General features: G+C 35.3%; 1 protein-coding gene and 1 long non-coding RNA gene across 2 annotated transcripts; both read left to right on the forward strand.

Annotated features, from left to right (window-relative positions):
* Window positions 1-14344: 14344 nt before the first annotated feature.
* Window positions 14345-16875, forward strand: LOC127858986 (uncharacterized). Its single transcript, XR_008039220.1, has 3 exons — window positions 14345-15177; window positions 15657-15757; window positions 16265-16875. It is a non-coding gene; the product is annotated as an uncharacterized LOC127858986 (long non-coding RNA).
* Window positions 16876-18914: 2039 nt separating this feature from the next.
* On the forward strand, window positions 18915-45736 carry LOC127857323 (uncharacterized). The gene is made up of 8 exons (XM_052393729.1): window positions 18915-19049; window positions 38642-38710; window positions 41374-41467; window positions 41828-42061; window positions 42663-42814; window positions 43552-43650; window positions 43957-44057; window positions 45724-45736. The coding sequence occupies exons 1-8, from the start codon at window positions 18915-18917 to the stop codon at window positions 45734-45736; spliced, it is 897 nt and encodes a 298-aa protein (XP_052249689.1).
* The last annotated feature ends 26353 nt before the right edge of the window (window positions 45737-72089 follow it).

The raw sequence follows: 72089 nt of genomic DNA on the forward strand, positions 1-72089 counted from the left end.
GTTCCCTATTGTCAATTTTACATTTCATTATTTTCATTAAAATGGACATTGTTATTAACATTTCATTTTTTATATTGTACTCTTATTATTTCAAGTTATTGTTTAAATACAATGGCAACTCTTCTAATATTTTACACATTTCCCTTCCTTTGCATGACCATCAACTGCATCACATAGAATACTTTTTAAATACTTTTCCCAAATTAAGAAAAATCCATAGACGCACTAAAAAGTTACTATTTACCCACATGTTAAATAATTCTAACATTTCATTTTCAAGCTTAATTTTTGCTATAAACTACTTCGACATAAATATACTCTATCTTCAAATGCTCGACCATCTACTTTATGAAACCCACCCCCTAAATTTTCAAATCTGCCAAGAAATAATTTTTAGGTTTGGGTTAGAATCCAAAATTTCCATCGTAGCATACGAAAGATTTATTCGATCAAAATTTCTACCTCCCTCGTTATACGATTTTTCCATTACAGACATCTTAAATGCAGATCTTAAACAAATCAATAAATTAATGACCCAACATTTTCGCTTTTACAAACAATCCCTTAAATGCCAATCGATCCCTATCGATTTTGACAACACATATTGTCGAGTTTGTCATGCTTCGCTGAAAAATTGTCGTCCAAAATTCAAAAAACTTGATACTCTTGCTCATTTATTCTTAAGTCGAACCCCTTGTTGCCATACACCCTATCATATCTTCTGCTCCTATGACACTATACAAAACGGATTCAAAATTTGTAAATTATGTCTCCATGCTGTAAAATGTTTCAACTGGAAATTATTTCATAATAAACCTTGATCCATGTACATGTATATGTATCTATAAATAACACAGTATATGTTGGAACCCAAATGAACATACAAAAAAAAAAAAAAAAAAAAAAAAAACATAAAAATGTATAACTAAATGTGACTATTAAAGTCACCTATGCTAAACATTAACTTACAAACTTTTCAATTGTATAAATAATACTTGATAATTTTTTTGTTTTCCAACAAATACTAACATGTATATAGACTGCTTTGTCATTATTGTACATTTCAATTACGTTGTACTTGATCTTTGTCTTATTGATGTTTCAAATAATGATCTTAGTATTGATTCTCTAATATAGTTTATTTGAAACCCTGTTTATATTTGTTGTTTTGTTATAGACACTTCAGGCGGAGTGTACATTTAGAGTTGTTGTATTTTCATTTACGATTAATGCCTAGTGTGTTTACGAATTCTTTTTCTATTATCTATATATTACATCTATTTCGATTGTTGTTAAATATGTTAGATTCATGTATGCATGCTTTAATATTATACAGTTAAATGTTCTGGGATTGTTTTAAACAGCAGTTAAATTTAAACAGCCCATATATTAGAATAGGAATTCTAATTAAAAAGAAGGAGGGGAAGATGTAATCCAATTAAAATCACAATCTTATGAAATATTTGTAATATTTAAATTTTCACTTTAACTTATTTAATAATTTTAATTAATCATAATTAATAAAGTTTTAATTAATTTCAATTAACATAATTTTAAAATAACTATTGCATATTGTTTAAAATAACTAGTGCATATTGTTTAAAATAACTATTGCATATTGTTTAGAATAACTATTGTACATTGTTAGAAATACTTAAGGAATTGTGCAGTTCATATCACGCATTAAGCCCAGTTTTCACAAAACTACACCGGAATACTTTTTTGTGCCAGGTGAGCTACAAACTCTATCATATTGATGTACTATAAGAAATCAGCTTACTAAGCTAACAAAGAATAGCACATTCCAATCTAAATTGTTTACCAAATCAAGAACGCAAACGTAAGCAGTAGAAACTTCTAGAAAGTTCCATGACCAAGGGTTAACAACTTTGACCCGAACAAATATAAAAAAGTAGGTGAATCAGCGTACCACGTGAGACCACATAGGATCACGTGAGAAACGTATTAGGAAAAGTCTGATCAGGTTTCAGAAAGTTGCATCTGAAAGGATATTTAAGAAAACACTGTGGGGGACTCACCACAGTGTTTTTCCGGATATTACAGGTGAGCTGTTGCTACTTATTTATTTTCAAACCTAAACTATTGTTTGCTGCAAATAAATATATACATACTTTAATTATTGTTTACTACTTTAATTTGTTTAAGCTACATTCAATGTAGAGTATTTAGGAAAGTTATTTGACTGCATAATATCAAAATAAATATATATTGTGTATTTATGATAATTGCTATTTCATAAGTATCATATTAGTAAAACAAATAGTACTGTTTTCTCATACATAAATAATTTCTTTATTTTAAGATTTGATAAAACAATGTTAACGCTTGAAAACTGTTAGTGAAATTGAATAATATTCTGTGTGATTTATTAATATATAAAAAGAATCAATATCGTTGCATATGTACGTATATATTATAAATGATATTTATGCATGCGAATATTTATCTTGTTTTAATAAATTAACACAGTGTTTTTCCGGATTTAACAGAGAATAAAATGGGCTGTTTACACTGTCGACTTCTTTGATTATTTACATCTATTATGGATTATAGAATATTAGCGCTTAACGCTAATTTGCATAAATTGAAGAATGGTAACATTTAATGCTAACTGAAAATGAAACACTACAAATACAACATTCACTAAGACCGTAATGGACAGAATAATTAATTATTAAGAACCAAATAATGTATCGTACGTAAATAAAGATCCCGTTACCAATTACACCAGATGGAAATAATGAAAACTTCAAGGATATTGAAATAACAAGTAAAAGCACGTACGATAGTTTTCTTAGATTATTGAAGGAATTACATTCAAGTAAATAACGAAGGTCATCGCCAATATAAGTATTGGAATGACATAAACAACACAGTCGTTGATTCAATTCTATCCCATGCCAACTTCCAGTTTCGACGGGTAACCTGTTATTTCTTGTGCGAATTCGTATCATGTATTTTAGAAATTTATCTGGAGTTTTAACTAAGTAAGATTCAAAACCAAATGTGTCTTTAAACAATCTATAGTTACTGCATTTACTAGAGTTATTGATATTTGAGTGCCATTCGTGTATAAACAGATCAGTTAGTTTTTGTTTCATACTTTAAATGAGCCAGGTGCAATTTGGGAAGTCATTAGATTGCCAAATATTCATCATTCGACATTTGACAAAAATGTATCGTATACACTCTATCCAGTCGAACTTAGTGCGTTCCATTACATGTATATTAAATAAAATTTTATACATTTGGTGTGATAACTTAAAACACAGCGGATGGACTAATTTAGACCAAAACGAAATCATTCTAGTTTCAATATCAATTTGGAGGGGCTTGACTCCAGTTTCTCCGTATATAATACACGATACTGTATTGGCTTTTACCCCTAATATAATTTTCAAAGTTTTCAACTGAACTTTTTTCCAATACATAGTTATTTCCAAACACCCAACATTCACAACCGTACAAACGAATAGGTTTAATCGTTTTGTTAAATATATCAATCTTCATATCTATTTGTAAAGCAAGATTACTACATTTATTGCTAAGACAATTCATTGTTTTGGTTGCCTGTTCGGCTAGATTCGTTTTTGTCTTTAAAAAAGAGCCGCTACTATTGAAAAAGATGCCGAAATATTTGTAATATTTAACAACTTCAAGGGGATGGTTTTTATAGTAAAATACATGATAAGCTTGTCTACCTTTGCTAAATATAACAATTTTTGACTTGTCTGTGTTAACAGTAATGTGTAAAAATATTGAGAATAAACATTTAAACAATTTTGTAAATCTTTAGCTGACTCTGCTACGATAACAGTGTAGTCAGCGTACAACAACACAAATAGTTTTTTTTTAAATTGTTGTCATTTGAGTGGATATGAACATTTAATCCATCTACGTATCTACTATTATCAAATTAAGAATGTAGGTCATTCAAAAAGAATGAAAATAGTATGGGCGATAAATTTTCTCCTTGCCTAACTCCAACTGAACATGAAAAACAGTTTGACCTTTCGCCATTGCACATGATACATGATTTGGCGTTGTTGTACATATTTTTGACAATATCTAAGAACATTCCACTTATACTGTACTTGCCTAATTTATACCACAAAAATAATGATCTATTGTTCGTATCAAATGCAGCCTTTAAATCGATAAATGCACAAAACATTTTTTTCTTCTGAGTTCTAATAATACTAATCAGCGCATATAAGACAAACATATTGTCCGCCGTTGAAAAATGTTTACGGAAACCCGCTTGATGCTTGTCAATTAAGTCATATTTCAAGATGAAGTTTTTTAGACGCATGTTTAAGATCGAAGTGAATAATTTACTCATACAGCTGAATAAAGTGATTGGTCTGTAGTTAGAAGGATCGTTTTTAGACCTTTATTTTAAAAAATTGGATTTATAAGCCCTATAGTCCAATTGCTGGGTACAATACCAGAGTTAAATACTAAGTTAAATAATTTTATATATACATCTGTTAAAATTTGAAAGGATGCTTTAATATGTTCGTTAAAAATATTATCAATGCCGATTGCTTTGTTATTTTTAACAATTTTATACAATGTTCGATTTCTTCGCATGTTATCTCGGCATTAAGTAAATCGTTATTATATACGGTAGTTGGCTGTGGTTCATCGTTAGTGAAATCAAATACAGTGTTGTCGCCATTTACAGTTTTAAAATGCTGTTCCAGCAACGCAACATTTGCTTTAACGTATTGCGGTTTTTGCCTGAAATAGTTTTCCAGAAAACTTTGGGGTTTGTGTTTTTCAATGATTTAATTTTTTTAGCATTTTTCTTTTTGAATGTGTTATAACCTTGATTAATGGTTTTCTTGTATATTTTACTTGTGCTTTTTAGATTAAGACGATGCGCTTCAGATTTCTTATTCTTATATAAATATTTGACTTGGTGAAAATGTGTCCGGGCTTCTTTACAATTTCGGTCATACCATTTGAGCTCGTTGCTATATTTTATTTTTTTTACATTTGTATGAGCGCCAAAGCTGAATTTACAACTGTTTTAATACAGCGACTCAATTTTGGAGACTATATGGTCTATGTCACTTATTGAAAAAGTATCCGCGTTTTCAAAAGCTTCGAGATCCCGGATGATGTCATTGACATTTAAAGTACTAATGATTTTACTATTATTATTATTATCATTATTATTTTGTTATTATCCATATAATCATCATTGTCATCAGTATTGCTATTAGCATTATAATTTTTATTAACATCGTCGACATTTGTATCAACAACAATACAATTTGCACGAACATCAACATTATCACAATCATTTAAACATATACATGTATTGGTAACAGAAACAATATTCCTGTTATGATAGTTTGGAAATTCGAGCAGCATGGTAACGGGATTGTGCCCATCTGAAAGTAATGGACAAAAATCTAAAATTTCTATATTGATTATACACTTACATTACGTTGGCGAACTGACAAAATAGTATATGCTGCTTGAATTTTCACAAGTTAATTTACCCATACGATCACCTTTTGTTCTGCAATTTAAAGGGATCTTTTCACGGTTTGGTAAATTGACAAAATTGAAAAAAGTTGTTTCAGATTCGCAAATTTTCGTTTTAGTTATGATATTTGTGAGGAAACAGTATTACTGAACATTAACCATAGTCCAATATAGCCATTATATGTATCTTTTGACGATTTGAAAACCTAAAAATTATAAAGCGTTGCAACGCGAAACGATTGAATGATTTGGAGAGTTCTGTTGTTGTCGTTTAAATTTACGAAACTACGAAGATTGCTTATATAGGTCACATAACCCCAAACCGGAACTCCTGTTCTTAGGGTTACATGCAGTCAGTTTGATACTTAGCACACATTGTTGAGTGCATGCTGCATAGGATTTGTAAAATACATTGCAAATGGTTGTTTTTGGTATTAATTTGAAGGTATATTTGTAAGAAATAAGAAAAAAAGGCCATTTTTGTGCTCTACTTTTTCTGTTGATGGTTCCCGGCTTTGAAAGTAGGTCATACTATTTGAGCCCAAAATGGTCGCCTGCACAGCTGTCAAAACCGGTTTGCCTATTCTAAGGTGAATATTTTCGGTTACAACGTATAGAATTTAATGACATCCATTTTTTTCAAAAGATTATGCATTTATCTTTCTAATGATGTATGATGATATAGTGGGTCATTGCTTGATCATGGTAAAAATTAATATCGAACTTTAACTATTTTATATGTAATATAGAAGGAAATTAATTGCGCATGCGTTACCTTTAAGCACATCCGGAATAATGTAACGTCTGCAAAAAAAGACAAAATGGAGGCTTATAAGCAGGCTGTTTTGGAAAATATCTATGGCAGATGTCATTTGGACCCAGTTAAAGGATGTATTATGTGGGATGGGTGCTCCAGTGAACATAGGGGGGTTAGATATGGGGAAATCAAAGCAAAATGTCCACCCGAGCACCCATCCAAGACCCACTTTGTCCATCGCATAGTTTTTCAGTTTCACTTTGGCATTTATTTGGATTCCTCTCAGCATTTATCCCATTTATGTCATAAAACCTTGTGTTGCAGTCCCCATCATTTAGTTACAGAACCGGTTTCGCTCAATAATGCTCGCAAAGTTTGCGCCCAAAGCGGCAGATGCACAGGTCATGTTGACCACCCTGCCTGCCTTGTCTAAAAGTTAGCCATTTGTTTTGTTTGCAAACTAAACTAATAATATTTAACACCATTTGTTTTTTGTTATCATACAAAATTGGCCTAAAATAACTTTTTGCTATGTATTGATGCATAAAAAAAAAGGCAGCAAACAACATAAGTTACTCGTCGGCTTGTTAAATAACATGTCCGATGAAATTACTGCTTAATATGTGGCCGACGTATTAAATTATACGTAATTGTGGTCTTGTAACTGTCCGACATCTCTAATACCATGTACAGTGTCAGTGAGACCTTTATTGTAATGAAAGCGTTCATGTAAATGGTAACGGCACTGTCGTGCCGCATACCTAGTAATTTTGCGTTTTTGGATAACATAATTGTTTGGCCTTTTTGATATGGCATCGGTCTTCCTTATTTGACGTATGACCGAAGAACCTTTTGTAAGACTTGCCCCCAGTGATTTGGTTTTTATCAGCACTGATACTGCATACCCATTGTTAAGTTTAAGAACCTGGCCATGAATCCTTCCCGCAAAGTTCCTTGGGTTAGTGATCATTTTTGGGTTTACAGCTTGGTAGGATCGATTCACGGCCTCACACTTTTGCGTAGATGTCAATAATTTTGTTTTATCAAGGGCTATGGGAGACAGCATGATGTCCATGCATTTTAAAAGCAACACCTTGTTACCCTCAGTCATTCTTAGTTTTACGGTCATGGGCATATAGTTTTTGGCCTGTCTATAGTTACCGCAGCAAACTAAGCTAGATGCTTTGCAGGGCTCACCACAATACCCGCCAAAGCAAGCAACAATTGCATCGGCTACCTTTGGCATAAATTGTTTTATTTTGTTTAGGTCACCGTTATAAGATTTGTGGGCCATATTCAACTCTGCTATACACCGGTGTTTAATTGACAGAGCAAAGCGATTCTTTAGGTTTGCGTTTGACGACCCTTTGAACATATTTGAACTAAAGTTTTCTGCGTACACAGCACGCTTCAGTGAATTTCCCAAGTGTCTTATGTCTTTAAAGTGTAGAATTGTGTGTTCACTTGCATTGCTTACCCCTGCATGACTCCTGGAGTCACCATCACCAGTATAACCAGTAACTTGAACCTCATTTGATATGTTACGGGCCACAATTTCAGACCATCTACCTTCGTCACCTATTGGATCTGACTCGGACATGTTTGCCGAGCAATGACCCTTATGATTAGGGCAAACAACATTGTTACCCTTGTTTCGCAATCTAGCTCCTATCGTGCAAAGTTTATTGGCAATACGTACCCCTATTATTTTCTTGTTTTTAGTGTTATTTTCACAAAATGTGGTTGTCGCAATGGACCCCGCCTGAAATGGGGTTGAATCGGAATTGAACATAGGGTTATTGTAGCAAGAGTCACCCTCCACATTTACAGTTTTGGCATTTTTTTGACCTATTATGGCATTTTCTTTTACAAGATTGACTCTTTGCTCATGCACGTCCCTAATATTGACACTTTGAATCTTTTCATTTACTTTATTACTTAATCTTTGCATGGCGGCTTGGTTTGGGGCTATGATGTTTGCATTATTAAAAATTCTGCGTACACCTGTATTGCTAATTAGTGTAGTACACAGACCAAGCTGAAGGCCAATGTTTACCTTTGCGGCACGCCTACCCGGACCTTTTTTATTCTCAACCTCCTCATACAGATTGTGATAATTGCTCATGTATGAACACTTTGTACATTTTAGCCGCTCACGCCAACCCATACCCCACCTAACTGAGTTAGCGGCATCAAAATTCAGATCCCCCTCACAGTTCGGCTTATCATGTTTATGTTTTTTGAAGGAAGAATTAAAAAGAGCCTGGACCTTAGCCTGAACCATTAACTTATTGGTATACAAGTCTGGATGAAGTGACTCGTCACCACAGTCACTATACTCGTCAACTACATTAGACGCGTTCGGTCGGGGTCGCAACGCTGACACTGTTGTGTCCGTACCATCAGTATCTTTAAAGGTTAGTACATTGTTAGTGATGTGTACTCTACTCTCAAAGGCTTTCTTTTCCAACCTGACATATTTTTTGTCACCAACAGTAGGAAAATCTACAGTTTGACCCTTTTTTGGACTCACACACCCCTTTTTGAACCAAACTTTGCGTAAATGAGCTTTTCGCTTAGACAGCACCATAGTTACTGACTGTATTACTTAATAAAACAACCTACACAGTTTACAGTGTGAGAAAAATATACTAGATTTGCACTAAATAATCCAATATTTGATAAAAATGCATATAAAAACCTTTTATTTTCACAGATTGCACTGCAGAGAGTACCTGAGACAGTCTGGGGAGTACTGAACACTGGCCCAGAAGGATTTCACACCTGCCCTGCAGGCTCTAGTGTCACATCAGTCTGTGTATGAACACCTGTTATTGACACTTTGGGGTCAAATTTGTGTCTGTAGATGCCAGAAGTGAATGTCTGTTAATGCATATGTAAAAAAACCTTTTCTGGGGACAAATGACATCTTCAATGCATCTTAAATCTTCAAATCACCCCCAAAAATGCGGGAAAAAAAACTTTATATTTTGAGTGACCAAAGCTAAAAAGGGGTGCATTGCTTCATATAATAACTGATAATTTTCTACAGTGCTGATTGAACTTTATTTAGCTCCTCAGTTTCATAGTGATATTTCTTTGCTTAAGAAAGTTACACCATATTTTATACACCCCAGTTTGTAGGTGAATGTTTTAATCCATAAAAAGTTTCCATTCAACTCCTATATAGTTGTTATCACTAAAACTTAAAACATATACTATGGCCTGTAACATAAACTTAATTATTTTACAGTGCAGATTTAGTTTAATGGCTGCCCATAATTTCATTGTGATATTCCTTTAAATAATGGAATTGTGCAATTTTTAATTGACCCAGTTTTTCAGACATTTTCATTCAGCCCTTTTGATTTTCTCCAACAAAGCTTAAAGACTGTGTTAAAATTGCTTTTTATTTTAAAATAATTATATCCCAATATGATTGAAATTATACAAAAATGAATAAAAAATAAATTTGTTACAAAGAAATGGACTCATGCTGGCAATTCGAGGAGAAAGATTATGGGAAAATATTGATTTCAAGCATTCTGATGACAGTTAACAGTATTGAATAGAATTAAAGCTCAATTTCAACCTGTGGATGTTAATTTACAATAAAGAAATTTCATTATAATATGAATATGGTTAAATGCCTCATTATTATTGATTTCAAAAACAATAAAACTTAGCATATCTCTGTAATTAAATTATCTTGATTAAATTTAAGTGCACACAGTTAGGGATTCCTTTATTCCTTTCTTAGCTTTCCCAAATATCCATAAAAACCTTCCAAGGCAGATTAAAAAATTGACCCTAGTTACTAATGTTATGTAATATTCCATACAGAACTGCCAATTCAGTCATCTAGTTTATGGCTATGTGGTTGAAATATCCATTATCAGTAGATAGATCTCAAATTTATTATGGCAGAGACAGTATGGTGCCAAATATGGCGACAGCATGTTCTATGGATCATATCATTAGCCCTCCCAAATTTAATCAACTTTTTATAATAAGCATGTATAATTAGGCATCATACTCATTCGCAATATTACTTTGTGTAAATTCGTATAAATAATAGTTTGTTTATTTTGTGTAGTTCAAATCGTTGATGAATGTGCTTAATTAAAAAGTGCTTCTGTTTTATAAGTTGAGGAAGGTTTAAATTAATTAATCATTAAATATATGATTTAATTTATAAATTTGGTCGTGTAATTATTAATATAAGAATTTAATATTAATCCTAATGGTTCTTGTTGATCAATTTATAATATAGTAAAGTAATTTAATAAGGTGGGTTAGCTCAAGTAATACATAATACCACACAATACCTGGTAACAAGACAAAATTTTGACTTATTACCAGGTATCGTGTGGTGTAAATGGTGGATTGGTTGTTAATTGTCTTTCTGTGTTCATTTGCTGAAATATGACAATGAATATATTCATGAATTCATTAGGAAACATTAAAAAATGCATGTTAATATGCCTTCTTTATAAATTTTATGAGGCATTTATATTTTTCATCTAAATTTAGAATACTAGTAGCATATAATAAATATCACATGATTTGGTGCTCATCTGCCATGCTCATTGGTATTTTCAGTTTGGCCAGGCCCAGGAGGGAGCGACTGATAGATGGGGTGCAAAAGCGATCTCGACATTTACTTGATGAATCATCCCGAACAGCACTTGTCGATCGTCTCCTGCTCAATGAGGATGAATCCATAACTGAGAACTGAGGACGATACTTCTCTCAACATCGCATTGTATGAAGACAAAGCAACTAAGTGTGGTTTGTCATCGTCAACAACCGAACCAGGCTCAGCTGCCGTTAGAGTCTGCCAAGTTGAGATCAATGTACCTATCAGGGTTGAGTGTTACATACTTAAGGAAGTGATCCAAAGCCATATATTGTCCATATGCACGCAAGAGACCTGGAAATGCTCTGTTTACATTCAGATCAAAGCAATGGCAAAACATATTAAGTATGAAAGTATGTGTAAATGAAGCAGGACACACTATTGTGTATGTATGTTCATTGTTAGGAAGTTGCTCAGGACCATTTTTTGTAAGAACACATTTCTAGTGATTACCTTTTTGACAATTAGCTCACCTAAGCACACTGACAGTGTGCCATTGGTGAGCTTTTGTGATCACCTTTTGTCTGTCATGCGCAGTGTGTTGTGGGGCGTCAACATTTGCCTTGTTAACACTTTAGATACCACATAAATTGTCCAATCTTCATGAAATTTGGTCAGAACATTTGTCCCAATGATATCTTGGACAAGTTAAAAAATGGTTCTGGTGTATGGTCTGTCATCATGAAACTTGGTCAGAAGATGTGTCCCTATGATATCTTGAGCAAGTTCAAAAATGGCTCTGGTTGGTTTAAAAACATTGGCACCAGGGGGTGGGGCATTTTTCCTTATATGTCTATATATAGCTATAAAAAAACTTTTTAACACGCTAGAGGACACATTTATTGTCCAGTCTTCATGAAACTTGGTCAAACAATTTGTCCCAATGATTTCTCTGACAAGTTCGAAAATGGTTCCAGTTGTTTTAAAAACACGGCCAGGGGGCGATGCATTTTTCCTTATATGGCTATGGTAAAAACATGTCAACACTCTAAGTCACATTTATAGTCCAATCGCCATGATGAAAAATTATCATGTGATTATGGTTTTTCTTCAGCAATATTAATTCCCTGCCTCAAACGATAATGGCTCTTATGCATTAGCTTACATGTTTGTTGCCTGCATAACTGCAGAATATTAGCTGTTTTCTTTTAATATGTTATTCGTTATATCAACAACTTGCTTAATATGTATTATGTTGGATAAATTGCTTAATTTTTGTTATGGAAGGTGTATTGATATTTGTTCATGAAATATGAAGTTTTGATGAAATATTAAACTGTAAAAACTATGTTCATGCATTCTTTTATTGCACCGACTAAAATTGATACAACAGAGGTTTATGAAGAGACTTTATCACATAAATGGTTGCATAGGCACCTTTGTAGAAGCTGGGACACACTTGATCATAATGTACATGAGAGAACATACTTTTCAAGTTTAGATGATGCTTTTTTACAACATACGGAATCCATATGTTCTTTTCATTTACTTTGCATTCTGGGCACTCATACACAACTGACTGAGTAAAGTCCTGAACAAATTAACTATCATAATATTCATCATAATTCACTATCACAATATTCATCATAATCGGTATAACTAGAAGTAAATCCAGATTTACATCCTCGTCATCCCATGACACAATATCCGTTTCAGACATTGTGAAAAGACACAGAAAAGTAACTTCATAACTGGTACGATATGCTTAATTACGGCGAGTGGCACAGTATACGGGTCTGAGGATTTATATACATGTACTCTAGGTGGTAATGTTATAATTGGTAAAATCGTGCATTGAATTTAGCGGTCATTAAAGAGAACAATGAACACAAACAGTCGATTAGAGCAGACCAAGAATAGATTCTCTCCATAAGAAGACGAATTTGTTCAGAGCTTTATTCAAATTATACTACACGTAAATGGCAGTCGGATTTATAAAATTTAAACACTGCAATTAAAATGAAAAACAAAAATCTAATTAAAACAACCAATTATTAGTTGTTTGTCGTAAGATTATGATCGCTTCTTTATTTGAATTTATCGTATTTCAAAGGCCATCATTAAATACCGGTTATGATGGTGTGTGTTTTTCAAACTGGAGGCAAATAAAATCGCTAAATACAACAATGCGGCATGCGATTTATTTTAATTGACACATTACAATTGTGTGATAGTACCGCATACATTCTCATATTAATAATACATAACAGTTAATTTGTTTCAAATCGCAAAAACTAAAACGCGAAAGCGTGTTTCAGGAATGTTGATAAGCGTGTTAACTATCGTGGCAACCGACAAACAGTTGCGCGCTTATCTCGCCGAAACCCGCGACGGGCGAGAGTTTACCGATACTTGGCGAGCTGCTTATCTCTGTTATCTACGTCTCTGCTCCGATACTTGTTCATTTAAATCACAAAATTCATTTCCGGCTAGTTATTTTTGTATTAGCTTGAGAGCGAGTTTTAAATAAAAGATTGCTAAAAACCACTTTAGTTTTAGACTAAACTAGATACATAATTTTAATTTAAAAAAAAATCTCTACCTGAAAATCTTACAGAGTTTCGATAACAAAGATTTACGAAACAATTTTAGCATCACAAACTTCATTTCGGCTATAGATTTGTATATTACCTTTAAAATGACACTTACAAGGGAAATATTAATAGCGAAATGGTAACTGTTTAGACAAACAAAGAGATGTATTATTCAATTAAAGAAGTCGTCCTAAGTCTTTAATCTTACAACGTTTCTTAATGAATATCTCCGGAAAGTATAGAAAGTACAACATTTAATAAGAACTAATATAGGCTTAAACAAAGGCAGATATCAATTTAATTGTCTACATCGATCTTAAATCTATCTTATTAATATCAAAGATCTATCCAAAAAATATGGTCTGAATGGATGTTTCCAATCTTTATATATTGATAGATCTTTGTTAATATCTCCGGCACTATTTACGCTAAAATCACAACGTTTACTTCACGCTTTAGATATTTCTATACCTTTATAATTATGCTTGATTGTTTTATTCCATAAAGAAATAATTAAATTTTATACAAAGGCATTATGCTGAAAGGTATGCTTAAAAATGCCAACTCGGCCTTAAACATTACGTGTTGCCACTGAATATTGTTGCAGAGACACATATTTTATGAATATATCGTGTATATTTTTAATTTAAATTATATTGATTTACGATGTGATACATGTCGACACTTGGTTTCATGTTTCACTTGTTTTCAATCCTAATGTGCGAAGTCATAAAGTACTGTTTATTGGAATAAAGCGGGTGTGCACTATGATAACGTTGAAATCTGTCAAATTCTTCAGTACCGTTTTCAATCGCGGGTTACGTAATAGCCAATATGGCGGCGCCCATTTAGGTTACATTACACTAAATCATTGTGAAAAGTAGTGCCTATTTCTAAAGAGTTCCTTTTCTCTTCTTGAATATAAGCCATTTAACAATGTGAGACATGTCTTTTGTGGTTATTTGTAATATCCTGTATGTGTCTGGAGTACTTTGATGCCTTGGATTGGAAGCTAACTTAAAAGATGAACTTTTGAGGGTGTGTTTTCTATTGTGTGGGGCTTTTGTCGAAATTAGGATTCCGAAACGCGTTTTTCTACGGTGGGTTCATTCGACAGCGATTTACTTTCTTAGAAGTTGCGAGACGGTATGTTTTTGATTGCAATTATTGGAAGATGACAGATCCATCTTTAAAATGATACCAGGTTCGGAAAAATTGATACGTCGGAAAGGCAAGAAAAATGCTGTGAAAGTTGTCAGTTTTATAATGGGACCCTATGGGAATCGGAATTAATGTAATATAACCTTTAAAAAGCGCATTTACTGCAATGTCAAGGTCACATGGATTCGTCTGCAAGCGAGACAAGTAGAAAATAAATTTTAATGAATGTTTTGATGATTTGGGTGCTAAAATAGATGAGAGATGTCAATATTTTGGTCCAAATGGATGTTTTAGGTGGTTTTGGACTGTTCCGGATGGGTGGGGGACCTGGTATGGACAAGTAAGGGTAAAATTTCCAACAAATCTTAAATGTAAATATTATTATGTCCCTAGATTGAAGTTTCAGGTGGAGAGCAAGATGAAAAATATGCCAAATTACATGCATGCAGCCCATTTATGCCATTTTTCTCTTTGTTTGTAGGCCTGACCGTTTGTCCTTGAGCCGTCGATGGTCAACAATCCGCTAGCTGTCTTGCTCTGACTGGTGCACTGGACATGATTTCAATGTGAGTCATCATACTGATTGTTTAATTAACACATGAATTTCAGTTTGTTCGTTAAAGTACTAACTTAGCTGTGTATTTACAGTGGACGTAGTGGTGCGCAGCAGGTGGTAGACTAGGTATTTCCATTAATACACTATGTTTACAGAATTGCGGCCAGTGGAGCAACATAGCTGATGAGTTAATAGCACTAGTTCTTCAGACAAATAACTTTATTTTCAACCTATAAAGCATATTTAGCTGTAGGTGGGGCCATTTAGCTGTAAGATCTGGCTTTTGTTCTGTTAAGCCCTTAGAGTAATGAATTTCAGAGTGAAGACCATAGCGCCTTTTCCTAGTCAAGTATCGGGCAGCTGTATGTCTTTTCAGAAATGCACATGTCTTCTTAAGCATGTCATTGTGTTTGCTTTTAATAAGATAGGCAATAAACTCATAACCTTTAGACAAATGAGCATCTGTAAATTCAGATTTCACTATTTCAGAGTTAGCCAGACCATGATTGAACTTAAGGATTGTGCTGCGGATGCAGCCTGTGCAGTTCCGGGAGAAAGTCACTGTCTTGGGCAATGCGGTCTGGTATCAGGTAAGCACTATTGAAAGCCTCACACTTTTGGGGGGTCTGAAGCCTTGTGCTGTCAATGCGATCTGGTTCAAGTACAATCAGAATGCATTTTCAAAGCAGTACTTCATCAGATATGGTTATCTAAAGCTTACAGTTCGCGGGCTGATATGACTTCGATTTGTTCTTGCTAGCAGAACCCCTACAGGCCAAACTATGCGTTAAGCACTATTTTCCACAGCAACCCTTGCAGACAGAAAAACAATACTTACAATTACTTCTGGCATTTCATTTCTAATTTCCTTTATATCTCTTTTGTCTGTTTGTTTGCCCTTTTTAACTCTGACATGCCATCTTGCTCACATTGATGGAGCATACCTGTTTTTGTTTAGAGCCAAGTCCCCAGCTGCTCGAGTTTGCCGTGTCGATAATGAGAAAGCCATGGCATGATGTCTCCTCTATGTGTTTCCTTATCTCAGTGTTGAACATAATTGCCAGTTTCAGGGGCCTAAACATTTTATTTTATTAAAGGTCTGGATGATCCTTGCCTGACTGCGGGTTTGTGTACACCTCAATCCGACTCTGTGTCCTGAACAGAGGCCGCAGTGGTGCAGCGCTTGTGGACGTTCCATCAACATCCTGAAAGGTCAACACTACACCCAGCTGGGAAAATTGATCCTGATAGTCATCCCCAGGTAGTGGAATGAATGTACACTGAACTACAGAGGAATCACACCCAAATGACTTTCCTGCCACGACATTAGTGTGGCCACTAGCGTAGGAATTCCTTAGCAAACGTGCTCTCTTGCATGGTGACTGTGGGCATTTTTGCCAAACTTACGCTTTCAACACTGGATTTTAAAGAGAATACTTAATAAAATGTCGCTAACAGGACTTATTTATATGAGAGAGACTATCTGGATGCGCATTAAGTGTCACTTTGTGTCGTAAGCTGTTGAAGGAGCGCTTTGCGCCTTTTTAAGTGTTAATTTTGGGTAGCCGGCTTGTATCGGCTTGAAAGCTGCAAATTATGCCTCTCATCATAATAGCATTAATTTTTGTAATTGCAATGTGTATGTTTAGATTGTAAGTGAAGCTTTTAATAATAATTTTCTTAAAAAACATGATTTTATATGCTGTCAGTGAGTTTTTTATTGAAAAAAATGCTTAAAATTTAAAAAAAAGTCTCCTATTTTATCAAGAAAAGTACACTGATTCACAATCAATACATTTATTTGGGCCTTTTGCTGATATATTGGTGAATTTCGCATGCAATGATACCAGTTTTTGCCATAAAAGTTACGCGTAACAATAATTGGAGACACAAAATCAGCTGTCGTCACTTAGACTAAAAATCATGCATTCCGACTTGACTGCGGCCAATTTAGTCACCGCTTTAAATGGCCATTTTAAGGCCTTTACCCCCATCCGAATGCACTGAAATTGCATATTCATTGTGGAAATAGTTGAAATCTCATGTGGAGAAAGTTTGAAAAAGATGGGACAAAGTTGAGTTCCCTTAAAGGTTACATTACACTAAATCATTGTGTATCCCTCCGTGGTCCATTCGAAAGTAGTGCCTATTTCTAAAGAGTTCCTTTTCTCTTCTTGAATATAAGCCATTTAACAATGTGAGACATGTCTTTTGTGGTTATTTGTAATATCCTGTATGTGTCTGGAGTACTTTGATGCCTTGGATTGGAAGCTAACTTAAAAGATGAACTTTTGAGGGTGTGTTTTCTATTGTGTGGGGCTTTTGTCGAAATTAGGATTCCGAAACGCGTTTTTCTACGGTGGGTTCATTCGACAGCGATTTACTTTCTTAGAAGTTGCGAGACGGTATGTTTTTGATTGCAATTATTGGAAGATGACAGATCCATCTTTAAAATGATACCAGGTTCGGAAAAATTGATACGTCGGAAAGGCAAGAAAAATGCTGTGAAAGTTGTCAGTTTTATAATGGGACCCTATGGGAATTGGAATTAGTGTAATATAACCTTTATCGATTCTGGGATTGTCTATAACGTATAAAATACTTAGACTGTGTATACCTGGCGAAATAGCCGTGAGGGCTAATGCGTTTTAACTTCAGACTTAATCCAGGACTCCGGGGGTCACTGGTTCCTGGTACCGGCTACTATTTTTTCCTTTTTAAAATTGTATTCTTGATTTTTTTACTGATCCAATGTTTACATCTATCAATATAAAGCATTTAATGACAAACTTCAAAATATGCCAAAATCTGTAAAAAGGCCCCTTTAATATGAATAGTCGGTTTCTTTGTAAGAAATCTACTAACTTATGGGCAAAACCATTTGCCGTTTTATCTGTGTTATTTCGAGTAACCAGGGCCGTATGCAGGATATTTTGACTGGGGGGCCAAGCGGGGAGGATGCGGGAGGGGCCTCCCCTTCTGAATTTCAAGTTTTATTTAATTTGGCACTTTTTAAGGTGAATTTTTATGCTTAAAAAAACTTATTTCGTGATATAAATTTATGGAATATATCATGTAAATCATCAACTTTCTGAAGTCTAGAGCTTTACAGATTGGTGTGAAATTCACACCGATGTTTAAAGCTTTTTATTTCAGAAATGTGTGATGTTTGATGAAGAAGGAAAGCAGACTTTAAAAATCAAACAACTTTATTAAGAAATGTATAATAACGTATGACTGACATATAACCATAATATTATTTTTTTCTTTGAATTCAAATTTTCTCTAAAGTTTCATAATAAATTCGTAATAAAATGTTTATCACTACTACACTATTTCACTTTAACCTTCATCAACACAGATTAACCATCACAATCGTCTACAACTCCGACATTTGTTTGGAATTTTCTCTATAATAACCGTTTTCCGGAGGTTTTTAAGCAACGCTTTCAGATAGTGAGCAGATTTTTGGTATCCGGAGAGGCGCGCCCTCCGAGAGGTGCTCCACGGAGAGGTGCCCCCTAATTTTAAGGGGGCAGAGAGGTGCCCTCCAAGCAAATCAGGAGGGGTGGATAAGTGCCCCATGTCAGAATTTAGTAGGCGGATATCTGCCCCCTCACAATAATTTAAATGGTGGATAAGTGCCCCCATTGGGACTTTCGTCTGTTCCAGTTTGCAATCAACCCAGACACTTACCGTAAGAACAATTCGCAATTTATCGCACCACCTGGTGCTCTTCCATGTGCAATGGCGCCAAGATGTATGAGGCGAACAGAACAACTGCGGCAGAGAAGAGGCAAGCCTGAAACGCCCGTGTTGCAAGCCCAACTGGAGACGTCCCACTCCTCCCCTTTGTACAAGAATATTCCGTGCCACGGGCCCGTATTCACCAAACAATTCTTAGACTTAAGTCTAAGAATAAAGAAAATTCTTTTAATTAGAATATTCAAGAATTTCTTTAATTTTTAGTCAAACTCTGCAGTAAACATCTCTGTCTATATTATTCTTCATATAGAACAGTTTGTTAATGACATAATCACCAGTGGAGGCCTGTATATATTCAAACATTGATCACATTTTTCTTGGTTCCAAGTCTATTCTGTATTCTTAAGTCTAAGAATCGGTTGGTGAATACGGGCCCAGATCGGCCTCAGCAGCCATTTGCGCACACACAGACAAAGCCAGTCCCAGACCCACAGATGACTTGAGTGGTCCTAGTCGAGTCGACGGACGAACGAATGAACAATCCAAATTGTTAACGGAATAATTTAGAAACAAATAAATGTAGTTATGTACAATAATTTCTATCGTAGGATTTGATAGATTGTAATAAATATCAATGTTAAATGGATACTTAATGTGTTTACTTCTATCCTTATAGCAATATTTGATGAATGAGCAATGTCATTATCAATTGAAGTATTCTACTTATCATTATATTCTTTGTTAACTTCTGTCATCACCTTATTTTTATCATACTTAATCTATGTATTTACTTATAATATTTTGTATTTTGCTTCAGATGACGAATGAAGTAATATGTGAATCGCGCTCTGAGAAACAAACCTTTATTGGTTAATCACATAACAAGTGTCATATGAGTCATCAGTAAGTTACCGTTCGCGAACTGTAAATTGCATTTTTGTGCAAAAAAAAAATAATAATAAAGTATGGACATGACATGTTTACTTGATATTGCACGTGTTCACGCTATTTCCGCGCATTGTTGTAGCAGAAAAGCATCGAATATATGCATTTTCAGTTGAGCCCAATGTTAGGAATTTATAGTAATAGTTTATCGGGACTGAATGAGCATTTTCACATGTTGTATGCAAATGTTCAATTAGTTTCATTTAATTAAAATCATGACCATACCGATTACAAACTTTTTTTAATAGACGCCGCAGACGGCAACTGTTTAGATTCTCAATCAAAACGTTTTCAATGCGGCGAGAAATCTCTTTACATTTTGCCGTTCTCATAATAAAAGTATTTATCCTATTATTTAACATACTAGTAGTTGAGTTGTCATTACACTGGTATTAATGGTATGACTTCAATAGAGTACTCCGATCTTATGAAATGTAATTTGTTTGACCTAGGTATTAAAGTATCGGTGGATTAATTGTTAACAAAATCGATTGTGATTGTGTTTAACTTGTATTTACCCAAAGGGTTTGTTAAAATTTGTTTTAGTTTAACAACAGCATTTCAAAATGGAATAAACGCTTAAAGGGATCTTTTCACGCTTTGGTAAATTGACAAAATTGGAAAAAGTTGTTTCAGATTCGTAAGTTTTCGTTTTAGTTATGATATTTGTGAGGAAACAGTAATACTGAACATTAACCATGCTCTAATATAGCCATTATATGCATCTTTTGACGATTTTAAAACCTAAAAATTATAAAGCGTTGCAACGCGAAACGATTGAATAATTTGGAGAGTTCTGTTTTTGTCGTTAAATTTTGTGAAACTACGAAGATTGCTTATATAAGGTATAAAATACGTCAAAAATGTGTACTTGGCGGAATAGCTCAGTAGGCTAAAGTGTTTTTACTTCAGGACTCTGGCAGGACTCCAGGGCTCACTGGTTCGAAACCTGCTCCGGGCAATGTTCTTTTCCTTTTTTTAATTTTTTTCTTGATTTTTTACTGGAGCTTTTATGATCCAATGTTTACATTTGTCAATATAAAGCATTTAATGAATAAGTTAAAAAAATGCCAAAATCTGTGAAAAGGCCCCTTTAAGCTATTATAATAATAGCATTACTGCAGGGCGTCCATCTGAACAAAACAATTACGCAGTTTCTGCGTTACTTGTACGTTCGGTCAAGTTTCTCGATGGATCAGTCAGATTAAACAGCACATACATGTGTAACAGGATTTCACAAAAAAATATCATGATCAGGTTTAACATAGTCTGCTAACTGTTGTTACGACTATTCCAATCATCAAACATGCATATATTACTGTATCTATCTCTAAAATTATCAATTTCTATCTGGATATCGGAAAACGGATCATCGTTTACATACACAGAGTTTTCAGGCGGTACATATACTACACCGCACAGTATAACGTCATTTTTGTTAAACGTTTGGGCAGTTTAAACCACAATACAAATTTACTGCTTGACTGAATAACTGTGACATATTTGCTTACATCGTTTTTAACAGCGAGACATATTCCGCCTGATTTACGTACAGAGAATTCTTTTCTGTTTTTAAAATGCATTTTAAACCCATTTTATTCTTAATCATCATAATCGTCGGTTTTAGTTTCCTGTAAACCAACAATATCGTACTTGCATAAAAATGAATAAAACTCTGGACAAAGCTGTTTCGATCTCCGTCCGCAAACGTTCAACGAGAGAAATTTTAATCCTCTCACACATCGACTAACTGATTCGTGTTTATTGTTGTGTAAAGTGCATCGGTTCTCTCCCTGTGCGTCCTAATGCACAGTTGTGTTCAACTGAGAACGTTGTGTGATACTTGGCTCGGGTTGCTCGAGGATCTCGGGAACTTGTACAGGGGCGGTGGAAGGCGATAAATCGCTCTCTTTTTTCCCGGGGCCTCTTAAGTTCTGTTTCGTCCAGATGGGATCGGGGCGAGCGTTCAATCAGCGGCCTGCGCCTTTGCGGCGTATCTGCTTGGTCACTGTTCAATACTTCGAATCTATTTTTACCTCGGAAATCGATGGGCACTTTCGTTCGTTGTTTCCATGGCACATAGATATTTTGTGGGTGTTTTGTTGCAGTGACGGCTTTTCATAAGATGTCCGCGATCTTGGCCTCGGTACTTCAAACGACCCCGTGTCTAAGTTTTACACCTGGTTTCCTATGTACAGGTTATCACGCACTAGGTTGCACTTTAGTTTATTCATAGGATCACTTTTATATTGTTTCATAATTGGAAATAATCGTCTTCGACGTTCCTCTATTTCTGATGGAAACTGTTCATTAATATAACAGCCTGACTTCTTTTGATTTAGTAGAATACCCGCTCTTCGAATCTTTTCACGTTCATTATAGTTTTTAAATTTGGCTACAATCGGACGGGGTAGATTTTTATAATTTGAACCACCGGTGATATCTCTATCGATCTCTTGCTCTATCTATCTATATCTCTATCTATCTATATCTCTATCTATCGTTCTATGTATCTCTATCTATGTATCTCTATCTATCTATCTATCTCTATCTATCTATCTCTATTCATCTATCTATCTCTATCTATCTATTTATCTCTATCTATCTCTTTCTATCTATCTCTATCTATCTATCTATCTCTATCCATCTATCTCTATCTATCTATCTATCTATCTATCTATCTAACTAATCTATCTGTTATGCATCAAGTATCTATTTATTTATTTATTTATTTATCTATTTTTTTATTTTTTTTATTATTTTTTATTTTTGTGTGATTGAGAAATAAAATATAACCAACGAAAATACTTTCAAAAACACTGGATCCTTCGATGAAGCAAAATACAATTAGACTTAAATATACATATGGGAAAGCCATTGTTCAAACAAGTTGTTTTGTTTTACAAAAACAATATGGAACCCTTGTCGCGGGGTGTCTACAAATAACGTGGTTTATATAGGCAAACCCACATTTTTAAAACATGCGTTTTTCCATCGAAAACCATACACAAATCATTTTGGCGAAATGTGACAAGAACTTCGTTTTATATTGAAATCATACATACAGAAAACAGTTATTTTCCTTTCAATTTCATCTCACACAAAACTCCCAAAATGCTGACACACCCGCATCCACCCATGACAATTATTGAATTTTGCAAACACCATTCTTTGTCGTTACATTAAAGACAAGACAAGACAAATATTAATTCAGACTTGCACAGTGTACATTGTCTAAACACCAGATATTTCACATACAATTATGTCACAGAGATAAACATAGTAATAATATAAACATAAGCAGCATCGTATACGGTTACGAAAAAACTAGGTAAAGTACTTATTATATACGGAGGAATACTATTTGAAGTAAAGTAACAATATTATAAATATTATTTCTTAAAATCAGAGCTCCTTTTACAAATTTGGCTAATTTAATAAGTTCAAATTTATTCGTTTTATTGAGCAAAGGGTGGAATTTATAAACAGAAGGCCTAATATAATAGCATTTCTTTAGATAATTTCTTCTAATATCAATGTATAAAGGGAGTGCAGGACACTAGCCCTCTGGGCCTAATATAATAGCATTTCTTTAGATAATTTCTTCTAATATCAATGTATAAAGGGAGTGCAGGACACTAGCCCTCTGGGACATTAGCTCCTAGGACATTAGCCCCTTTGGACATTAGCCCCCTAGGACATTTGCCCCTTAGGACATAAGCCCCAACCTATTTAACATTCATTTTGTAGGTATTTAATTTCAAACTTTTTTTTTAATTAATGGAATTAATGGGTTATTTATATATAAAAAAAACAGCAACAACAACACAATTTGTTTCTTATGTATCTAACTGTAAGGTAATTTTAGACTTCTAGATGGTGTCAGAAATGTTTGCAAAATAAATAGAGTCCAAAGAAAACATAGTAAAGAAATTGTAAAAAAAACACACTAAAATTTACGTGTGTGGTACAAGCAATAAATTGTTTGTATTTACATATGAAATTTAAAAAAATGAATAAAAATACTTACTTTATAAAAAGTTTTGGACGTTTTAAAACACATTGGGGCTAATGTCCTAGCGTGCACTTTTTTGAAGGAGCTTTTGTCCTAGGGGCTTTTGTCCTAGGGGCTTTTGTCCTAGGGGCTAATGTCCTAGAGGGCTAATGTCCGTACCCCGTATAAATGACATTTACAAACAAAATGAAATTCATCTTCAACATCTTATTCGTTACAACAAAGGCAATAACGTTAACATTAAAAAATACATTAACCCATTTATGCCTATCGTCTAGAAAAAAGGCTTTGGCAAACAGAATAGACCCAGATGAGACGCCGCATGATGCGGCGTCTCTTCAGTGTCTGCGCTGTTTGCTTAGTGGAATTTATGAAAGAAATATTCTAAATATAGAAATAAATATACAAGACAATTTTGGAAATAAATTGATCCAGTTTAGAAGGATGGGAGAGTCCACTTGGCATAAATGGGTTAAAAGACGACCAGCGGCTGCTGCACTCTGCGTGACCCCTGCGGGGCCGGGTGTATTGTGTGAGATGAAATCCGGATTAACCGTCCCCTTACAGGGAAGTCTAGTTCAATCTTAAACTTAAACCTTCACGCAGAGATTACTCTAAGAGAAAGCGTAATGAGGCAGACACAGGGCAGCAGGATTCTTTTCGATGTGATAAATCTCTGAATACAATTTCAGCTTACTGATTTAATAGCATGATTTAAAACCATAATTTGCTGGATTTTAAAACAACAAAAGTAACGCGACTTTTTATTATAAATAAATGGTCTTTGGTATTTTTTTTTCATTTTAGCGCATAAAATATTTTTGACTGGATGACATATATAACAATTAAATTAATACTATAAATGCGGTTAATAAAAAACGTATAAAATTATGTTTATAAGATCGGGAACTTATTTTGTACAATCATACACATTCAGTATTAAAATTATTGTAGTCGTGTGGCATTTTAAGAAATATTAGAAGCAAATTAGCATGTTTAGGTTGTACATGTTAGTCGTATACTTAATATATTCATGTCGTTGTGTGGTTTTTTGATTGATAGAGAAAAGTAGATTTACTCTGAATTCAAATGCTTGTCTAAAATATGCATGTGTCGATAAAATAAATGTATTTTTTTAGCGTCTAAAAAAGGCCTTGTCAAACAGCGAGGACCCAGATGAGACGCCGCATGATGCGGCGTCTCATCAGGGTCTGAACTGTTTGAATAAAGGAATTAATGTAAGAAATATTCTAAATGTAGAAATAAATATTCTAGACATCCCTAATTTTGGAAATAAATTGATCCAATTTATAAGGATATGAGAGTCCACTATGCATAAATGGGTTAATTTGTATGGTTATTTTTATTGGGAAAGGTTGTGTTTGTAAGTATTGACGTATGTCACATATACGGTATTCGCTGAATACGGAAACATACTATTTGTCACGTGGATTACCCATTTATTCCTAGTGGACTCTCCCATCTTTCAAAATTGGATCAATTTATTTTCAAAATTAGGGATGTCTAGTATACTTATTTCTATATTTAGAATATTTCTTACAGAAATTCCTTTAAGCAAACAGCGCAGTCCTTGATGAGACACCGCATAATGCGGCGTCTTATCTGGGTATACGCTGTTTGCAAAGGCTTTTTTCTAGACGCTAGGCATAAATGGGTTAAGATAGAACAGGAAATACACTCGTAACGCATTTGTGTTGTTGTTGTTTTCGAATTGTAATGCTTATGCGACGACCACCATTCTATAAAGATTAAACAATCTAATAACTTAGCACATTTACAAAAGCGGATGCGAAGTAAAACAATTATTCTGGTAACAAATTACAAGTCGAGTCACAATTGATCTCTTTACACAATATCTGAGTTTGGTTGGCGCTCACCATACCAAACAGGTGGAGCTTCCTTTGTGTTCTCCGGTTTTCTCCGTCCCACAATCACTCACAGCAAAAACCACACCAAAATTAAAAATCTCAGTTGCAATTAAATATCTGGAATTTTTTTATAAGGTACGAGTTCTGGGACACACACCGGGTCCACACATAATGTAGCCTCTGGCGCTTAGGGACCTAATAAACTTCGAAATACACACACAAACATGCTGGTCTCGTAATCATTTATTATTATTTATTATGATTATTTGTGTAGTACAGTGTCACACGTGAAAAGCTACTGTACTTACGGATATGAGCAATGCAGGTTGTGAGACAATCTTGTGTTACCCTCAGCGGCATGATTACATAAGTTTACCGATGCGTCCAATGATTTACAACATTTTCTGCGTACGTTTAAAATTATTATTATTATTATTATAATACCGGATTTATAAAGCGCCCTCTTCATGCAAGAGTGCACGTTCAAAGGCGCTTTACATAATAACATTTGACGTATCGTAGATACGAATACATTTTGCAACACTGTTTCAAAAGAAATCGATCAAAACTACTCAATTATACTATAAAACTACTCTATTATACTATAAGTACTACGTAAAAACATGCACAGTAACCATAGATTAGAATGATCAACACAACACTATAAAACTACCCTATGTGTTCAGCTATAAGACAATTAATGAAACAATAAAATCTAAAACTTAAACAATAAGTACTACGTAAAACAACAAATAATAATTATGCTTCCTTTAAAAGGGTTTATTCAGTTCATGATGATTGAGATTTTATATAATGAATTGAATAAACCACTGCTTATATTGCATAAGATTGGAGGAAGAGATGAGTTTTCAGTGCCTTTTTGAATGAATTCAGTGTTGAAGAACCTCGAATGGTTGATTGAAGTGAGTTCCAGAGTATGGGAGCAGCGTTCATGAAACTTCGCTCTCCGTATGATACGGATTTAATCTTCGTTGGAATCACTAATGAAGTCGCTTCGTTCTTTGATCTTAAGTTTCGCCTTGGTTCGTAGTCTTCAAGTAGGTTTTTCAGATATACAGGCGATTGTCCATTTAAGGCTTTGAACGCATTGGTAAATATTTTGAAGTGGATTCTTTTTTCTACTGGGAGCCAGTGTAATTCTTTTAGGATCGGTGTTATGTGACTATAGCGGGATGTTCTTGTGATAACACGCGCTGCAGTGTTTTGAACATTTTGTAGTTTCTTGACAGCTGATGTTTGTGTTCCATACAGCAGTGGATTGCAATAGTCTAGCCGAGACATGACAAGTGAATTGACCAATGATTTTGTGGCATTTGGTGTAGGATATTGCCTGATGTGACCTATTTGCCTAATCTGACCGAAACATGATCTACTTATAGCATTAATATGGTGTTCCATGTTCATTCTTGAATCAAACCAAACACCGAGATTTCTACGTATTGCGATGGTTTAATTGTCGAGTCCCCTACTTTAATAGTTAACCCATCTACGTACTTGGCGTTGTTTTGACTTGAAAATACAAAGACCTCGGTTTTGTCGGTGTTAAGTTTGAGCATATTTGTATTCATCCACAAGATGATATCGTGGAGGCACTTTTCGACTCGATTTAGTGTTTCGTCTTGGGCTGCTCCATCGGTGGGTTCAAAGGAAAGGTAGAGCTGCGAGTCATTGGCGTAGAAGTGATGCCCGAGTCCATGTTTTTTGCAAATTTCCCCAACAGGTTTAGTATACATAGTATAAAATTTTGGGCCTAACACAGATCCCTGGGGTACGCTGAAGGTCAGCAGCTCTGGTTTCGATACCTTGCCGTCAATGCTCATCGTTTGGAAGCGGTCAGATAGGTAGGAAGCTACCCACTGTAGTGGTTGTTCAGCAAAGCCGAACTGTTGTTCGAGGCGGCTTAAAAGGGTTATGTGGTCGATGGTGTCGAAAGCGGCAGAGAGATCCAGCATAACTAAGACAGTGACCTTTTTCTTATCTAATGATTGTAGGACATCGTTTTGAACTTTTAATAAAGCTTGTTTCTGTTGAGTGAAACTTCCTGTATGCAGACTGATTTTCTGAATTAAATTTTCTTCTCTGTCAAATGTTCATCTATTCTTTTGCTGACAACTTTCTCCAATAATTTTGAAACATATGGCAGATTCGAAACCGGGCGATAGTTTTGTAGTGTTTCTTTATCTAAGGTGGGCTTTTTAAATAAAGGTCTTATACGTGATGTCTTAAAGGATCTTGGCACACTTGCTGTTTCCATCGAAAGATTGATGATTTTTGTCAGTATTGGTAGCAGTTCAGTTTTGCATTCTTTCAGGAGCCAAGTTGGAACAGGGTCAAGCTCGCAAGATTTATTTGGGGAATGCATAATGATTTTTTCAACTTCTTCCTCAGTTGTCGGACGGAAATGTGTCAAACTGCATGTTTCTGCTGTTGGGTTATTATCATTACTATGTTTTGAATTTGCTTGAGATAGGGCATGTTCAGGGATATCTTTTCTGATACCTTCAACTTTATTTATGAAAAACTTATTGAAAATTTGTGCTAACTCATCGGATGTTTTGCCAGACGGGAGAGCTATTTCAGATGGGCCATCTAGTAAGTGTTTTGTGATTTTGTGCATGCTCTTTTGATCACGGCCACAGGATGTTACTTTATCTGAATAAAAATCTACGCGTGCTTTTGTCAACATTTTGTTCATTTTGGCGCAGTGGTTTCTTAAATTTCATGATCAATAGTGAGTCTCGATTTTAGCCATTTTCTTTCCAAATTTCGTTTGATATGTTTAGAGTCATGAAGCTCATCTGTGTACCACGGGCAAGTCGGCCGCGGGGTTATAGATTTTGTTCTTAGTGGAGCATGTTTGTCTACCAAATATGAATGCTTAGTATCATAAGTTTGGTCAAGGGTTTCAGGGTCATTTATATTTTCAAATTGTATTTCTGACTCTGTGATATCCTGTTTAAATGTTTCAATATTGATCTCTCGTAGTTTCCGAAAGGTTACAGTTTTTCTTACCGGAGCTGGTTTTGATGCTCTTGCATTAAAGATGACGGCATAATGGTCTTTAGAAATGTTTCCTGAGCCGACTGAAAGTCCAGGATCGGTAACAACTACTTTGGATACCGTATCCACAGTGTCCCTGGTGATCACAACGTCCAGAGTGTGTCCTCGTACGTGTGTTGGCTCTTTTACATGCTGCATCATACCAAAAGAATGGAGAATGTTATTGAATTTTAGAGTATCTTTATCAGACGGATCGTCAAGGTGGAAATTCAGATCGCCGGTCAAAATGATGTTTTTATCTGTTATTGCATATTTTGATAAAAACTGGGACCATTCTTCCTCTAAGAAAGTTCTTGATTTCAAGCCATTGTCGTTTGATGAAGGTGGTCTGTAGATTACAGCTAATCTTAGAGAGTAGTCTTCAATATGTATACTACAGTCCATGTGTTTAAAGGTAGTGAATTGTTTGTCTTTAGTTGAAGTCAAGACTTTTATTTCAATGCTAGCCTTGTGTATTAAAGCAACTCCGCCCCCACGGCGACCACGGGGACGTGGTACATGTTTTATTTGGTAGCCTTCAGATAAGAGTTTGGCAAAACAGGTTTTATCTGTCGATGTGCCAAGCCAGGTTTCTGTTATGGCTACAAGATTAAACTCATTAGTTGATATAAAATCGTTGAGAGACAGGGTCTTGTTTTTTTACAGATCTAGGATTTATGTTGCATATTTTGATGTTTGTCTGCCCACTAACGGTGATTTTAGCTCCAATTTTGACTTTTATAAGGTTACTATGAATGGTCGTCTTTTGGGCGGTTTGCAGAGGTTTTGCTGTATTTGACAAGTTACTTGTTATTGTAGGAATTTCTCTTGGTAGTATATTATTTAATATTCTCCAAGTGAACACCCTGGTTTATGTCATGATTTCGTTTCAGCAAATCACAGGCAGATAAACCCAGCCCACTAGTTAATGCAGGTTAACATTTTACCACCGCAAAATCAAGCAATTGAGATCCGGCTTTATAAACCCCGGAGAAGCAGTATAAAAGGGCCCCAAACTCACAAAATGTCTTCTTTTCAGTTGTACACTAGTGTGTTAACAGCAGAAAACAAAAATGATTATTTTCATAATATTTAAGTTTGTATTTAATATATATTCCAATTAAATTTGGCATAATTATACTTTAGAATACAAACAATATGTATGTGTAATTTGGTGGTTGAAAGTTATTTAGTTATTGACTTACAGAAAAAGTTTTTTGTTGTCTGCTTGAAATTCAAATTTCCCTGCAAATGCTAAGCACCGCCCACTTGAAAGGTTATGAACTTCTCTCAGCCAGTCGCAAGCGAATGACTCAAATCAAGTTTATATGTTAGCAGCAAATCACAGGCAGATAAACCCAGCCCACTAGTTAATGCAGGTTAACATTTTACCACCGCAAAATCAAGCAATTGAGATCCGGCTTTTATGTTTACCGCCCCGGGCGCCTCTGTATTTCAAGATACTGTATGATTTCAATAGTGATAGAGTTTGATTGTCCGGTATTATCAATTTTATATCCACACCTGAACAATGCAGTAATTTATCTCTATTGTACTGAATGAACGACATAATCCTTTGATTTGAAAATACTGACCACCTTAGATCTTGAGCGATCGTTTACACATGTTCTTCTTAGTTCTGGTGTACTATGGACTTACGGTGTTAAGAATATTTCATGCTGATGTATTTCATCTTGGAAAAAAGTTCGTGGCAGTGTTAACGTAATATGTTAAGTAAATGTAATTTGACTCGATGTCCACGTCAGTTTACATTATCAAAAAATTACGTTTTCAAAGTTTGAGTTATTAATTCTAATGACGTGTGAAAAGCATTGAGTTTGCATCTTGTTTTCATTTCGTGACTGATAATCTACATAGCACGGCAACGACGAATGACTAATGGCAATTTTTTAACCCATTTATGCCTAGCGTCCAGAAAAAGGCCTAGGCAAACAGCGTAGACCCAGATTAGACGCCGCATAATGCGGCGTCTCATCAGGGTCTGCGCTGTTTGCTTAAAGGAATTCCTGGAAGAAATATTCTAAATATAGAAATAAATATATACTAGACATCCCTAATTTTGGAAATAAATTGATCCAATTTAGAAGGATGGGAGAGTCCACTAGGCTTAAATAGGTTAAAGGAATATAATATATAATAAAAAAAACTCAGAGGGGATCCTAGCAAAACGTTTATTAATTTTTGAAAAACAAAACCAACTAAAGTCGGACAAACAAAACCAACTAAAGTCGGACAAACAAAACCAACTAAAGTCGGACAATTGGGCGCCAGCAACTCGTTGGCAACAGGAAATCACTCTCATTGTTTGAAGTGTAGGTTGCTATAGCAACCATATAATGGCGCAATGTGACGACTTATCGTCGACGTCATCAAAGGGTCTATCGATATGTATGCTGTCAAGAACGCAGAAAATCGCCATCTTCATTACGTCTCTTGTGGACCTCCTGATGTTTCTCAGCTTCTATATCATGGCACCGTTTTTTCCGGAAGATGTTGTTGTTATTTACCACTTTTTTTTAAATCATGGACGTATGTTTTGTTAAAATTTTAAGAGTGTGTTTTTTTGCATTTTCATCTGGATGTTCTTACTGTATAAAATGTTAACCCATTTTTGCCTAGCGTCTAGAAAAAGGGCCTTGGCAAACAGCGTAGACCCAGATGAGACGCCGCATGATGCGCAGGGTCTGCGCTGTTTGCTTAAAGGAATATCTGTAAAAAAAATATTCTAAATAAAGAAGTAAATATACTAGACATTCCTAATTTTGGAAATAAATTGATTAAATTTAGAAGGAAGGGAGAGTCCATTAGGTATAAATGGGTTAATGTCGTATTGTATTTGCAGTGTTCATGGTGTTGCGTTATTCAATACATGTTACTTCACACCTGTTAATGAAGGGGGAAGGGTGGTAGGAACCTAGTTTTTAAGGTTACCGTGCAAGAACTTTTTTTTTATAAAGATTAAGTTGTCTTTTGTATGCTAAATTCATATTGAACTGAACGATTGCATTATTGTACGTCATACGTGACATTAAAAACTTCTAAGAACTGACATTTATGTTCGATGACAATCGTAGAACGCTGCGGAATGATTTAATAATATTTTGTAAAATATCGTACCAAGCGTCGACATCAATATATGAATTATGTAATCCCTTCTTGCGTAAATGAGCCTCGTGCGTGGAAAACTAGGTTTAATGTATGTGCTTAAAGTATCGTTCCCGATTAGCGTATGTAGTCCGAATTAGCGAATATGGGACTACACTTTCCGCCTAGACTGAAAGATACTTCATTTAAACGAAAACTTTCATAAAAGCGAAAAATGGTGTCCCTGATTAGCCTGCATGGACTGCTCAAGGTACTGTAAATTACCATTTCGGTAAATAAATTCAGTGGTGTATGAAGTATTCTTGAAGGCCGAAGGCTTCTCGAAAAAAATATATAAACTGTCTGTCTGTCTGTCTTTCTGTCTGTCTGTCTGTCTGTCTGTCTGTCTGTCTGTCTGTCTGTCTGTCTGTCTGTCTGTCTGTCTGTCTGTCTGTCTGTCTGTCTGTCTGTCGGTCTGTCGGTCTGTCGGTCGGTCGGTCGGTCGGTCCGTCCGTCCGTCCGTCCGTCCGCCCGCCCGCCCGCCCGTCCGCTCGTCCGTCCGTCCGTCCGTCTTTCTTTCTTTCTTTCAATCTTCTATCTATTTAATCCGTCCGTCCGTCCGTCCGTCTTTCTTTCTTTCTTTCTTTTCTTTCTTTCTTTCTTTTTTTCTTTCTTTCTTTCTTTCTTTCTTTCTTTCTTTCTTTCTTTCATTCAATCTTCTATCTATTTAATACACAAAAAATAATATTCCCCCACTAAATCTTTTTTGTAGGCATTACGTAAAGGGGTAAGTGATACACTGTCGGGATGGATTTTCGGCACATTAACAATTATTTAAACTGTGACTCAACCATTTATTAAACGTCACGGTTTACAAAATCTTATTGGAGAATGTTTATCGTTAAAAACTCGCTATCAGGACTCATTTTTCAAGTCTCTGTACATGCTAGTTACGCCCTTATTTTGGGTACTACACACTTCGTTCCATAAACGCGTGCAACCTATTTTTCATAAAGTCACATCAGGCATTGTATATTTTAGAAGTAATTAATATTATTAATGCTCATCGGTGAAAACAAAAAAAATTGAAAATCGAAACATGTCGAGTTTTATTTCGTAATTATTAAACCACGAGGGCGACTTGTGTAAACGCCAAGCACAAAAGGCAAATAATGGTTGCCTTTTTATTGATAAATAACGATAGTGCGAATATTTTAAAATATACGATGCTATGATTGTGGGAGCTTGTGTTTTTTTAGTTGTAGTGGTATGCCGTTTATGTTCTTAAACGGATTCGTTTACAGTTGTTTTTACTTATACAATTATTATTATCATCAAATAATTATAATATAAATATAAATACATATATGAAATGTCTAAATTTATTATGAAAGGAAGAAAAACAAAGTTGAATAAAAAACTCAACCCTCACAGTTACTCGAACCCGTGAACTTGAGGGGCGAAGGCATACGAGTAACCACTGTACCACTACGGCAAATACTATAAATTGCGTATTTTAAACGCTAGATTAGCAATACGAATATTTTCCAAACTATCGATGGAAAGCGTTTTTTCACGATTTCGATTGCTAATAATCGGTTAATAAATCGATAACTTAAACATGTTTCTCAGAAGAGTTTATGCTTGTCTGCTTATTTGAATAATAAGTATGCATTATTTTTAACTCACTTTAGCACAACGTGCTGATAGTTAGCTTAAATAATCGCCTTCTGTCAGCGATTTGTGTTTCGTCATCATCAACATTGTTAACATTCAAAAGGCCATATGTCTGTCCGATCTTCATGCAATTTGGTCAAAACATTTTTCTCAATCTTATATTGGCCAAGTTCGAAACAGGGTCACGTGAGGTCAGATACTAGGTCACTAGGTAAAACTAAAGAACAAAGTTTGCTTACACACTAGAAGTGACATTTATATTACAATATTCAAGAACATGTGTTCTAATGATAACTCGGTTGACTACAAAAAAAATGCTCCAGTTCGTTAATAAAGATTGCCGCCTATGGCCGGATGAGCTTCTTTAAATGGCTGTAGTAAAACATGGTTAAAAAATACCCTCGAGAATAAATAATTTTAGTCCAATCTACATGACACTTGGTCAGAATTACTCTTAATGCATCTGAGTTTGAAAATGATTCCGGTTCATTGAAAAACATGGCCACCAGGGGGAGGGGGGGGGGGGGGCGGGGGCTAGTTTTTCTTAAAGGGCTAAAGTACGAAGCCTCTATAAGCCATATTTTCAGTCCTGAAAATGCACAGAGGTTTGCCATGATCATTTTTATCTTTCTGTCGAGATCTGTAAAAATAATGTTTTTCTTTCTCTGATTTTTACATTTTGCCAGAATTGTCATGCTTTACACACTGAAACTTAAATGATCAATAAATCTGTTAAGATATTGTATGTTATTAGCTAACATGAGCACCGTCGTCCATCAGTTTGTGAGGTGCGTTGATACCTTAATTTCTCACTCTTTCACAGTTGTTCAAATTATTCAAGTGTGTTGCATATATATAGGTCATCAGAGCTATTAAAACATAAACAGGTCAATATTTGGTGTGTTACATCTTCTATAAGTCCTCTATTAAGTTTTTTCACATCATGTCACTGGGGCTGAAAATGACCACGCCCATAGGTCACATACGTATGTAGTAAAATAACTGTTAAAAGCTTCTACTCGCGAACGACAAGGTTCAAAAATGAAATATTTGAGAAAAAACATTGTTAACCCGACCTTTACAAACTTTGTTCAAACAATACCCTAGGTCTCAAAGTCACCATCCTCGAGGATGCTTGATTTCCGGATATACACCTAGCGAAAAAATCTTATCTGTAACCGCAAGACCCAATTGATTGGTGTTTGGCAATAACATGGTGGTCCTCAACGAAGTTTGTACAAAACACGTCCCACCGGTCAGTAAAAGCAATAATCTGTGAGGTAGTTGTTTCCCTTTATATTTATGGAGTAAAACCTTTAAAAACTTCTTATTCTTTGAAGTTTCAAGGCCCAAAGATTGTGTAGAGGACAAATAGTTTTCCCTACCAAAAAGGTTTGAATCGCGCCCCTTTGGGTAAAAACTTTTGCCATTCCCTTAGAGTTACTTATTTCTGTTATATGTATATAGTGTAAACTTAAAAAATCTCGTCCTTTGAAACCTCACAGCCCAGAGGTTTCGTACTGATTATGTTACATGGCATGGTGGCCTTCTACATGTCCCCGAGGTCTAACTTGTCCCTGCCCTAGTTCTTTGCTAACATACAACATAAACTCCATAAGGCATGACAGTTTTAGTTATATGGCTATAATGCATCCATATTAACACTATGGAAGAAATATTGTTTGCCGAATAATCATGAAAGTTTATCCGAACGTACGTTTTTATGAAAAATAGGCTGATTACTTAAATGGTTACAGAAACACCACAAAAGCGGTTATAATTCCCTTTGTTATAAGTCCCTTTGATTGATTGGAAGTCCAATGAGCATGATATGTGTCGTGTTCTGAGAAAACTGGGCAATATGCATGTGCGTAAAGTGTCGTCCCAGATAAGCCTGTGCAGTCCGCACAGGCTAATCAGGGACGACACTTTCCGTTTTAATGGTATTTTTCGTTTAAAGGAAGTCCCTTTTTACCGAAAATCTAGTTTAAGCGGAAAGTGTCGTCCCAGATTAGCCTGTGCGGACTGCACAGGCTAATCTGGGACGACAGTTTACGCACATGCATTAAGTCCAGTTTTCTAAGAACAAGGATCATAATAGCTTGAAACACAACACGTTTCTCATGTCCTCATTTAGGTCTCCCATACTGGTGTTAAGTTCATGTTCTTGGCCGGAATATTACTCTTCAGTGGATGTACCGTGCTTTTTGGGTCGGTAAAATGATGACGTGTTTGCAAGATGTTTATTTACTTTATATGTGAACGTTTTTTTTTTATTCATTTAAATCATAAACACAAACATTTTTCATGTACATTATGGATTTGTAACTATCTTAATAATTTTTCGAATCAAATTATAATCTTTAGATTGTAAATGTTTCAATTCATAGACACACTCATCGTGCACATCTGTGTATATAGCTGTAGTCCTTAACGCACTTTATTTAGATTAGGCATTGACTAATTCGAATAAGTTTGTATAATATAATAATATGAGTCGCGTTCTGAGAAAACTTGGCATAATGCATGTGCGTTAAGTGTCGTCCCAGATTAGCCTGTGCAGTCCGCACAGGCTAATCAGTGACGACACTTTCCGCTTTTATGATATTTTCTGTTTAAAGAAAGTATTTTCTTGGAAAAAATCAAGTTTAGGCGGAAAGTGTCGTCCCTGTGCGGACTGCACAGGCTAATCTTGGACGACACTTTACGCACATGCATTATGCCCAGTTTTCTCAGAACGCGACTCATATATTAACACTCATACATCATATATATATTATTTTCAGGTTTAAAACGTTTATGATTGGTTTGCCAATTCGTGTGTAGTTTGAAGAAGTAAATGGTGTTTGAAAACATGGTCAACGTGACATTTAATATACTATTTCGAATTGCAACCGAATCGGACTGATATCAACACATAAGCGCATTTCAGTCTGATTTTTATTGCAGTTCAAAAAAGCATATTAATGATTAATATGCTTTTTTGAACTGCAATAAAAATCAGACTGAAATGCGCTTATGTGTTGATATCAGTCCGATTCGGTTGCAATTCGAAATAGTATATTATCTAAAAAGTATCTAGTATTCAACACCACACAGTTCTGTCGGTTCACATGGTCTATTTGCACATTAGGGCCTTGACCTATGTCCCCACAGACAGCGGTAATGGCGCATTCGTAGCCTTGGCGTTTAGTCTCCAAGTGTTCAAGTCCATCGGTATTGCGTGCACCTCCACCGCCTCGTATACGCTGCTTTTCCATTCGTTCCCTGACAACGTCTCAACCATTTTCGTACGTACATAGCGTGTTTAACCCATTTATGCCTAGTGGATTCTCACATCCTTCTAAATTGGATCCATTCATTTCCAAAATTAGGGATGTCTAGTATATTTATTTCTATATTTAGAATATTTCTTACAAAAATTCCTTTCAGCAAACAGCGTAGACCCTGATGAGACGCCGCATCACGCGGCGTCTCATCTGGGTCTACGCTGTTTGCAAAGGCCTTTTTTCTAGACGCTAGGCATACATGGGTTAACAGAACTTAATTGTTATATTCTCTTTACAACCGATCACCAGGCTTATATTTAAAATTGTTCCATTCAGAAAGATTGGAGTTCATTGTCTGACGGAGAATGGTCGGAGTCACGTGATCATATATCCAATTTACGAAAAAGTATCTTTTCAAGTTCCACATCGTTTGCTCAGCGGATCTGCTTTAGTAAATGCTTGGATTACAAAAATATCGGCTATTATTCAGCAATGAAAAACAAAGCAATAATTGGTCAGTTAATGTTTTGCTTGACTGGTCAGATCATTTGTGGATACATGGCAATCGCGGATTCAATTAGCGGCGTCATGCGAAAAATGGGTCTATTGTCATATTCAGTCAGCTTATCTCAAAACTAGCCTGCGCAATCACGCAGTTTGGTCAGGTTATACATGTCCTCTATAAAGTCAAGCGAGGATTGTGGTCTCATAAGTTGGCAACATATGCAATAGGACCCATTTTTGCATGAAGCCGTTCAATTACCATATTACAAACGACTTCTTCAGTTACTCGAACAAATAAGGCCAAACACAGGCGGAACGTTTGTCTCATGCTTAATGGATTTTAAAGTGTAATTCGTTTACATATTCTCAGCCTGTAAAATAACAGCCATTGTTTGCAAATAAACGCATATTTTCCGAAAGTTATTCATTGCCAATTGCTATTGTTCAAGATCATCTTTAACTTTTTGTCTGTTAAGCTAACGAAATACTTTATCGCCCAAGCATTGATTCCAAATGTAATAATGACAGCCAGAAAACGGTTTCAGATTTTTGTATTCATAAGTATTTCTTCGCTTGAATAAAAACTTCATTATTGCCAATGCTAGATACTTTTAGGAATGTAAAACAGACCCAGAGAATCACAGACCCAGCATCTTTAAGACATTTGAAAGTAACTTGTATCACTATACGCAGTGTGTTCTGTTTAACTGTTAAGGCCAACTAAGCTGTGTGTTTGTCCTAAAAAATCTGCAAATGAACAGACTATTTTTGTACCAATATAACATATTCTATGAAATAAATAATTATATGATATAAACAATTAGCGACATAAACAGATCCTTTAGTTATTAAAAATGATGATGATGATGATGATGATGATGATGATGGTGATGATGATGATGATGATGATGATGATGGTGGTGGTGGTGGTGATGATGATGATGATGATGATGATGATGATGATGATGATGATGATGATGATGATGATGATGATGATGATGATGATGATGATGATGATGATGATGATGATGATGATGATGATGATAATGATGATGCTGATGTTGCTGCTGCTGCTGATGATGATGATTAATGATTGATGATGATAATTGATGATGATAATGATGATGATGATGAAGATGATGGTGGTGGTGGTGGTGGTGGTGGTGGTGGTGATGATGATGATGATGATGATGATGATGATGATGATGATGATGATGATGATGATGATGATGATGATGATGATGATGATGATGATACATTTCTTATCACATACCAGTATATCCAGTTATAACTGTTTTGTTTCAGGGCTTCACTGAGATCTTCTCGTTGATAGGTCAGCTGTCGGGGTCAGCTTTGGGCGGCGTACTATACGGGGTAGGCGGCTAAACAATGCAGGTCACAACATTGTGGTGCGCCCAGCATTGTAGTTTCTTAATTGCGAAAATATTCAATACACTGTACATTTTTTTAAATTGGAAAATTGGAACGGACAAACCCATTGTATTTGTTTGATGTTATTAATTAAATTACAAAGCTAGCAGAGTACTCCCACTTTGTAAACAACATTTTCAACGATAAATATCGAAAATTCCAAATGCAAGGTCATTCTAAAAATGGAAATCGTATGTTTAACAAAAGTGTTTTCCAATAAGAAATTGTTTGCTCTATATGGGAAAACAATATGCATGCATGGCTTTTGGAAAGTGTCCAACCCGTAAGATAAAATAGACATAAGTAAATCATATTTTGCCGATTCTTGAGCAAGCTATCGTGTATGGTCATTATTTTCACCTTCGTTTTTAGCTCATCTATTTTTTGAAAAAAAAGAGCTATTGTCATCACCTTGGCGTCGGCGTCTGCGTCGGCGTCGGCGTTCGGTTAAGTTTTGTGTTTAGGTCCACTTTTCTCATAAAGTATCAACGCTATTGCATTCAAACTTGGTACACTTACTTACTATCATGAGGGGACTGGGCAGGCAAAGTTAGATAACTCTGACGTGCATTTTGACAGAATTATGTGCCATTTTTATACTTAGAAAATTGAAAATTTGGTTAAGTTTTGTGTTTAGGTCCACTTTATTCCTAAAGTATCAAAGCTATTGCTTTCATACTTGCAACACTTACTAACTATCATAAGGGGACTGTGCAGGCAAAGTTATGTAACTCTGACTGGCATTTTGACAGAATAATGGGCCCTTTATACTTAGAAAATTGAAAATTTGGTTAAGTTTTGTGTTTTGGTCCACTTTACTCCTAAAGTATCATAGATATTGCTTTCATACTTGGAACACTTGCAAACTATCATTAGGGACAGTACAGGACAAGTTGCATAACTCTGGTTGTCATTTTGACCCTTTTTTGACTTAGTAACTTTGAATATATGGTTAAATTTTGTGTTTAGATCCACTTTACTTCTTAAGTATCAAGGTTATTGCTTTCAAACTTCAAATACTTTCATGCTATCATGAGGGTACTGTACCTGGTAAGTTGAATTTTACATTGACCTTTGAATGACCTTGACTCTCAAGGTCAAACTATTAAATTTTGCTAAAATTGCCATAACTTCTTTATTTATGATCAGATTTAATTGATACTTGGACAAAACAACTCTTACCTGACATACCACAATAGACTCCACCCAAACCACCCCCCACGCCCCACTCCAGAATCCCCCCCCCCAATAAAGTGTTTTTTTTTTCATTTTATTTAAAGAGCATCTAATAAATTACCACACCCTCACTCTATACCCCCCCCCCCGACCCCCCCCCCCCCCCCCCTCCACCCGAAAAAAAATAATTATATTTTTGTTTGAAACATGGTTAAAAAACACAAATATTTTTTTATTATTTTTATTTTTGAAATACCGTCCAACCATCCTACCCAAGAATCCCCCCCCCCCCCAAAAAAAAAAAAATTTTTTTTTTGCATTTTGAGATGATAATGTAATAAATGACCACACCCCTATACTATACACCCCTCTCCACCCCACCCCTCCCTCCTTTGTGATTGAAGTATTGAGAAAGGTCCCTTCACCTTTAAAAAGAAAAATAGATGAGCGGTCTGCACCCGCAAGGCGGTGCTCTTGTTTAAATAGTGTCCTGGATATTGTGCGTGTTTAGTCAGCAATGACATCAAATAAAACAAACAAAATATCGAGATTGTGCAAATGTCTTTGAGCTCTGAGCACTTGAACTTGAGTGTTAAATTCGCTTGTAAATTTAGTTCACACTCTGAGTAAAATATGAATTAAACTTACTATATGTAATGTTAATTTTCATCGTGTATGTTAATGTTAAGCGACCAACGTCTGTCTACACACATGTGTAACAATTTGCATTTAATGTCAGACAGTTCAAGACCGAAACTTGAATATCCAACTGGGCTGCATATGATTAGCGACATTTCTGGCGTGTGTCATTTGCAAATATTTCCTGTATGAACTTAACGTGGTAAAACGTCGATCAGAGGTTTGCGAGTTAAAAACTCTACCACTTAATATAACTTGTGTGTAATCGGTTATGAAGTAATTGATACAGCCTTTCTTTCACTGCCTCTGAGTCAAGTACAATAACTGTCAGTTACCCACAGAACCATTCCAAATAAGATCTCGATCGGTTAACCCATATATGCCTTGTTGACTCTCCCATCCTTCTAAATTGGATCAATTTATTTCCAAAATTAGGGATGTATAGTATATTTATTTCTATATTTAGAATATTTCTTACATAAATTCCTTTAAGCAAACAGCGCAGACCCAGATGTTTGCTAAGGCCTTTTTCTAAACGCTAGGCATAAATGGGTTAAAAAGGTCCAGGAAGAGTTTTAGTTGGTTTACTGAGTGCATTACTATGATAACAAAGTTTTCATCGCCAGTTTACTTCTACGGCAAATATGAAAGGGCTGTCCCAAAATGTCGTTACAGCCAATAGGTAAAACCTATTTATATTTATATTAGAGATAGGATTTAACAATATAGGCAATCTGTAAATGTGTACATTTGTTTTCGATATTATAGGACTTTTTTCGTACTGTTTTCAGCTGGGCGGGTTCACACTTCCGTTCGTCTCTGTCGGCGGCCTAGGGATGCTGTGCATACCTTTGGTGGCATATGCAGTACCCACCTCGGTGTCAGGTTAGGTTACGGAAATTTTATTGGTGGCGTATGCAGTACCCATCTCGGCGTCAGGTATGGTTACGGCAATTTTATTGGTGGCGTATGCAGTACCCACCTCGGTGTCAGGTAAGGTTACGGTAATTTTATTGGTGGCGTATGTAGTATCCACCTCGGTGTCAGGTAAGGTTACGGCAATTTTATTGGTGGCGTATGTAGTACTCACCTCGGTGTCAGGTAAGGTTACGGCAATTTTATTGGTGGCGTATGCAGTACCCACCTCGGCGTCAGGTAAGGTAACGGCAATTTTATTGGTGGCGTATGCAGTACCCAACTCGGTGTCAATTAAGGTTATGGCAATTTTATTGGTGGCGTATGCAGTACCCACCTCGGTGTCAGGTAAGGTTACGGCAATTTTATCGGTGGCGTATGCAGTACCCACCTCGGTGTCAGGTAAGGTTACGGCAATTTATTTGGTGGCGTATGCAGTACCCATCTCGGCGTCTGGTAAGGTTACGGCAATTTTATTGGTGGCGTATGCAGTACCCATCTCGGCGTCAGGTAAGGTTACGGCAATTTTATTGGTGGCGTATGCAGTACCCACCTCGGTGTCAGGTACGTTTACGGCAATTTTATTGGTGGCGTATGCAGTACCCACCTCGGCGTCAGGTACGGTTACGGCAATTTTAAAATCAAAGTGTTAGAAAAGACATGAACTAGATATATATTTATGTTACAAGTTCCTTATAGCCCAATAGTAAGAGATACTAATATTTCATTTAAACGAAATCAAAATAATAAAACTCATATTAAGGTATATCACAAAATAACGGCAGTGGAACATTAAACCTTGTTCAAAAAGTGAATTTGGCGATATAGCAGACACATACGCTGTTTAAGATGTCCAGTTCCAGAAGAAGCTCTGGAATGTCAAACAAATCTAACGAACGTACGGCCAACAGACAAACAAAGGAATGACCGATTTATCGAAACACGATTTAACTCTTTCAGTGCTGGAACCGAACTTTGAAAGCCTTTGCAAACAGTTTGGATCCAGATGAGACGATACAGAACGTGGCGTCTCATCAGGATCCAAACTGTTTGCTATTCTGATAATATTCTTTTTTTTTTTAATCAAAGAAAATGCTATTAAATTTCCCAGCATTCAAAGGGTTAATAGGTAGATCCATATGTCTATTAATTACTTTTCTTTCAGATTGTCAGACGCTTTCGAAAGAGGCGGGCAAGAAGAGCCTTCCGAGGGGTCTCATGTGTCAGATGAGGACTCTCCTGGTCTGCCTTACAGTGGTCTGCAGCCTTGTCGTGCCGTCAATCCTGGACCCAATCCTGGAACCCTTCCTCAGAAAGGTAAGTAAGGCCATATTTGTTGACGCACTCTCTCACTCACGCACATATACACACGCACACACACGCACGCACGCACACACACAACTATATTTTGCGCACGATATTAACAGTTACAGGGTTAGTTACTGACCCGATACGGGATATACATCGTCGGACACTCCCGGCCTATTAACTACGTTACTCTCCATTCCTATAGATAGATGAGCGGAGCGTAATCAGCAGCTGTGGGTATCCGACGATGCGGGATATACGGTTCGGTCTTGCCCCGATATGGTTTTCCACAGAACCGTATATCCCGTATCGGGTCAGCAACTAACCCTGTAACGATTATATCGCGCCAACTACTTTCTATCGCATCAAATAAACAAGGACAAACAACGTTTTTGTATAACTAGTATTATCGAAAATATTAAAATCAAGAACATTATATAACAATAACAAAACTGTTTATACTGCCCCATATAGTCTACTGACACCATATAGAATACATGGGGTCAGAATGTGACTTTCTACTGCCCCATATAGTCTACTGACACCATATAGAATATATGGGGTCAGCATGTGACGTCAAACAGCCAATGAGAATTGTGTAGATGGCGTGATATTAAGCTCATATCGTGATAAGGAAAAGTCTGGAAGGTGATATTGATATAATATGATATGATTATCACTGCATCATCTATTTGTATTTGTGTTCATGTTGATGATGCTTAAATTTATCCTGTATCGCCATACAGTTCAAGCTTAAACCGGAAATGATCGGCGTGGTGTTTCTCGTCCTGGCGGCAACTTACTCCGCGTCCTCGCCGCTTTGGGGATGGGTGTCTGATAAAGTGGTGAGTAATACGGATAATATTTGTTCAGTCTGTGTTAACCCAGTTATGCCTAGCATCTAGAAAAAATGCCTTGGCAAGCAGCGAATACCCAGATGAGACGCCGCGTGATGTGGCGTCTCATCAGGGTCTGCGCCGTTTGCTTAAAGGAATTTTTGTAAGAAATATTCTAAATATAGAAATAAATATACTAGACATCCCTAATTTTGGAAATAAATTGATCCAATTTAGAAGGATGGGAGAGTCCACTATGCATAAATGGGTTAAGATAAAATACGATCTAGTACCTCACATATCGTGTATTCCCAGAACGATCAGAGACCCCTCCTGATCCTGGGATTCCTAGGCGCGTGTTTAGGCTCGTTGCTGATTGGTCCATCGCCGCTGCTCGGCATTGCAGAAGGGTCTAGGTATGCTATAGTCCTTATCCTTTTTAATGAGCCCACGCATCATGTAAACTACTTCTTTTTGTGTAATTGTATTATCGTACCGAAAAGAACAATCATGTGCTCTTTGTATTTTATGCTTTTGATTGTTAAATCAAAACATTCCAAAACAGTGCGTGATATAAGTACGGAATCTTACCCTAGTTGATTGTGTCAAGAGAACGTATCAATAAAGAGGCGAACATTATGACGTATCTCACTAGAGGCGTGTGTTATGACGTATCTTACTAGAGGCGTGTGTTATGACGTATCTCTCTAGAGGGGTGTGTTATGACGTATCTCACAAGAGGCGTGTTTTATGACGTATCTCACTAGAGGTGTATGTTATGACGTATCTCACTAGAGGCGTGTGTTATGATGTATCTCACTAGAGGCGTGTGTTATGACGTATCTCACAAGAGGCGTGTGTTATGACGTATCTCACTAGTAGCGTGTGTTATGACGTATCTCACTAGAGGTGTGTGTTATGACGTATCTCACTAGAGGTGTGTGTTATGACGTATCTCACTAAAGGCGTGTGATATGACGTATCTCACTAGAGGCGTGTGATATGACGTATCGCACTAGAGGCGTGTGTTATGACGTATCTCACTAGAGGCTTGTGTTATGACGTATCTCACAAGAGGCGTGTGTTATGACGTATCTCACTAGAGGCGTGTTTTATGACGTATCTCACTAGAGGCGTGTGTTATGACGTATCTCACTAGAGGTGTGTGTTATGACGTATCACACTAGAGTTGTGTATTATGACGTATCTCACTAGAGGCGTGTGTTATGACGTATCTCACTAGAGGCGTGTTTTATGACGTATCTCACTAGAGGCGTGTGGTATGACGTATCTCACTAGAGGCGTGTGATATGACGTATCTCACTAGAGGCGTGTGATATGACGTATCTCGCGAGAGGCGTGTGTTATGACGTATCTCACTAGAGGCGTGTGATATGACGTATATCACTAGAGGCGTGTGTTATTACGTATCTCACAAGAGGCGTGTGTTATGACGTATCTCACTAGAGGCGTGTATTATGGCGTATCTCACTAGAGGCGTGTGTTATGACGTATCTCGCTAAAGGCGTGTGTTATGACTTATCTCACTAGAGGCGTGTGTCATGACGTATCTCACTATCTAAAGGCGTGTGTTATGACGTATCTCACTATCTAAAGGCGTGTGTTATGACGTATCTCACTAGAGGCGTGTGTTATGACGTATCTCACGTAGCTGCGATTGTGATGCCAAACAGCGCGAACCACGCGGCTGACATTTACATTATACTCTTAGAACAATCGACACGCGTAATATTCTTAATTATACACGTGCTCAATTTAATTGTCTGAAAACGGCCATATTTATTGTGGTGCAGTTAATAATAAGACAATACGTTTTTCTAGTTTCTCTATGATATATAATGCCGACATTTTTGACAAAAAATAGTCCGGCTTTTGTGTTAATACAGGATCCCAAAAAGTAGCATTATACGGAATTTTAAGTTTATATTTTTTTGTTTCAGTGATGAATTCTGTATTTTGATTATTTTTAACACGTATATAATACTGATGTGTATTGCTTTGTTTTGTAGAGTAAACTTCTAAGTTAACAACATGAATATTGCTATGTTCTTGTTATTTCAGCGGTTTGTGGTAAGTAATATTTGCTTTGGTGATTATGGGTGTTTCGGCGAGTCTAACACTGGTCCCTACATTCGACATGCTACTCACGGTGGCCAAGTGAGTACTATTTCAATTTGTCTGTCAGTTTGAAACGCCACTCAACAATTACAGTTCAGACCAATAAATCATGTAATCCTACCCACCTGTCACAAACGTATTCGTCATGATTTTAGTCGATATGATACGGATTGTGATCGGTAAAAGTTCGCGATAATGTAATTATTCTATATTTATGCATGTAATCATGTTTTATATGATTTTGTTTTTAACAAACGTGCCATTTGATATGTTGATAGCGGGAAACAATTGTATTTTTAAGGTTAGAATATACTAGTAGTTGGTCTTTTTTTCAGTTTATACCTATCACTATACAGGATTCAAGAATCTTAAAACATTTAAAGATTGTTTGTTTGTTAAAATGAAATTTATATATTCATTAATATATGTAAAAATCTTTTGAACATTCCAAGGTTCAATCCTCGTTTCCGGCAGCATGTTAATTTGAGTCGCGTTCTGAGAAAACTGGGCTTAATGCATGTGCGTTATGTGTCGTCCCAGGTTAACCTGTGCAGTCCGCACAGGCTAATCAGGGACGACACTTTCCGCTTTTATGGTATTTTTAGTTTCAATGAAGTCCCTCCTTACCAAAAATCAAATTTAGGCGGAAAATGCCTTCCCTGATTAGCCTGTGTGGACTGCACAGGCTAGTATGGGACGACACTTTACGCATATGAATGATGCCCGGTTTTCTCATAACACGACTCATTTGATCGCTGGTCAGTTTACCGGACAGGTGTTTCTTCCGGGAACCTCAGCTTTCCTAAACAAGACAAGACCACACAAACATTAAAAATATATTTCAGTAAAAAACAAATGGCAGGAAATGGCAGCTATAATTCAAATTCGCCCCAACTTTCGTGAATTATATGGTTATTTAGGTAGGAGTGTTGGGACAAAGTCCGAGTCGTCACATAATGCAGCCTCAGGCACCGAAGGACCTCATAAACTTCGAATGGCACACACACAACTTTGTAGAAATGGTCGGGTAAAAGCAAGGGAGACAACTGCATTATTGAATAATACGAATAACGCGAGTTCTCGATCTTTATGGTTACGAACCAAAAGAAAAACGCAGAGCCGTTCAAGTATTGACCAAACAAACATCCCATTAAAATCGGCAGGTCATTTATCAGGTTTATATCTGTACTGAAGTCATTACATTTGAACACGTACCGAAATGTCAGTAATAAGATACTAATAACAGCCTTCCCTTCAAAGGTTATAATTTGTTAGTTTATTACTTCGACGTCTACATGTTTATAAGTTTAAGAATACAACTGAATATCAGCATGTATCGTCTATTTCCTAGAGAATCTGGCTTTGAGGATACAACCAGCACATACAGCATGGTATCAGGCGTTTGGATGTGCGTCTATTCACTCGGGTGAGTTGGGAACTTGATAGACATTAGTCTTAATTTGCACTTCAGAAGAATTTTGTTATGTTCCTAATAAATATTTGAGCCGCGTTCTGAGAAAACTGGGCTTAATGCATGTGCGTAAAGTGTCATCCCAGATTAGCCTGTGCAGTCCGCACAGGCTAATAAGGGACGACACTTTCCGCTTTTATGGTATTTTTAGTTTCAAGGAAGTTCATCCTTACCGAAAATTAAGTTAAGGCGGAAAGTGTCGTCCCTGATTAGCCTGTACGGACTGTACAGGCTAATCTGGGATGACACTTCACGCACATGCATTAAGCTCAGTTTCTCAGAATTTGACTTGTGTCGGATGAGTTTTTGACGATGCTGCGAAGCAGCTCGTCTAAGTTATCATAATATGAAAAGATTCTTCACAATGGCGACCTATGTAAAAGACCGAGCCAGTCCGATTGAGATAGCTCGATTTTTTTACTCGGCATACCTCGCTGATTATCATTGATAAAGGTAAATATTAATAGAACAGCATATTCTGGGGAAACAGATTCAATAAGTGTATCATAACGTTGATTTTAAATTAGTAATTTTACATCCATTTTATCTTTATGGACCAATGAAACAACTATATATTTACTCTATTGTGTTTGATATTTGTTCTCGATTTTGTAAATAAATTGCGAATAAAAACATGTAAAATTAACTTTTTACGCAATCACAAATCTAAAGAAGACGAACAATTTCGAACCTGCAAATTGTAAACGCTGCAGTGCTCTGATATATATAGATATAACAACATTACTTTAAGTAGTTGTCCGTCCCGCTTGCGCAGTGGTCAGGACGTACGCTTTTTCACCTCTACGACACCGGTTCGATTCCCGCTCCCGGCGCAATGTTGTTTTTGTTTTGTTTTGTGGTCACAATAGTGGAAAGGTGGGGTTTTCTCCGGAAAATCCTATCCCCCCCGCAGCACAAGACCATATCTAAAATTAAAAAGTATTTCAGTACAAAAATAAATAGCTGAAAATTGCAGCTATCATTTTAAATTCGTCCCAACTGTCGTCAGTCTAAGCTTATTAGGTAGGAGTGCTTGCCACACTCCGGGTCCCAACATTATGCAGCCTTAAGCGCGAAGATAACTCATATCCTTGGAAATACACAAATACACACACTGGGTGCAGCCTAGGCGCGTATAGACTTAAAAAAGGAAACACACTCACGTGCGGGCACAATCATGTGTACATAACATGTTTGATAATTTGTTCGTTTGTTAGATTTCAGCATATATAAGGTCATATCGCTTTGGTTAGTTAACTTATCTATATGTTCCTGGGCGAACTCGGGTAGTCAAGTGCTCTTACGATTGAGCTCACCTGGGCCAGCTATGTGCTCATACCTACTTTCGAGAATCATCATGAAAGTATTGTCATACTTAATGAACAAACATGCCTATGTGTATTGAACTCAAATTAACAAACAATATTCAACAGAAAAAAAGCATATATCCATGCCCATGGGCATGTGAAATCACGTCCGTACATATAACATTATTAAATTAAGAACGTAAACAACGAAATAAAGGTAGGGTATGATGTACATGTGTTATTAACGATCATGTCATGTTTTGTATATATCTGCTGAAACGTAATTTCAATAACCCACAAACAGTTTATTGTAATAGAAAGTTTTTACGAAAAGTAGTACAGAAAAATACACGCCGATTATCTTTTTAAATATATTTCTTGTTAGATCTGATCGAGCATGTAACCCGCCTCCCAGTTTCGTACCCCAATTTTTTTTCGTACCCAATTTTTTTTCGTACCCTAAATTTTCGTACCCAAATTTGTTTCGTACCCAAAATGTTCGGACCCACATACACAATTGTGGTGATATAAATATACTTAAATTGATGCTTTTATATCCATCCTCTTCAAAAGCATCGTCACACCAGTACTGTCAGTACTTTGATTCTTCATTGTCCCGATACGCGCAATTGACATGCAGGATTCAACATAAATGTACTGTTCATTCAGACTTATTGGAATTTCCGAATAAAGAAAAGAAAAATTCGCTGTGTGTACATTTTATTGCTCAAACAAGTCGTTCTTAAGCATGATATTTTATTTAAGCTTTTTCCTTAGTTGCCTTAGTAACCAGTAATCAATTTTCGCTGGCTTGTGTTTATAAGAAAATTGGAAGATATTACCTTAATACGCTTGTCAATGTTGTTTTATCCCACTTTTACAACGAATTCAAACTTCCATGCATTATTTCGACAAAATGACGTCATAAATCCAGCGAAATTATCCAGTTAAACTTATTTTGTGTAAATAAAAATGTTTACTGAATAAAAAGTGGGATAAATATTATAGATCATGTTTATCATGCTCGGCACGAAAACGAAAACGCGCCCGCCAAGGCTCGTGCTTTTGTTTTATAAGCCTCGCACGATAAACCTGATCTTTAATCAACACTAACCTATTATTCTCTTATTATATCAGTTCAACAGAAAGTTCTTATATCAGTCGATGATAGAAGATAGGCCATATTACTCGGAATCAACTATGAATTAATCATTTTTAGTAAAACGATGTTCTATTCTGTTTTATGTTATTCCATCCGTTTACCTATATTTATTTTAAATCACACTTTTTAAACGATTGCATAGAATGCTAAACACCGTCACCAAAAATTAGATTTACAAAATCGAATTACTTGTCGGAGCGATTACAAGAGTTTTATTCCTATTGAAGCTTGCAATTATGCATGACAAACACACAATCTGAAATACGTTTTGGATTCGTTAAATGCTTAAAAATATTAAAAATTAAGCTTTTAAATAAAAACTCTTTACGTCCGATGTTGTCCCTTAATTCTAGAGAATCTAGCAAAATTGAAGTATTTCGTCACAGAAATTACGTCACATGAAATACGTCATAAATTGCGCAATCAATTGAATGAAAATAAAAGTACGGAAAGCTGGTTCTGTAATAAATTTTAGCGATGAAACAAAATAGAATCATGTGTAATATAAACGATAACAAACGGCAGAGCTTGGCCGAACGTCTATTATCGGCCCTAGCCGCATAATGGCCCTCGGGCCACATGCCCTCGGGCCGTTATATCGGCAGCGGGCCGATTATAGACGTCCGGCCCAGCTCTGCCGTGTGTTATTGTCTAACTATAAACAAGACATACCCACTTTCTGACGTCGTTGTCATGTTTTGTTTAAGTCGAAATTTTTAAACTACTATACATTAAACTGAATATATAATTAATTAGTTGTATCCATTTACAGGTTATATCACAAAATCATAGGTACCGCCCAGCAAACATGAGACGTCTTTTAGACGTCTTTATTTTGATGTTTTACGGTCGCGACGTCGCCGCCAAATAAACAACGTCTTTTCAACGTCTTTTTAGCGATATGATAAAAACGTCTTTTTAAAGACGTCGAAAAGACGTCTTTTTGGCGCCTAAAATAATTACGTCTTTTAAAATACGTCGAAAAGACGTCTTTTTACCGAGTTAATAATGGCGTCTTGTAAAAGACGTAAAAAAGACGTCGTTATAACGTAACTCTGTAAAGACGTCTTTTTAAAGACGTCGACAAGACGTCTTTTTGGCGAGATAGTAAAGACGTCTTTTTAAAGACGTCGACAAGACGTCTTTTTGGCGAGATAGTAATGACGTCTTTTAAAATACGTCGAAAAGACGTCTTTTTACCGAGATAATAACGACGTCTAATAAAAGACGTAAAAAAGACGTCTTTTCAACGTCTTTTTAGCGATATGATAATAACGTCTTTTTAAAGACGTCGAAAAGACGTCTTTTTACCGAGTTAATAATGACGTCTTTTAAAAGACGTATAAAAGACGTCGTTATAACGTAACTCTGTAAAGACGTCTGAGTTTAATTGTAAAATAAACGTCTTTTCAACGTCTTTTTAACAACATGATAATAATGTCTTTTTAAAGGGGCCTTTTCACAGATTTTGGCATTTTTTAACTTATTCATTAAATGCTTTATATCGATAAATGTAAACATTGGATCGTAAAAGCTCCAGTAAAAAAATCAAGAATAAAATTAAAAAAAGGAAAAGAACATTGCCCGGACCAGGTTTCGAACCAGTGACCCCTGGAGTCCTGCCAGAGTCCTGAAGTAAAAACGCTTTATCCTACTGAGCTATTCCGCCGTGTACACATACTGAACGTATTTTATACCTTATATAAGCAATCTTCGTAGTTTCACAAAATTTAACGACAAAAACTGAACTCTCCAAATTATTCAATCGTTTCGCGTTGCAACGCTTTATAATTCTTAGGTTTTAAAATCGTCAAAAGATGCATATAATGGCTATATTAGACCATGGTAAATGTTCAGTATTACTGTTTCCTCACAAATATCATAACTAAAACGAAAATTTGCGAATCTGAAACAGCTTTTTTCAATTTTGTCAATTTACCAAAGCGTGAAAAGATCCCTTTAAAGACGTCGACAAGACGTCTTTTTACCGAGTTAATAATGACGTCTTTTAAAAGACGTAAAAAAGACGTCGTTATAACGTAACTCTGTAAAGACGTCTTTTTAAAGACGTCGACAAGACGTCTTTTTGGCGAGATAGTGATGACGTCTTTTAAAAAACGTCGAAAAGACGTCGTTTTACCGAGATAATAACGACGTCTTTTAAAAGACGTAAAAAAGACGTCTTTTCAACGTCTTTTTAGCGATATGATAATAACGTCTTTTTAAAGACGTCTTTTTACCGAGTTATTAATGACGTCTTTTAAAAGACGTAAAAAAGACGTCGTTATAACGTAACTCTGTAACGACGTCTGAGTTTAATTGTAAAGTAAACGTGTTTTCAATGTCTTTTTAACAACATGATAATAACGTGTTTTTGGCGAGATAGTAATGACGTCTAATAAAATACGTCGAAAAGACGTCTTTTTACCGAGATAATAACGACGTCTTTAAAAGACGTAAAAAAGACGTCGTCATAACGTAATACTGTTAAGACGTTTGAGTTTAATTGTAAAATAAACGTCTTTTCAACGTCTTTAAGCAACATGATAATAACGTCTTTTTAAAGACGTCGACAAGACGTCTTTTTGGCGAGATAGAAATGACGTCTTTTAAAATACGTCGAAAAGACGTCTTTTTACCTAGTAAATAACGACGTCTTTTAAAAGACGTAAAAAAGACGTCGTTATAACGTAACACTTTAAAGACGTCTGAGTTTAATTGTAAAATAAACGTCTTTTCAATGTCTTTTTAACAAAATGATAATAACGTCTTTTTAAAGACGTCGACAAGACGTCTTTTTGGCGAGATAGTAATGACGTCTTTTAAAATACATCGAAAAGACGTCTTTTTACTGTGATAATAACGAGGTCTTTTAAAAGACGTAAAAAAGACGTCGTTATAACGTAACACTGTAAAGACGTCTGAGTTTAATTGTAAAATAAACGTCTTTTCAACGTCTTTTTAGCAACATGATAATAACGTCTTTTTAAAGACGTCAAAAAGACGTATTTTTTGGAGAGATAGTAATGACGTCTTTTAAAATACGTCGAAAAGACGTCTTTTTACCGCGATAATAATGACGTCTTTTAAAAGACGTAAACAATACGTCGTTTTAACATAGCACTATAAAGACGTCTAAGAAAATTGTAAAATAAACGTCTTTTTAGCAACATGATAATGATGTCTTAATAAATACGTCGAAAAGACGTGTTTTAGCGATAAATGACGTGTTTTAACGTTACTGTATAAAGTCGTCTGAAAAAAAGTCAATTAATTGCTTATATTATATATATATTTTAGTTTTGATCACGTTTGTTTTCTGTGTTGTGCTGATTTATAAAGTATTGTTCTATTATAGGCAATTGGTCATTTTCTTTCAATTCCCATAGGACTTGCGCTTGATAAAAATGGTTTCTTTTTTTGTAATGTTTCTGCATGAGTTTCATATAATTTTAGATGATATATTATGTGTTGATTCAACCGATCAACCGACCATTAAATTGTATTAATGTATGGATTTTTGTCATAGGAATTAATTTTAAGAAAAGCAAATTAATGTAGCTCTACTTTATAACTTCAGCATGATTTGTTGAAATAAATAACGCCGTGACGTCACCATCGAGGCGCAAAAAGTACTGAGTGCGCTGTTTTTCGTTAACATCGATTGTCTCGTGGTGTTCAGTTTAATTTTTAAATTTTTACAGTCTGTGGTGTTGTTATACACAATTATAATGGACAAAGAACAACCTGGTAAGCATTTTCAAATAATAACGTGAAGCACGGGAGGGTAGATTATTTTTTGTATTGAATATTCTATTCCATTGATTTATCATATGTTTTCGTGTCAAAGCTTTATACCTTGTTCACGTTGTTGTTTGCACGTCACTAGTTGGAACTCCGATAAACAGTAAACGAAAATAAGATCTTGCTGGCAGCAAAGTTTGTTTCAAGTTGTGCGGCTTTAAAATGTACATTTAATGTAAGAGGTGTCTTCGCCATTAAAATGTGATGATTAGGCTGAGGCTTCCTACCACGGACACGTCATACCAATCTATGCTTATACTCGTTTATTAGTTGCAATAATTCAACTCTCAGCTTAGGCTGAGAGTTGCAATGCGCTCTCTCTTGTCCATGGGTGCAAAATGTTATCAACAATTCAAAGGTTAATGAACACTGAAACTGCAAGAGCTTATTAAAATTTACCTATCTAAACCACAAACTCATCCAAATGGTACCATTAAAGCAAGAAATAATTGATTTGTATTGACTAAGGTTTTGTTTTGTTCGCTGTATCCGCCATATTGGAAAATGGACCCAATATAGGTCAGGTCGCATTACACCAATATTTTGTACGTCGCGTTATGTGTTGGAGCCAAAAAGTCGATAACGATGTGTTATTCGATACAGAAAACACTGTTTCAAATTTAAACATAACAATGTCAGCGAGAAAAGTGTTTTGAAACATCGTCGTGTTTTTATCTGATGCATGCAAAGGATAACATCAGTAGGTTTCCATTCAGGTAAATTTAACATGGTTATGAAGTTTATTCATTATTTTCCTCAATTTGTCTCGAACGCCGTCTGTTACTCTGTTTAGTGAAGGGCACGGATTCGCTGCGCTGAACTGCACCCATGTTTATGAAGGGGTGCATATGGACTGCCAGAGCCGCCATAGCAAAAATTATCAAAGGTTCTGGGAGTCCGTTTATATGGACTAACTCGTTTATTGGAGATTCCGTAATATATATGAATACCGTAATTACTCTATGTTTTCAGACACTCTTAGTTTTCGGACCCCCCCTTTTTTAGCAAAAATAATTATTTTTCGTGACTTTATTTTCGGACACACAAGTTTTCGTCCATAATTAATGTCTCTAAGTTTTCGGACAGTATATTTCACAGCGCTATTTTACACAATTTCTATCCTGTTTTTGATATCTAATGACACTTTGATCATGGGGTTTTACAACCAGATTAACATCATAAAACATGGCAGTAGCACGAACCAACAAGGGAGGCAACTCGTGATGTCACAAATCGGCAGTAACCAAAAAGTGGTTCTTTATTATCTCGCTTAACGTGGGTCTAAATTACGTTTTAAAGCTCTTTTCTGATTGGATTAAACAGTCTGAAATCATCCAATCAAGAAAGTAGAGACATTTATCTTGCATAACATTCAATGCCATGCTCTATGCAAGCTATTTAGAAAATAAAAATCGTAAACCAAAAAGTTCGGAATGTTTTTTTTTGCGGTTTATATAGACGGTGTTACTTGCTGAAATCAATAAAATATTGCTTTGAAATCATTTATGTATTGGTATTGAACAAGAAAGTGGTCGAATATAAGTGGAAAACATAAGTATTGTGAATAAAACTTGTGTCTGCTACAATTTTACGAGAGGTTACGGAAATTACCGATCGTACAGATGTATTGACAAACAAAGGCCAAACGACCGAATAGCTTTCATATTTCAAGTTTATCAGCCTTTAAAGCATCACTTTTTCAAATAAGAAGCAAAATCATACATTTATCAACCAGTAATAGTCAATAACACCAAAATCTTTGGGTACATCCATTTTGTTTTTCAGAAACCACGACATGTATTATTTTCGGAAACTGACGATCGGTCATTTCCGGAACATCTTGGTAAATTTCAGCAGACAAGTTTTTGTCAAAAATTCTTATATTTTCCGCAAATATTCTACCACTTTCTTGTTGTATACCAATACATAAATGATTTGAAAGTAATATAACATTGATTTTGGTCAGGAACACTTTATATAACAGCTAGAAAAGACATCTCAAATTTAGCGCATACACCATTGAAAAATCATACTTCAGTTTATCCTTCTTATGATTGTTTTATCAGTTACTTTAGCTTCAGCCACCCACTTATTTTTGAAATTATGACACACATATGATTAAACTTGAGTTATTGTATATTTTTAGTTATTTTTATTGAGAAACTTTTATCTTATAACACATTTTTGGTACAAAAATGTTAATTGTATATATATAGTTTGAAAAAAAATACATAGGTAAAGATTTACCTAAACTTGCTAAACATGTAAAATAAAATGCCAATAATAACAACAAAAATCACTTTCAGGGTTTTTTTTGGCTCGATTTTATACCCGAAATTCGGCTATGTTCCCAATCCCAAAAAGAATACTTTTTTCCCAAAATGTGGCAAAAAATTCCCAATTTCCAAAAAAAAAAAAAAAAAATTTTTTTTTTTTTTTTTAGAAAGAAGTCTAATGCTTATTTTATCTCAATTTCAATTTAATTACATCTAACAAAGTATTATATGATTTTGTTTTTTTAATTTGAATGATTATAAAGAGTTATATCAAATTTAGTATTTCCCTAATCAGTGGACTTTTCATGTGGAAAAAAAGGCTAATGAATTTATTTTCCCAATTTCATGAAAATGCCGATAAAATTACCAATTCCAAAGCCATGGGCTATCTTCCCAAAAAGTGGGAAAAAAAACCTGACTTTTAAATAGTATGTTTTGTTTATTAGTCTTAAACAATATTAATGTTTTCATTTCAAAATTATAAAACACAATACATTAAATATTGTCCTATAAAATGATGACATAACAGATTGTTAGGAAGATATGAACAGAACGTAAACAGTATGCTTATTGAAATTAAAAACAACTAAAACATCTTTTTGTATTAATTTTCTGATCAAAAGTGGTATTTCTAGTTAGTATAGGAGATATTTTATTAAGAAAAAGCATTAGAATTTGGATTGTTTTGAAGAAAAGTGTGCATTTCATCCAGTATTGCCATGGAACCAGTTTTTGGTTAGAAATTCAATAACATTATTTTAAAGTTCATTACCCCTTGTTGCTAAAAAAATTCATAAAAAATAGAATTTTCAAAGTAATCCATTAAAACAAAAAGAAAATGCTTTCTAATACCTTAAATATTATTCCTGCAGGCATTTGACATCAATTATTTATGTTTAAAAAAAATCATTGGTTCATGCTAATGGCAGGTGCATGCCTGAGGGCAACGGACCATTACATTTGCGTAATTGGGTAAATAACCTTGTAAACCGGTATTAAACAATCGGTATCGGTACATCACATGCTTATTTTTGAACTCGTTGGTCAAAGTAGAACCTTGTAGTAACTTTCTGTCAAATAAATTAAGCATTTAAAATTATTTAAAATGCATCGCAAACATGTATAACTGTAATTTATACTTTACAGCATGGTATTTTACAAGCGCATGCTATTACCGGTAGTCGTTGATACAATTGAAGCTATTTTCGGACACTTTAATTTTCGACTCTAAGTTTTCGGACACCTGTATTTTGTGAATATTTTTCGTATCTAAGTTTTCGGACACGAAAAAAAATAAAAATTTAAGTGTCCGAAAACATAGAGTTATTACGGTACACATGAACTGACTATTAATTAATTATTATCATATATCCTCTGGCTTATAATTGCTTAGCTTTATTTGGATATAAACTTAAATTCAGTGAAAAATACATGAATCACAAAGAATATTATTTAAAATATTTACTTTCTTATTATTAAGTAATAAAACAATAGTGAAAATCAAAATAAATATATAATGCAGTGTTTTTTTTCATTCAAAATCGGGTCCGGTAACCAGACCTATTTCCAATGGAAAAAAGTATATATAGCAAAGTCGGGTAATTTCGACACCTTAAGAGTAAAATTTGATTCAGTCATGATGTGTCGAAATAACCCTCCAAGTGCCCAAACTTAAGGAAAAACACCGTTTTGACTTGTTGATATTTGCTAACGAACGTTATTATTGTTGCCGGCATAACTCAAAACTTGAAGCGATTAACTAAATGCGGCAGAGTGTAATTTCGACAGTAAGCGGCTAATTTCGACAGATAGCGGCTAATTTCGACATTTGTCTTTGTATTAATTTTCAACAACTGTTTTTATCAGTTATTTACATTGTGTCTCTCAATTAATAGAATTTCACGATCTCTTTAATGTCTAGTGTTAATTAGGTTGCGGTGGTTTAGTGGATGTGGTGTCCGCCTTGCAATCAGGTGAGAGTGTCTAAATAAGTCGCAGGCTTTCCATGCAATGGAGCTTAAATAAATAGGATTATACTTAAATTAAGTGTTAATTGCAAATCAGAGAATTATAAATAAATTGCATTTAGAGTTCGTATTGTGCTCCCACTTTACTCAATATACAGTAATGACACCGTGTACTTAAACAAACGCCACTCGCCGCAATGTTCATCTCACTGTTAGCTTACCAATATGAACCCCGCGATGGGTGTTCAGATCAAATGTTGCGGGGGCCGTTTGCCATAGACGAACACCGCTAATCACCGCGGACCCATAATGACTACCGCGGTGTGCATCGTGTTCGCTAAAAATAATTTAACATAAACATATTGAATTGATCCCTTTCATTTAAAAGTGATAATGAATAAATAAAGTCTATTTTTATGTACATGTTTGTCGAAAGGATGTGATAAGTATTTAAAAATATTGGCGACAATAAAACGCCCCCCATACATATGTGTCAACTATATCTATCGCATACATGCAACTTCTCCCATCTTTATCCATTAGATCTACTCCATAATCCCATATACGCCCGATTTCCTTTTTTAAAGCAAATTATGTGATGGTAATATAGACGATAAGAGTGCTCAAAAATGTCATAAACATAAACGTTCGCTATTTTCGAAAGTATCAAATGAATTTCGGCATGGGATTCTATTTAAAGATTTGATGAAATAAGCGCCCAAACAAGACAGTTGTATTCCAACATGCGAAAATCACCTTACACGGTTTGCACGCGCTGGGTACAGCTATTTTCGGTAAGCAACTTCTAGATGAAATAAACGAATTTCTTTGTCCTGACAAAAAGCGCGCGAAAATTGGCGTGAGTGTATTTATTTGTAAATAAAAATTTCGTAGCGGGTACAACATTGAGATCATTTGATTTCCATTAAAAGTTTCGTTGTGAATTTCAACTAAAGTTGAAATATCTCGCGAAATATTTGGCAATGCCATTATGAGTTAATAGTATTGATCATCCAAACTCTTTATTTACGTTCCGACGTTATGTAAGTGTAAATATTTAAGTGCATACGTGTGCACATACATATAATATCTACATGTAGTACACATGTATATGATTGTCTTTTGTACATGTACATTTAAAACGCGTGAATGACCCTAGCAGACAGGTGTTTACGGTGGTTGCGCAGCATCCGCGGTGATCACAGGTGATCCAATTAACGATATAATTAAGTAAAAAAACAAACAATTTCATAACCGTAGGTTTCCACGTATAGCGCGCTCCCGTGTATAGCGCGCAGGCTGTTTTTTAACTGCAAAAATGGAGAAAAAATATTTAAAGACAATAAAACCACCAAATCGGACCGAAAATGGCTGCCATTTTACTATTGCACAATCCAATAATCCGGGGCATTGGAAAGCTTAATAAAGCATTCAAAATAGGAAGCGTCATTATGATTAGGAGCATGGGTTGCATAGCACTATACTTTTCTTACAATTTTGTAATTTTCTAGCAAAATATTTACAGTCCACGTGCATTTTGTGAAAAATGTGAGAAAATAAGAATTAGTGTTCATCGTGTGATTTTTCCTCGGGGGGAAAGCAGGGGCATTACCAGTAAATTTGAATGTCGCGTGGGAGACAGGGATACAGTTGTTGAGGTACACCACTGTTGAACGTTCAATATTTATACACACAAAATGCAATTGCATATCTTCACGTTCTCAAGTGTCAATTAGTGTCTCAAATGTCAATTAGCGTCTTAACAAGTCGTGGCACATATTACTCAATAACATCTGCCAATTACGAAGTGCAAAATGACCCCCTTTCACACCTACCGTTACCCGCAAAAAAGACCTCGTTCGCACCTACCCTTGCCTTCTCTCCGGAATGTCGACAACAATCCCCATCGGAATTCATCAATCAAGAAGTGTAAAAACACAAACAAAGAAATGTCCGCAAGTTTATTCAAACAAATTTATTTTTGACCAAAACTTCTTCTACCGCATTCATATCTACCAGTAGCGACGTCTTGTTGTTTCGACAATGGCCCCTCAGTCTGTACGATTATAGGGTGGTAGTTTTCTGGAAAAAAAACATGGCGGCCATTTTGATTATTTACGATTACACAACATATTTTTTACCAATTTAGCAGCCAGGATAGCGTTGTATCAATGTATAGCGCGCACCAGCTTTTTAATTTGAATTTTGGAGGTAAAACACTGCGCGCTATACGTGGAAACCTACGGTAATCAATAACCTTCACAATCTTTAAATAGCTCTAATTTTATATAATCTGCTTGGCAAAATACAGTGTAACCTTCATATTTGGTATGCATGTGTATATGGAAAAGGCCTTTCCATACGCACAACAATGTTGACCCCTGTGACCTTGACCTTGAACTTAGGGTCCGCGTTAAGGTTTCGAAATCTGCATTTAGGTTTCGAAAAAAGCGTTTTTCGGGGGCATATTTCTTCCGATGGAGACAGCTCTTGTTTGCTGCTTGTCATGAAACAAGTCAGGTATTTTATTACACCTCTGCAGGTGCAGGTTATTATGAACAATCTGACATATGATAATGAAAATTCTACTCTTTATTTGTATTTCAGCACTTGATTACTTTGCAAATACAACTATGTGTACATGTTCATTAATAAATTTTAGTTGTGCAGTTTTGACAATTGATTAGACACTCTATTCTGCATAAAAATGGAGTAAGTAAGTGGACTTGCAAGCTATTAATCCCTTCTTTATAAAGTAGCCGTAAAGGTACTTTCCAAATTAAAGAAAAACTACACAATTCCCAATTGCAGTCTAAAAATTTCCCAAAAGAGAGGAAAGTTTTGTTCCAAAAGTGCATAATCTGCAATTTAACAATTGAAATGAGCACTGACACTGAACATTTCAAGCCAAAATGAATGTAAATCAATATTTGAGTTGATTTGTGCTATTGATACCAAGCAATTTAAAAGACACATAATTCTCAATTGGGAGATTTACAGACGCAAATTTTCCCAATTTCAGGGTTTTTCGCACTACGTTTTCCCAATTGGTATGGTACAGATACTTTTCCCCATTGGGAGAGAAAATTTGCTGCTTGCCTTGTGAAGATTACTCTAATTTCCATAATTGCAATATATTAACCGACAATACGTTTCTCAAATTTCTTTTTCCCGATATATCATAAACATATCGTTTACAGGTCTGCAGAAAGAATATACTCTGAAGTCAAAAGGGTAACAATTTAATACCACAATTTGAGATCAATCTGTTCAATGTGTCACGAAAGCCTACTATCCTTTTCATGTGTTTTTCATTAAGACACAATTAATTTCCGCTTGTTGTGTCACCATCAGTTTCATAATATCATATCTATTACTTGAAATTGGGTGTACACTGGTTGAAAAGAGGCATAATGGACTGTATTTCATTGAAGTTTGAAACATATATGAAATCTAACCCTTAAGTCTTTGTTCACTAATTTAAAAATAAATCAGGATCACAATTAATATGCCAACACAGTATCCTCACTGGCTAGTACAATACTTTAATGCCTCTTGGACAAAACTCATTCAGTAATGTAACAGATGTAGCTGAGATTGAAACAACAAATCTTGGTATGATAGCTGTAAAATCTCTTCCCCTACGATAGGCTCAGGTCTGTTACATCCATCTATCTATCTATACTGTCTAACTCCCCTTGCGGATATTATTGACAGGTGTGCAGTCAGTGCAGATAAAAGTGTTCAAGTGAAAAAGATAAAAGTATGATAGATTTATTATAAGGTGAATTGATTTCAAGTTAAAAACTGATAACAACATGTATCCCGGAGTTCAAGGGCAAAAGGGGAAAGCGGGAACTGCTTAAACCCTTCAAGATCAGTTCAATAATACATTATAGTATTATTAATTAGTATAGTAGACTTTTACAATGTGAGGAATATTTAATCCTCATCAAGTATTTGACGATTGAATAACATATATTTGTTTAATTACATGTCCATATAAAGATCTACTTTAATGTGATTATTATATAAATAAACAGTCATATGAGGCTTAGCAACATAGGCAAGGCTTTCCAAGCGTTTTAATGTTTTGTGCCCAAACTTCTTATAATCATACAAAGCTCTCCTTATATTATATGTATTACATGATTTCATTCTGTTATTTTTTAATACAACATTTTAAACACATATACATATCAGACAGTGAAAACAGTATGTTGGAATCTACTTTTTGTTGCATGAAGTAATAGTTAAAGAAATAAATTTTGCTCTTAAATGCTTATCACATAAATGTGTGCTTAAAAGCAATAAAAACAAGCTTATGTTTATATATTTGGTTGATATCGGATCAATTTGGCTGAATAAATTGGTTGTTTGATTATGCAGGGCCTTGTATTATGTCATTGGCTTTGACCAAGTCAGTTTACTCATACAATTGATAAATGTTTTACTTATATGTAGTAGATATGCTAAATAAATATATCAGCCGCGCTCTGAAGAAAGGGCTTTTAATGAATGTGCGCACTTTCTGCCTAAACTGGATTTTTGCTTAGAAGAGACTTTCTGTAAATGAAAAATATTATAAAGCAGAAAGTGTTGTCCCTGATAAGCCTGTGCGGACGACACTTTACGCACATGCATTAAACTCTCTTTCCACATAGCTGGGCTCATAATTATGTTAAGTAAACCAAAACTTAATACTTAAATTTTAAAAGTTCAGACTTTTGCAGTTTATACAAGGTTTCAGTATGGAAATTGTTATGAAATTATTTTGTCGGTGCGTACCTTTTGAAACATTATACTGACTGGCATTTTTATCATATATGACAATTAATTATTAACAGCTACTGTGGATGATTTTGTGCTGCATGTAGAGCTGCAACGATTCGATCCGATGCATCGAAAATCAGTTCGAAATGCATCGATTTGATTACGATAATCATACCAAACCTACCAAATTCGATTTGATTCTTTAACATATAGACATATATAGACATAGATACGTAAAGCTCGCTGTATTCTGACTATTTGATACGGGAAGGTGTAGGTTTTATCTTAACCTGTAATTACGACGCGCGCGATTGGTTGCTTATTACTTTAGTCATCCAATCAATAAGCGCGTTACGGTCTACTTTCGGAAGAAGTGTCAAATGGCTGAACAAGTTGTGGCCGACAAATTGAAATTATCAGATGCGCCTAAGAAACTAAAATCAAAAGTGTAGCAGTGTTTTGGGTTTCGGATGGTAGCCCTCCCTATAAAGCAAAGTGTAAACTGTGCTTCACAGATGTGGCGTACGCTAAGTCCGGCTCAACCACTTATCTAATTTAATGCAATATGTCAAACGCAAACATAACGTTGATTTAGCAAGACAAAGAGGTCGCACAAGTGCAACTACTCAAGTCGCCAGCCAAAAAAGTAGTTCTATTTCTGTTGGAGTTTTGTTAAGTTTATTAGAGAATGTGATTTGTCCTACAGGTAACAGGTGATGCTGTCATGGCACAGTGGTAGACATGCTTATAGCGGTTTTGGGTATAAGTATAATAGTGATAGTACTATCACTCCACTGATTCCAGATGTTCTTATGATTATCTATTTATTTTTATATTATTGTGTAGTCAAAACAATCTTCTAGTAAGAAGGTTTTTTTTATTAAAATTGAGTCCTAATTTGCTATACTTTTTTGTGTTTTATTGAAATATTGACATAGTTTGTAAGACAATTGGCAATTTCTTGCAAAATATTTCTTACAAATGTTAATTTAACACACTTTCAACAATTTTTAAAACACCGTTGAACCAACCAAACTATATCAAACAAATACACAATTTGACAAATGCCAAAGATATCCAGGTATGCAACACATTTGAACAGAAATGTTTATTTTGAGACAGAATAGTAAATATATGATAAAACTATAGGTTTGAAGATGAATCAAATCGAAAAAATCGGTATCGGAGTGTCTGAAATCGAAATCGAATCGAGCTGTTGGTGAATCGTTGCAGCTCTAGTTGCATGCAAATATATGTCCCAAAGGTGAAGATCACACTTTGTTGTCAAAAGGTTAAAGGAACTTGTGAACAGATTGGGGCATGTTTTGAAGTTTGTCAATAAATATCTTAAATTGCGAGATTTTAACAAGGAACATGTACAGCTCCATTTTGCATTAAATTTTGTAATGCTTTATTATTTTGTTAATTAATTAATAATCAATTTCAAATGGATATAATTCATACAGGAAGCTGTATTTTCACTATGGGTCTATATGTCATTTATGGTATTTTACTCCTAAATTTGAAGTGTTTGTTTTTTGTTAACCTGTGTCAAAATTTTGGAGAAACAAGTCTCTTCAATTATGGGCATTAAACAGCTTTTCGGTCATGTAGAATTTTCATTTATATCAGGAATGTTTAAGAATTTTCCATAAATAATCATTTTGTTGAGAAACCTAGTGACAGGCAAGATACCCTAAGCTCAAAGCTCATTTTAGAGGTAAAATGTAAAGTATAATTGTAGCGCAGATGGTTTCTACTGGATGTTCAAGTCAGAAATATTCATGCATGTTTGAATTAAGATTTTGCAAATGATCACCATAATGACATTGTGCAACCCCTGTGCCCTTTGATTTAAGGTTAAAATATGTGAATTGTACAGTTTGTTTTTGGCTTTTTAATGTGTAAAATAAACAAAACATGCATGATTGATAGACCTAAATTTTGGTTGACATACTTAATTTACATCTGTCTAAGCATATGTATTGCATGCATCTGTGTTTTAAAAACGTGTTACTATTTATATGGTATTTAACATCATGCAAATACTTTATAAAAAACATTAATAGGCATGTTCAATATAATGTGTTTGTACTAATTGTCTAAATAATTGTTAATTTTGGTATACCATGGTATGTAAAACATTACAAAACAGTGAGAGTCATCAGGGAAGAGAGCTTGGTTTATGTCATACACGTGATGGAGTCTACTGTTCTTGTTTAAACCAGCTGTTTTGGTACATATCCTGCTCAAGTTACATGCTTCAATAGAAGCCATATCTAGATTTATTTGCTGATATGTAAAATTGTGTAATATAAGCAACACATCTGTAATTTATTTACCCGTTTTAGTGACATACAATGCGACTTATGTTGTATTAAATTGAAATAATTAGATGCCAAAGCAAACAAAAAAATGCATAAATCTGTTTAAGAACATGGTATATACATTATGGTGAATATTTAAATAGATATGACTTCGGTAATTCTATTTTCCCACACATTTTGGTGAGATATACTATATTTCATGTTTGCTTTTAGTAAAGCCCAGGTGTTTGGTAGCCCTGAGGGCGCCTTGCATTTTGTTACAAAAATGATGACATATTAACATGCCACATTTCAGATGTTATATATATATCACTTTTTATTAATGTATAGGACTTAATTTTAGTGTATATTTGAAAAATTGGTATTTCAGAGAATTTATCCATGTTTATTTTTATTTTCCCCACCACTATAGTGGGGGAATTATTGTTTTTGCCCTGTCTAATGGTTTGTTTGTTTGTGTGTTTGTTTGTTTGCCCCAACTTTAACATTTGCAAGAACTTTTGCAATATTGAAGATAGCAACTTGATATTTTGCATGCATGTACTGTATCTCATGCACATTTTGAGTGGTGAAAGGTCAAGGTCATCCTTCAAGGTCAAAGGTAAAAAAACAAATCCAAGGGAGTTATAAGCTTTAAAGGGAGATACATGTATAGAGAGGGCTAAATATAATATTCAATAAGCTGCATACCATTTAAAGAGTACAGTAATTCTATTTAACGAATCTATCTTTCCATATGCGCTGGGAATGCTTGAAAACATTTGGAGTGTCCGAATTACCCACCATCGTATAAAATCGGAGGATAATTTCGACACCCCACAAATCATAGTTTTAAAAAACGCTTGGCGCCATTCAAACACAAATACAATGTCAAGTGAAACAAATTTTAAATTAGAACTTGTACAAATACCAGAAATACAGCGAAATCCCGAAGGGATGTAATTGACAATTATGTAACCTCCCTTAGCGAAGCACATAATGTTATAAAAATTCGCTAAGTAATACAATGTACATATTTTAAAAGACTCGCTTACATGCAATTAGCGAGACGTTTGATAGAGAGATGTTATCTGGTGACGTCACAACACCAACTACGTCACATTTTACAACGAAATCATATGGGATGATGATGATTTAAAACAAGTCTGATAAATATTGTGAACAGTGTCGAAATTAGACGACTGTCGGAATTACCCGACATTGCGCTATTTTTCCCAAATGGGAGCTGAAAAATTCCCAATGGAACAAAAAAAATAATAAATAAATATTTTTTAACCAGGTTTTCCAAAGGAAAAAACTGGTTATTAGATTGGCGAATGCGGGCGGGCTGGCTGGCTGGCGGGCTGGCTGGCGGGCTGGCGGAATAAGCTTGTCCGGGCCATAACTATGTCGTTCATTGTCAGATTTTAAAATCATTTGGCACATTTGTTCACCATCATTGGACGGTGTGTCGCGCGAAATAATTACGTCGATATCTCCAAGGTCAAGGTCACACTTTGAGTTCAAAGGTAAAAAATGGCCATAAATGAGCTTGTCCGAGCCATAACTATGTCGTTCATTGTCAGATTTTAAAATCATTTGGCACATTTGTTCACCATCATTGGACGGTGTGTCGCGCGAAATAATTACGTCGATATCTCCAAGGTCAAGGTCACACTTTGAGTTCAAAGGTCAAAAATGGCCATAAATGAGCTTGTCCTGGCCATAACTATGTCATTCATTGTGAGATTTTAAAATCATTTGGCACATTTGTTCACCATCATGGGACGGTGTGTCCCACGAAAGAATCACGTCAATATCTCCAATGTCAAGGTCGCCACGACTAAAAATAGATTTAAAAAAAAAAAAAAACTTACAAAGGGGGTTAATTTTTTTTGGTCATTTCAAAAGTTCAGTTTGAGTTTTCTCCCTTTATCAGATTTTTTTTTCACAATGAAAACCTGGTTTTGTGACAATTTTGTCCCTTGTTTTATCAATATTTTGTTAATCTCCCATCTACATAAGATCAACCTTAGTAAATATAATACTGGACACACTTGTATTCTCAATTTTGAAGCATTTGTTAGCAAAACAACAACAACACTAATTTCCCAATTTTAGTCAAAACGACGCGAATTTTCCCAATCCAAAGGGACCCGGCCCCATTCCCAAAATGGTGAAAAAAAACACTGTAATAATTCGGTAAATAGTTAATTGTACATTGTGACATGATAACAGGGGTTTTCCTGCTATTTGAAAAAAGGCTGTAAAACGGACGGTCCCGATCCCAAACCAAATGGACCTGATCCCAAATGAGGGTCGCCAATTACAAATTTTTTCCATTTTAGAAGAAATAAAGTATTTTTTGTTAAATTATCGTTTGTGGATATCTTTTTTTAACCAGCATAAAAAATTCCCCTTCTGAAATGCTCATCAATAAATCCAGTTCAATCCAGTTTTGCCTGCCTTCACTGTGTTTACACACTCATGTGACAAACACCCTTGAATTGTAACATTTTTACGTCATCAGCTTACAGTGCGCTTGCCATCCATGGCAACGTCTTCTCACTGTGGCATTAGCGTCCGAGTTACACGCAGCCCTTGTGGAAGGAGTATACAGCAACAAAATATCGGTTTAATACTGAACTATATACACTAAACTTAACCGATACAGTGTATTTATGTTCTTTCGTTTTAAGAAATCAACAGCGTTCGCGGTATGGACGACAAAATTTAACCCTTTGCATGCTGGGAAATTTGTCTTCTGCTAAAATGTCGTCTGCTGAATTTCTAAAATTAGCATTTTCTTCGATTTTTTTCAAAGAATACTATCAGAAAAGCAAACAGTTTGGATCCTGATGAGACGCCACGTTCTGTGGCGTCTCATCTGGATCCAAACTGTTTGCAAAAGCCTTCAAAATTCGGTTCCCGCACTGAAAGGGTTAATTACCACGCGCTACATTTTTTATTGTATAAGTAAACATCTCAATGCTACAAGTTTTTATATGACAATTGCCCATGCTGTTCATGCAAGTTTTGAACTTTTTTCTTACACACAAAATACATGTTGTGGTTGTCACTTTAACAGCAGCTAATTATACGCCATGCATGTAGTAAAATTCGGATAAGAGTTGTGGACTTCACATTTATGTTATATCCCATTCGAAATTATTTAAATTATTATAAAAATAATGTGATCATTTAGCAAAACTTAACTTAGATATTGAACTGCAAATTGCTGTATTTTAAAGTAAATGGATAAATAAACATGCAGGCGAGTTAATAGTTATTTTTATTAATTATAATAAACAAATGATGTGTTAAACATAATGATGCTTTTGTGTAAACAGACTGTTAATTCAAGTCAAAACAAATGCTGTTTATTACAAATAAAGGTTTGATGTGGCAATATTTGTTATTAAAAAATCCCAATTCGGTCATCTTTGTCGATAAAAAATTCCCAATTTGACCAGACTCCTTTTCCCAAAGTGGCCAAGAAAACCCCTGATAAGAGACTGAAAAAAGATTAATAAAACACATTATTTTGTAGTTCAATAATACATTAATTAATGTATACTCATCCTTTTTTACAAAGTAAGCTATGTACATGTAAGATATTTTCACACCAAATTCTTTAATAAGATTAATTGCAGCAGCATGAGTTGCTTTATTACCCAGTGGCAAGTGTAACAGTATCATTACTATCACATTTTCTTTTAGCTTTCAATGGTGTTAAGTTTTATTGTTTACAGATTCTAGACCTTTGACATATTGCTTTTATATTTTGCATACTTCTTTACCAACATGACCCCAATCTATAAACAAGAGCAGACAACTGTATCAATCATTTTGACAGAATTATGGCCCCTTTTATACTTAAAATATGCATATTATTGATAAATCTATGTTAAAGTTTGCGTACCACCTCAAATATTTTTTATGTCCTTTGACATATTGCTTTCATATTTTGCATACGTCTTTACCAACATGATCCCAATCTATACACAAGAGCAGACAACTGTATCAAGCATTTTGACAGAATCATGGCCCCTTTTATACTTAGATAATTGAACATTTTGCTTAAATTGCCATATCTTCTTTATTTATAAAAGGAGTGAGTCTGAAAAAGAAGAGGAGGATGGACGTGGCAGAAGAAAGAAGCAAGTGACATCAAAGTTCCTGGATTTTGTTATGGGTAAATATTCTTGGGTAGACCAGAAGTTTTTCACCTTGTCAGGTAAGTCTTTTTCTATAGCTCATGCGAATCAGAATTAAATATCTGACCCATTCCCAATGCAAAACAAGTATTTTTCCCAATTTGTTGATTTTTTTGCGAAACCTAGTAGAATAATAGCAGATACAATTTGTCAAAAACAACAACAATAATCTTTTTGAAATTTATATTTTAAACAAAGGAGGTTTAAAATAAGTTGACTTCTTACATCATTGTTATTGTAATTTTTATGCACCCCTGTGAAGAAGAGGGGGTATATTGTTGCATGTTGGTCGGACTGTCTGACTGTCGGTAGACCAGTTCATTTCGGATCAATAACTTGAGAACGGAATGCCCGATTGGCTTGATACTTCACGTGTATTGGCATTTGACAGTAGATGACCCCTCTTGAAATTGGGGTCACTAGGTCCAAGGTGATTGTCACTGTCAAGGCCCAGTTTGGGGGGCATTAGTCTCCGACTGCGGAACTCTTGTTAATTATTATTTACAAATTGATTTTGTGTAGCAGACTTTTAGGCGGCCAAGGCCGATTTATTAGTTTTTTTCCCAATGTCCTGATCTCCAAAAATTAAGACTAGCCAGACATCATGTGACAACCATTCATGCATTGATGTCAAATGTTTCTATATATAGTCTAGTCAGATGTATTACTAGAACTATTATTGACTTGGTTGTCTAAAGTCTATGAAACTGAAAGTTTAACTAATTGATAAATTACAATTTACTTTGAAATGCCTTGCAGATCCAGATGAAGTATCAAATGGACATGGCCCACAGAGTCCACGAAAGAAGGGTGGTGCGAACCGAGACAGTTTGTCTCGATCTTCTTCTGGTAATTTTTAAATGATAAATAGTATTGTACATGTATTGCAGACTATATGCATTAGTTTTGGCCTAGCCTATATGGTATTCATCGATAGCCATGGATAAAATGTAGACTCTATTTCTAATCACGAACACTTGCAGTTCAAATAATAAATTCATGAAGTCTCCATGGTAATATATTTAAATCACTAGCCAAAATAATTATGCTTTCATAGAAATAGAATACAAAATTAAATAGCCCCAATATATTACTTTCTAATTTCCAAAAACCTAAATTTCATTTTACCAGCATTGTGTTGTTGGTCTTCTAGCTAGTGTAAAGACTGTTTATTTGGCAGCATAATGCATAATATCTTATAATATATTTGGGTTTCAGAGAATTCAAGATCTAGATCGCCTTTGGAACCACAGTCTGTGTCTGAAGAATCCTGCTAAAGTACAAGCAGGTCAAAAGTCAGTATTACCTTAGAAGTTAATTTGAATTTTTGTGTAGTTAATAACGAGAGTTCCATACTGCTGGGGCAGCTGGAGTTTCACTTCTTTATATATTAAAATCCCAATGATTCATTGTTATGAGTGTTCTATTTTTAAGGATATGTAAGAACTAGTAAAACACATTAAGAAACTGAAATGAAGAAGACAGGATCAAGAGCTGTGCTCACCAAGATGGATTTCTTATAATCCTCCTAAAAAAAGTGTGGAAGCGGTGTATAGGAGTCAGTCGGTTGGTTATTCTGTTGACTGTCTTTCTGATCAAACTTATGGCTTGACTTTCATATATTTAGCTCGGCTGTTTTCGGAGAAAACCCGAGGTATTGTCATATCCTGCTCGTCGTGTCGTCCGCAGTAGGCGTCGTGCTGAACCTTTACATTGGCTCTAAAATCAAAGTGCTTCCACCTACAACTTTGAAACTTCATATGTACATGCACGTTGATGAGTTCTACACGTCACACCAATTGTTGGGTCTCTAGGTCAAAGGTCAAGGTCACTGTGACCTCTAAATAAATTAAAATCTGACAAGCTTTCGCAGCCGAGCGTGGCACCCGTTATGCGGTGCTCTTGTTTAAGTGAATGACTTGGTCATCAGTACATAATGTAGATGTGCATGACACAATTTTCATTTGTAGTGATTTTCACTTGCCAGAGTTATAAACTTAGACATAAAAAGTGGTTGTACCAATGCCAGTACCACATGACTTTATGGAAAATCCCATGCATGATCATTCATCACACAATTTAAGTATGAGGGGGGGGGGTCAAACTCAGTGCTTTACAGAATACGAGACGGAGATTGAGTGGTTTGAAAATTATAATTTGGGTTTCAGATGACGCCAGTTCGACCCCAATCAGAAGCCCACCAAATAGTAAGTTACCTTTATTCATGAGAAATCTATTACAGAAACAGTTATAATATTAAATTTCTACATTTATATGTATAGTCAGTGTTAGCTTTATTTCACACGACTTTATTCTATAAATGTACCCAAATATAAGTTACATCCCCTCAGGAATATTCTTAAATTCGTGCATTTTATTTAAAAAAAATGAGAGTTACATGTACACCTGGAAATTTCATTTCCCTATGAGTAACATATGGATTGAAACTTATCCCATAATATGTTTGTTACAAGCTGGTTGTCCCCCATATATGAAGGTGTGTGCCTCTTCCCCTGAGTGTAAACAAGACACAGTTTTCAAACAACCATTACAAAATATATTGTTTACTTAGGAACTTGGAACTGCATCCTTAAAAAGTACATTGTGTAAAAACAAAGTTTCATGGAGGTTTGAATATAACATAAATGATAATAATTGTTTATCGCAATGTTCTTTTTTAGACACTAAAACGCCAAAAAGCCTTGGGCAATCCAACCAACACAATAGCAATTACCCAATGCCAGAAGCTTGTAAGTTCTTCTGTCTTAATTGTGTGTTTTTTTGTATATATCGGTAATATTTTAACTATAATTATTTGATTGTATTGATAATTAATGAAAATCAAAATTACTATATGTTGTATTAAAGGATGTCTTGTAATTGTTCATATGTTTCATTTAGGATTCCAGAAGCGAGTAATTTCAATGCTCTCTGAAATGAAGAGCATGCTGCAGGAACAGGCCAGAGGACAGCCTATCACACCAGGGCAGGAGGCACTTGAGTCGTGGACTGGTGGCCCTTGTGAA

This window comes from Dreissena polymorpha, chromosome 14, assembly GCF_020536995.1.
Source record: "Dreissena polymorpha isolate Duluth1 chromosome 14, UMN_Dpol_1.0, whole genome shotgun sequence".
Taxonomy (NCBI): domain Eukaryota; kingdom Metazoa; phylum Mollusca; class Bivalvia; order Myida; family Dreissenidae; genus Dreissena; species Dreissena polymorpha.

Bases quoted from the DNA above. Each gene is read 5' to 3' on its own strand.
- LOC127857323 (XM_052393729.1), top strand. From the start codon at position 18,915: ATGGCGCCAAGATGTATGAGGCGAACAGAACAACTGCGGCAGAGAAGA. The intron at 19,050-38,641 runs GTATTCACCAAA...GTTTTGTTTCAG, and splicing joins ATATTCCGTGCCACGGGCCC to GGCTTCACTGAGATCTTCTC. The intron at 41,468-41,827 runs GTTAGGTTACGG...TGGCGTATGCAG, and splicing joins AGTACCCACCTCGGTGTCAG to TACCCACCTCGGTGTCAGGT.